Source organism: Caretta caretta, chromosome 2, assembly GCF_965140235.1.
Source record: "Caretta caretta isolate rCarCar2 chromosome 2, rCarCar1.hap1, whole genome shotgun sequence".
Taxonomy (NCBI): domain Eukaryota; kingdom Metazoa; phylum Chordata; order Testudines; family Cheloniidae; genus Caretta; species Caretta caretta.
The window spans coordinates 260,038,179-260,099,126 of NC_134207.1; the positions used below are offsets into that span (position 1 = coordinate 260,038,179).

Genomic DNA, 60,948 nt, shown 5'->3' on the forward strand with positions numbered 1-60,948 from the left:
ACACTTCAACAGAAGACAATGCATTTCTTTCTCTTTCTATTACATTGTCCACAATCACCTACAATGGCTTTGAAGCCAACATATCAAATTATATCTATTTAGCCAACAACTGAGCAATGTGGGCTGCAGGCAGATAAAAGACTATCAAGGTAATGGACCATGGCCTAATACATATGCAAGGCAAGTACCGTTTGGGTATTCTCCTTTATATATATGTAATTGCTTCCCATGACCTCCAAAACCATCTGTTCCAATGGAATCATGAAATTGTTGACAAGGAGTGGGGGGTAGTGGAGAACTTATGAATTGTGGGAGAGAGCGTTCATAGAAGTTGGACCTAGACTATGGGACTCTGACTAGTGACCTTAACACTATTTCAGAACTAAATGCAAACTTCATCTTCTGCTGAGCTTTCCTTTAGAAAACCTCTCACGTACCTGCATGTACACCTCCACACTAATCAAGCCTCAGACTGGGTAGGAAGAAAAATATGTTCAGACAAGCAGTGTGGCCCAGTGAACAGACTCCTAGCCTTGGAAACCGGGGGTCCATTCCCAACTCTGCCACAGACCTGCTGTGTCATTTCACCTCTCTGTAGGCCTTTCTGTTTCCCCCTACCGTTCTTTGTCTCACCTATCTACATTTTAAGCTCTTTAGAATAGGGGTGGCCTCTTATTACATGTTTACATAATACCAATTACAATAGGGCTCTGATCTCACTTGGGACCACTAGATACTACCATAATTCAAACAGTACATATTTCTATTTTCAAATTCTTAGATGGCATTCAGGAACTGCAGTGATAGGGGCCATAAATATCCAGATACAGGGAAAATGTCCTTTTACTCTTAATTAAATTCCCATCACACCTAGATGTCATGTTTGATAGGCACTTTATAAGCACAAAAATGTTTGATCTAAATATCACAGTGAAGAACAAAGATTTTGAATTGCCATCTGGCAGAGGCTTCTCCTTCCACTCACCAACAGGAGGGAGTATTTCCTTTTGCTCTGATACGTCTTTCCTGTGTTGCTGTAATGTGCTGTATTTAATGAGCTGATTAATTGATATTTAGAACAACCTCTCTCCAGACTAAAAGCTTGACATCTTAACTGCTTGTTGTATGCAAATAGGATACCTGTTGGCTCTTTTACCTTTTTGAAAAATAAGATGTTTTAACCCATCATAACTACTACTTTTGTTTGCTTAAATATCAATTGTGACATATTTTAGTCACAGTCAACCAGTTTTCCAGTATATCATGCTTATGAAGCCAGATTTTTGTTTTCTTTTTTAAAAAATGTCCCATTTTTGCCTATAATTTGCAGACACATTGCAGGCAAAATTTAGATAATTTATATGCATGTCTACATTTACATTTGCAAGTAAAAACCTAGAAGCTGGATCCACATGGATCCTACCAATTATTCCCGCTAAGCCGCTGAATTCCACTGCCTAAATAAAGAACACATCCAACCGCAAATAGCATGTCAAAAAGGTGGATCTGGAATACAGATCATGCAGATTTTTGTGCCCACTCCCCCAAATTCCACTCTCTAAATAAAGAAACCTCTAACTGTTACTTATGTGCCAAAGTATTCTGGAGTACTGCATATCTTGGGGCTGCGACACACTAGATCCAGGACATGGATCCTGCCAATTTTTGTGGCCAAGTTCCCCAAACTGTTCATAGTTTAGTCAGCGATTTTTTTCTAAAAAAAACAAACAGGTAACTCCAATATGAGAGAATCGTTTCAATGGAGTCTTTGTGGAAATGATACATTAACAGCTCAACGACCGTGTGTCAGACCACAAATTAGATTACACACACACACACACAGAATATCTATCTCTGTGTCTTTTAATAAGTAATACTTAATATCTTTTATTGTATAGCACCTAAAGTGTGCTAGGCAAATTACAGATCACAGGAAGGGCATGGTACATTCCCTGCAGAACCTCAGTCTCAGTATAGACATAACCTTCTGACCTCGGGTTGTAGTTCTACTGGCTGGATGTAGAACTGGGGGATAAGCAGATGGCAGGTTCATTATAAGAAAAGATGGCAGGTTCATTACAATAAAATTAAGATCTACTCTGAGGGCATGCTTATTTCTGGGAGGCTTTTAACATAGTGCCTGGTGGCATGGGTGCAATCTCCCCAAACATGCACAGATCCATTCAGCACTGTCTTCAGGGGAAAATGGTTATAAATATGGCCCCATCCACTTTTGGGAGTGAGGCAGAAATTCAATCCCCCCAGGCTATTGTGAAGCAGGAAGAGCAAGGTGTTCTGGGGTTGTTTGTTTTTTAATAAACAAGAAAAGCCTGGCCAGTACTGGGGACTCGGCTTGGGGAGACGAGATGGGGAGGCACTGCCCCCCTGCACTACTACCCTGGCAACAGGCCTATAGAAATGTGTTGGCTTCCCTGGATCTACAGAACTGTTTTGTACTGCAAGCAAATTGTTCCTTCTACAGTAGAAGAGGCTTAGGAGATTCTATCATGTCCCAATCAAAAATTTAATACTCATCCCCATGTAAACATGTTCCTATGCTGATGTGTTCCTAGCCCTTTTAGAGGGTTGGTCTTGTAAGGGGAATGAAGGGTGTGATCACTATTAATGGTGGCCAACATCTTTGGCCAAAATCAATAAGTGTCTAAACTCTGGACATTTAAAAATCACAGAATCAAAACTCAGTCAGGTACAGGAAGTTTTGATAGACATGGTTACAGGCTGACTGATTTGGAATCCAAAATGGCCCTTTTACATTATATAGAAGTGTGATGGGGCGTATTAGGCGTTTGCTGCCTCCTGCTGGAGGCCTCACCGCATTGATGCACCTGGTCCTAAGGTTCCAAGGTAGAAGGAAAGATCAGAAAGTTCAGACCCCCAGGAGTTGCTCAGAGAGGCTTCCCATGATCAGCTGCAGGCAGAACCAATCAGAGTTGGTCCTCCAGCACCTACACAGACTAGCAGCAGGCAGAGGCCAATCAAGGCCCAGCATGCCAGATAAACAGGCCTACCTGCATTTCTAGTAGGGGCCAATTCTGGATGAAGCCAAGCCACAGAAAAAAGGTGTTTTTTCTGCCCTAACCCACGTAACCTGGGCCAGCAGTTCAGGGCTTAACCCTGATAGTATTTGTCTTGGATCTCTGTTATGGACTTCAATGCCCAGGGGGCTATTTTGAGTTCAGCATAAACTTGCTTTCCTATAAACCTGAGGCAAGCCTGTTCCACAGGTGTCCGGCTCAGACAAGCCCTTGACAAGGAGATAAAAAAGGATTCCACCCACAGCCTCAGAGAAACAGGTAGTAGTAGTATTTAGGAAGCAAACATGCACAAACCACACCTTCAATAATTCAAAAATGATTGAGGAAGCTAAAATATATCACGGCTGTGTAACAAACTTGTACCAAGTGCAAATCATATACTTGCCAGCATAGTCAAGATACTGGGAAGTACGGAACCAACAAACTGGAGAGTCAAAGCTAGAATAAAGTCATGATGACATATAATTGCCCCTCCTCCCCATCGCCCACACAGATTTCCTTGGTTTTTTGACACCATGTGCCAGATGAAGAGAGAGAGGCAGAAACCTGACTGACAGTGGCGGAAAACAAAGGCGGACACAGACAGGATGAAGCATAATGCCTGTTTCTAAGCTTATGCTGATGCTGTATTAGAGCCAATAGAATCTTCCTATCAGCTTCCACTGAAGCTGCCAAATCCTGATCCAAGAATTTAACCAGGGTGGAAAATCACTTCATTAAGGCTGAGAGCTTACAGCTTGCATCAAAACTGAGCACCAAGCACTGCAAAGAGCTATAGTCCTACTTTGTTGAGTAGATCATGTACATGCGGGAAGATGTTATGAATAAGGGAGCTGAAACAGACTTGTGGACTTGGCAACTAAACAAAAGAGGACAAAAGTGTGTCTGGTGTGTCTGGCCAACATCCCAGAGCCTGTGCCCCTCTGGACTTAGGGATATGGAGTCCCTATCTGACTGGAACCTGAGGAGATGGATAACTGTTGAATCTGGGACTCCAGTTGCTGCTGATTGCGAGTATCTTTGGATTTCTTTTGCTGAGGTGATTCTGAAGAGTTTGTAGGGGACCTGAGGCTGCCAACAGACAGGGAGAAACCTGATCTTCCCCATTCCGCCAAGAGGCAACTCAATTTTTGGAATGCTGTACTGTTACCTCGATAGGCCTTGAAGCCTCTGACCTTCCAAGAGTAAAGAACAATAGGTTCATGGGAGAGGTTGGCTGGGTTAAAATTGATCCCTTGATCCTGAATAGAGGTGATTCCAGCACCAGGCAACAGAGACGTCTTTGTGTGTCCAAAATTGCTGCTGTGCCCAGGGGTGCGGCACCGAGGGTTTGTGGTTAGGTGCCGTTGGCTTGGGCGTCTCGTATTTAGCCACGCTGGGTGCCGGTGGGCCCATTGTGGTGCTGTCAGCTGGTCCTGGGTGGCGTATTGGTCCAGTGGTGTCATCAGTGCCAACGTCCTTGTTGTATGAAGGGCACCGACTCCGACATGGGTGTCATCGCCTTTGGTGCCGAGGAGACCTGTCCATTTTGGAGTCTCGACTCCTTATTTTTCTGCACCATGTGCCCGGTGCCGGGGTAGTCGTGGGTGCTGACTCCTGGGGCTGATGGCATTGCTGGCATCGTCCTCACCGGGGACCGTTCCTTTTTAGCTGTTTGCCTGTGTGGGGAGGTCAAGGCTCTCTTCCTCTTCTCGTGAGAGGGTGGAGCCGTGCTCTTGATTGGTTCTGACCTGGCTGGAGAGCAGCTAAGAGAGGGTTTTGTTATGCCCGTCTCCGGTCCTGGTTGGAGAGATTTCTCCATAAGGGTAATTTTTAAACACAGGTCCCGGTCGCAGCGAGCCCTTGCTTTCAAATTGTTGCAGTGAACGCACTTTGCTGGGAAGTGCGTCTCACTGAGACATTTCGCACAGAGTGAATGTCCATCCGAACATGGCATGGGGTTCTTGCAGGAGCCACATTTTTTAAAACCAGGAGATCCTGGCATCTTGAGAGTTTGTCTTGATAGAAGGTACAAGAACAAGTACTTATGGGGGGTTCACTCCTGAGGGAGCACAAAATTGGAAAACGGGGGATAAACTAACTTATCTAAAAATAGGGTAATCACTGGGATGTTTTTATCTAAATTTCTCTAATTATTCTCTCAATAGGGGAAGAGATTCAGCACTACCCCAAGTTCCGTGTTCAGCCGAGGACGGTTGAGAAGGAACTGAGGGGGTCAGGACGTGCATGTGCCAGACAGACTCCAATGATGCCACAAGACAGCAACTGCGCATGTGCATCCCGATCAGGCACTGCTACCGAAGATCTCCGATCAACAGCACCAGGACGCACCATCACCTGGAGTGGAGCACCCACAGGGACAGTTTACTTTCAGCCATATATCGGAGGTAACATCCTTTACAGTGATGCTGTGTTTTAGCTATTACCACAGATGCAACACAAAGCCTGACCACTTCAGCAAAAGCTCCAACCTCAGCAAAGATGTAATGGTTGTCTGTGGTTGGTAAAGCTAATAGCTGGTTCAAACACCTGGTCAGTTTATAGGATAATTCCTAACCTTACCCAAGGTGTTTGTGTTGTTACAAGGGACCAGATTTTTAAAGGTATTAAGGTGACTAACTCATTGAAATCACTTGGAGGTAGGTGCCTAAATACATTCAAAAATCTGGGTCCAGGTGACTTGTGAAGTGTCATTTATCACTAACCATCTAACTGGGACATCTACCCTCCTCAGGATTTTTATGCTGAGCTGTAGATTAAAACTGTTCCTTTCAGAAGAAAATAAACGGTGACAAACATGTATTTTCTTTAAGAAACAATTATTTTTTCTTACAAAAGCATGGTAATGTTATAAAATTAATCATGAATAGTTCTTAATTCTTTTAATCAACATGCAATTACATACTAATGCAATCAAGTTTAAGTGCTCCAATTCCATCAAACAAATAGGAAGTATTTACCACTTTAGTTTCTCCATAGGTTTAATACATCTGGTACACAAGATGTATTTTAAACTGGTTCCAGGGCTTCAATTTACAAAATCAGTAAATTGTCCCATCACTAGATTTAACTGAATTAGTTATTTCTGAAAAGGTAATTGCATTTCTCAACTATTGATGTTAACTCGTCCAAATTATAACATGAGATTTTTTTTTTGCCAACATTTTTTTCAGTGCTATTTATAATTCAAAATCACAACCACAAGATTATCCAAGGAACAGGAAAATAAAGCAATAAGAAATGCTTTAAAGACAATACAGAGAAAAACCACATAAAACAGCAGTCCATTAAACCATCACTGTTTGGAACTGAATTTAAGAAATCAATTAAGGAGGAAAACTGAGTGGGAGGAAATAATTACCACTAATTATCTCAGAAAATGTTAAATGAATCATCTATTAGACTACAATATAGTAGACATTTCCCACCTAATAGGGATGATAGGAACAATGGAAATACATCATTTTAAAAGGATAGGTTTCAGAGTAGCAGCTGTGTTAGTTTGTATCCGCAAAAAGAAAAGGAGGACTTGTGGCACATTAGAGACTAAAAGAAAAGGAGTACTAGTGGCACCTTAGAGACTAACCAATTTATTTGAGCATAAGCTTTCGTGAGCTACAGCTCACTTCATCGGATGCATTCAGTGGAAAATACAGTGAGGAGATTTATATACACATAGAACATGAAAAAATGGGTGTTATCATACACACTGTAAGGAGAGTGATCACTTAAGATGAGCTATTACCAACAGGAGAGCGGGGGGGGGAGTGGGGGGGGCAGAAAACCTTTGTAGTGATAATCAAGGTGGGCCATTTCCAGCAGTTAAGAGGAGCATCCAAGGAGCAGTGGGAGGGTGTGGGGGGGAAATAAACATGGGGAAATAGTTTTACTTTGTGTAATGACACATCCACTCCCAGTCTCTATTCAAGCCTAAGTTAATTGTATCCAGTTTGCAAATTAATTCCAATTCAGCAGTCTCTCATTGGAGTCTGTTTTTGAAGTCTTTTTGTTGTAATATAGCGACCTTTAGATCTGAAATCGAGTGACCAGAGAGATTGAAGGTTCTCCAACTGGTTTATGAATGTTATAATTCTTGACATCTGATTTGTGTCCATTTATTCTTTTATGTAGAGACTGTCCAGTTTGACCAATGTACATGGCAGAGGGACATTGCTGGCACATGATGGCATATATCACATTGGTAGGTGCTCAGGTGAACGAGCCTCTGATAGTGTGGCTGATGTGATTAGGCCCTATGATGGTGTCTCCTGAATAGATATGTGGACACAGTTGGCAATGGGCTTTGTTGCAAGGATAGGTTCCTGGGTTAGTGGTTCTGTTGTGTGGTGTGTGGTTGCTGGTGAGTATTCGCTTCAGATTGGGGGGCTGTCTGTAGGCAAGGACTGGTCTGTCTCCCAAGATCTGTGAGAGTGAGGGATCGTCCTTCAGGATAGGTTGTAGATCCTTGATGATGCGTTGGAGAGGTTTTAGGCTGGACTTTACAAAAACTAGACAAGCCATTTACAACACACACTTTGCTTCTCTACAAAAGAAAAAGGACACTAAACTATCTAAACTACTACATGCCACAAGAGGCCACAGCAATGGTTCCCTTAACCCACCCAGCAATATTGTCAGTCTATCCAACTATACTCTTAGCCCAGCAGAAGAATCTGTCCTATCTCGGGGCCTCTCCTTCTGCCCCTCCATCCCCACGAACATGATACAGTTCTATGGTGACCTAGAATCCTATTTTCGATGTCTCCGACTCAAGGAATATTTCCAACATACCTCTGAACAACATACTAATCCACAGAGACCTTCCTACCAACACTACAAAAAGAAGGATTCTAGGTGGACTCCTCCTGAAGGTCGAAACAACAGACTGGACTTCTACATAGAGTGCTTCCGCCGACGTGCACGGGCTGAAATTGTGGAAAAGCAGCATCACCTGCCCCATAACCTCAGCTATGCAGAACACAATGTCATCCACAGCCTCAGAAACAACTCTGACATCATAATCAAAAAGGCTGACAAAGGAGGTGCTGTCGTCATCATGAATAGGTCGGAATATGAACAAGAGGCTGCTAGGCAGCTCTCCAACACCACTTTCTACAAGCCATTACCCTCTGATCCCACTGAGGGTTACCAAAAGAAACTACAGCATTTGCTCAAGAAACTCCCTGAAAAAGCACAAGAACAAATCCGCACAGACACACCCCTGGAAACCCGACCTGGGATATTCTATCTACTACCCAAGATCTATAAACCTGGAAATCTTGGACACCCCATCATCTCAGGCATTGGCACCCTGACAGCAGGATTGTCTGGCTATGTAGACTCCCTCCTCAGGCCCTACGCTACCAGCACTCCCAGCTATCTTCGAGACACCACTGACTTCCTGAGGAAACTACAATCCATCGGTGATCTTCCTGAAAACACCATCCTGGCCACTATGGATGTAGAAGCCCTCTACACCAACATTCCACACAAAGATGGACTACAAGCTGTCAGGAACGGTATCCCCGATAATGTCACGGCAAACCTGGTGGCTGAACTTTGTGACTTTGTCCTCACCCATAACTATTTCACATTTGGGGACAATGTATACCTTCAGATCAGCGGCACTGCTATGGGTGCCCGCATGGCCCCACAGCATGCCAACATTTTTATGGCTGACTTAGAACAACGCTTCCTCAGCTCTCATCCCCTAATGCCCCTACTCTACTTGCGCTACACCAATGACATCTTCATCATCTAGACCCATGGAAAAGAAGCCCTTGAGGAATTCCACCATGATTTCAACAATTTCCATCCCAACATCAAACTCAGCTTGGACCAGTCCACACAAGAGGTCCACTTCCTGGACACTACGGTGCTAATAAGCAATGGTCACATCAACATCAGCCTATACCGGAAACCTACTGACAGCTATTCCTACCTACATGCCTCCAGCTTTTATCCAGACCACACCACACGATCCATTGTCTACAGACAAGCTCTACGATACAACCGCATTTGCTCCAACCCCTCAGACAGAGACAAACACTTACAAGATCTCTATCAAGCATTCTTACAACTACAATACCCACCTGCTCAAGTGAAGAAACAAACAGAGCCAGAAGAGTACCCAGAAGTCACCTACTACAGGACAGGCCCAACAAAAATAATAACAGAACGCCACTAGCCATCACCTTCAGCCCCCAACTAAAACCCCTCCAACGCATCATCAAGGATCTACAACCTATCCTGAAGGATGACCCATCACTCTCACAGATCTTGGGAGACAGACCAGTCTTTGCCTACAGACAGCCCCACAACCTGAAACAAATACTCACCAGCAACCACAAACCGCACAACAGAACCACTAATCCAGGAACCAATCCTTGCAACAAAGCCCGTTGCCAACTGTGTCCACATATCTATTCAGGGGACACCATCATAGGGCCTAATCACATCAGCCACACTATCAGAGGCTCATTCACCTGAGCACCTACCAATGTGATATATGCCATCATGTGCCAGCAATGTCCCTCTGCCATGTACATTGGTCAAACTGGACAGTCTCTACATAAAAGAATAAATGGACACAAATCAGATGTCAAGAATTATAACATTCATAAACCAGTCAGAGAACACTTCAATCTCTCTGGTCACTCGATTTCAGACCTAAAGGTAGCTATATTACAACAAAAAGACTTCAAAAACAGACTCCAACGAGAGACTACTGAATTGGAATTAATTTGCAAACTGGATACAATTAACTTAGGCTTGAATAGAGACTGGGAGTGGATGTGTCATTACACAAAGTAAAACTATTTCCCCTTGTTTATTTCCCCTCCCCCACCCCCCACGGCTCCTCGGACGTTCCTGTTAACTGCTGGAAATGGCCCACCTTGATTATCACTACAAAAGGTTTTCTCCCCACCCCCCACTCTCCTGTTGGTAATAGCTCATCTTAAGTGATCACTCTCCTTACAGTGTGTATGATAACACCCATTTTTTCATGTTCTGTGTGTATATAAATCGCCTCACTGTATTTTCCACTGAATGCATCCGATGAAGTGAGCTGTAGCTCACGAAAGCTTATGCTCAAATAAATTGGTTAGTCTCTAAGGTGCCACAAGTACTCCTTTTCTTTTTGCGAATACAGACTAACACGGCTGCTACTCTGAAACCTTAGAGACTAACAAATTTATCTGAGCATAAGCTTTCGTGAGCTACAGCTCACTTCATCGGATGCATTTTTTCCACTGAATGCATTCGATGAAGTGAGCTGTAGCTCACGAAAGCTTATGCTCAGATAAATTTGTTAGTCTCTAAGGTGCCACAAGTCCTCCTTATCTTAAAACAAGTCTGCTTTTTACAATGGCCAAGCATAATTTAAACAGATGCAATGGTAAACTACATTACATTGGTTAAATTGTGTCCTTTGCTGTCCCTATCAGGTCACTCATGGGTATTACATTTTTGCATCTGCTTCTGGAGACGAAAGATGAGTATTTTTCAACATTTATATTGTAATACAGGGCAGGGCAAAGTATGGCCTGTGGGCCAGATCCAGCCCGTCAGGGCTTTCAATCTGGCCTGCGGGATTGGCAGTCCCGTGGCGCAGCAGAGTTAAGGCAGGCTCCCTGCCTGCCCTGGCCCCATGCCGCTCCCTGAAGTGGCTGGCACCACATCCCTGCAGCCCCTGGGAGAGGGGTGGGGCAGAGGGCTCCATGCACTGCCCTTACCTGCAGGCACTGCCCCCTGCAGCTCCCATTAGCCAGGAACAAGGAACCGTGGCCAATGGGAGCTTCAGGGTACCCACAGGCGAGGGAAGTGCGCAGCAGATGGGGCCACCTGCCCCATCCCACTCACAGGAGCCACTGCCGGACATGCTGGCCACTTCTGAGAGCAGTGAGGGGCCAGGGCAGGCAGGTAGCCTGCCTTAGCCCCGCTGTGCACCACTGCCGCTTCAGAGATGCTCAAGGTAAGCAGCGCCGGGCTGGAGCCCGCACCCCGAACCCCTCCCGCACTCCATACCCCCTGCCCTGAGCCCTCAACCCCCTGTCCGGTGCCCCCTGCTGCACCCTGTACCCCAATCCCCTGCCCTGAGCTCCCTAACCCCCTGCCTTGAATCCCCTCCTGCAACCCAACCCCCTGCCCTGAGCCCCTTCCTGCATACTGCACCTCCACCCCACCCCGCGCTCCCTCCTGCATCCCAACCCCCTGCCCCAGCCCTATATTCATGGTCCTACATACAATTTCCCCACCCGGATGTGGCCCTCGGACCACCCCTGATGTAGTAGTATCAAAAAGCCACAGCCACATTTGATCCCATTGTACTGGTCATGATACAAATAAATAACAATCCCTGCCCCAACGAGTTTACAATCTAAAAACAATCACACACGTAATGTGGGTATGTACAGTAATTTTACCAAAAGTAGGTAGCTCCTTGGCAAACAAAAAAAAACATTGCAAGCCTACACTGCCTTTCCACATCCTTCAGCCAGAGAATGTGTGACAAAACATGGTGGAGGAGGGGCAATTCTTCAAAATGTAGACACTGATATCTTTGAACTTGTTTAAGTAAAATGTTACCTATTTGTGTGAAATATTTATATAATAGCATATTTTAGTGGAACTTTTTTTTCCTAAAATTTCATCTCCTGCTTTTAATTCTCTTTTCTATCTCTCTGCAAAATCTTATTTACTTTCCCTTAAACTTGACTTTCTGCGAATTATATGCATTCTGATCACTGACAGGACTTTTACATTGCTTTACAATTACAATTGATCCTCAACACATCTGTGAGATAGTCAGTGATGTTAGCCATACTGGGAGAGAGTGTGGCTGCCAGAATTACAATTCAGGAGTCCTTTGACTCAGTCCCCATGCTAAGGAACTTAAAGAAAGCCTGGAACAGACAAATTGAAATAAGACAGAAAAACATTTTTGCTGTGTAATAAGTTTTCCAAAAAGCAGGCTGCTTTCTGGAAGAGTAATATGGAAGTTAACTGTTCAAGATACCTTCTGCTCTGATAAACCTATGAAAATTAAAGATCTTCTTTCAGAAAGTGGGGAGAGGATTTTTTCTGATCAGCTGAAGTTTTTTCTCTTCTTGAAGAAGATACTGGCTGTTCACCAAGTCAGCCTGAGGACAACAGCTTCACTCAAGCAGAATCCTCCTAGAATTAGTACTGCACCTCGGTGCCTTAAAAATCGATCAGCCGAGAAAGTTTGTTTGTTTCACTTTCACATAAATAATTCACAGAAGTTTGTGATTTATTTTAGCTTTGTTTGCCCCTGTCCTTCACAGGATTTGCTCAATATTAAGGATCTGAGACTGCCAATGGAACACACATCTACAGTGTGAAAGGTACAGGCAGGAAAATACGTTGAAACACACATCTTTTCAGTGCTCTCTGTTAGTTCTTCATTTGTTTCCACTGCAAAAATGAATAAAAGAAACTTTGGTCTAATTGAAATCTTTAAGATCCTAAACAGGCTGATCCCATCTACATCAAAAACCATCTCTCCATTCATGACCAATCGAGACAGCAGTATTCCTCAGGGACAACACAACTAACAGAATCCGGCTTGACTCTCACAAGTGCTGGACATAGGCTGTTCTCCTAGAGTGCTCAACTGTGGAATGGACTGATGGAGGAGATTAAATTTAGCACAACCCTAACTGTTTTCAGAGACTTTTGAGACGTACGACTTTTGCCTTTCTCCAATCAACATGAAAGGAACTGCAACACAGTATGCACAAACTGCCACTGTGGACATTTGTTCAACATCTTTTGGACTACTCTAAGGACCTGATCTTGCTTCCACTGGTCAATGAAAGTGATGCTGCTGATGTCAGCAGGAGCAGAAATCAAAAGGTGGGAATCCAGAAGTTCTCAACAATGCCTAAACTACACCCATTAACTTCATCAGGAACAGAGTTAGGCCAACACTAAACACTTATGAAAATCTCACCCTAAAATGTTGAAGGCAAGTGTGGAAAATAATGTGATTGTGTAATTAATGACTGTTCTAAAATACATAATAGCAAAGTGGCAGAATTAAGGCTGAACAAACAACTTTAACTTTCTTGAGCTTTAATTGTTCCTCTTTGCTGCCTTAACGTTCCTCTAATGTAGTTCTTGGACAGAATTTTCTGTGTTGTTTTTAAATATGAAAATGGTGAAGGAAAAAAACTGCAGCATGCCAAACCATTTACTAACCATCAGTAGACTGCATCACTGAGTGCACTTCTTGTGCAAGAGAGAGCTAAGCTCCTGTGAAAGCCCTGCCTCATTCACTGCTCAAAACTGCACACACCGTGAGGCAAGGCAGAGCACATCAAACGACTGTTGTTATGATTATTTATTATTTGTATTACCATGGTACTTGGAACCTCAAGTCATGGACCAGGACCCCACCGTGCATGGCTCTGTACAAATGCAAAACACAAGAACACAAAGATGAGACCCCAGTGAGCTGACAATCTAAGTTTAAGACAAGAGACAACAGATGGATAAAGAAAGATGGGAGAGTATAAAGAACAAACAAGATTGGTCATCGGGATGGGCAGTGCCTTTAGTACACCAGAAGCCTAAACATCATTGTACTTGTTGCCATGCATTTACACTAGAAGTGTTCTTGTGGTGATTTTGAAAAGCTCTTTATTATTCACACAGTAGATTCAAACACATTACCGATGTTCGTAAATAATTCACAGTTATAACAAGGACACTCTCATAGGTCATTTAATCAGGGAACAGGAACAATACTCCGAGTTGGAGGACAACAGCAAATACTCATAGCAACCATTTCATGAACAATCCTGAGGCTAAATTTGTTCACATACGTGCATGCACACACACTTCAGAATAACTGGGAATAGTAAACAAATTAATAAAAAAACCTCACCTCCTCATCATAGTTAATTCATGAATGTAAAAAACAGCCACACTCACACACTAAATTGCTGGTTGTGTATAGCTCATCAGCTGTGCGATGTAGCACTTGTTTAAACATCAGCCTGATCTGAAAACTATATTTAAAGAGCCTTTAGTTTAATATGAACTAATTGCTTTTTCTAGCTCAAAGCAAAATTTGAAATAAACCCAGGCTATTTATCCTCAGACTGCCACAACTGTTGCACGAAGAAATTATATTGCTTAAAGATTTCCATTGCTTACACAAAATAGATATTTACACCAGAGACCACTGCTCCCATCGATCAAGTAAATAACAGGCTCTTAAAAACTTTCAGAATTCATATTTACTTGCAAAACTCCCCCTCAACAAGAGTTTTCCAGCTATCATTCGGAACTGTCAAAACTCATACAACCATGCACTTCAAGAAGGAAATATTTTCCTTTTCTGTTTAAAGTGCCTAAAACTGACGATACAAAAATTGTGAGCCTCATCCTTTCCCTTTCGAATTGTTTGGAAGCATGAGCAGGCCCAGTGTTGGTTGCTTAGACTGATGATAGCTGGTATATTTCTGGCTCTCCCTATACTGAATGCATCCGATGAAGCTCACGAAAGCTTATGCTCAAATAAATTTGTTAGTCTCTAAGGTGCCACAAGTCCTCCTGTTCTTTTTGCAAATACTAGAGTTACGAACTGACCAGTCAACCACACACCTCATTTGGAACCGGAACTATACAATCCGGCAGCAGCAGAGACCAAAAAAAAAAAAAAAAAAAAGCAAATACAGTAAACAAACTACTAAAAAGGGGGAAAGTTTAAAAAAAAGATTTGACAAGGTAAGGAAACTGTTTCTGAGCTTGTTTCATTTAAACTAAGATGGTTAAAAGCAGCATTTTTCTTCTGCATTGTAAAGTTTCAAAACTGTATTAAGTCAGTGTTCATTTGTAAACTGTTGAAAGAACAACCATAATGTTTTGTTCAGCGTTACGAGCATTTCAGAGGTGTTTGTAAGTCTGAGGTTTTACTGTACTTTCTACATGTACAGATCTATGGTTTCATTCTAGTAATATTGTGCTGCTTCCCACCACCACTGTGTTCTGGGCTGCTTTATGTCAGGCCTCCAAGTAGTACTGGGGTCAGCTGTGGAAAGTCTGACCCGAAGCTATAAAACTAGCCCAAAAGAAAAGACAAGAGTTCAGAATCTGCTTGGACCTGTGCTGCCTGGAGTCCTAAATGCCTACAATTTGCAATTTGATGTTTGCAGGATTATTTTCATCTACACAATTTATTTGGCTTTAGGTACTTATATCGCAGCAGTATCTGAGCACCTGAAAAACGGAGAACTTTCTATACAAGCACCACAAATTAAATGTTTTTTTTTAAATAAACCTCTTCCAAAGCTTGGTTGCCCCTGCCCTCTTCTCAGTATCTAATGAAATCCTTAGCCATCTGTTCATCACACTTCTTACCCACTGCGACCACCTTCTCTATGATCCTTCCTGAACCCTAGCTTTCTACATCCCAGCAAGTGTAGACTGCTGCTGCCTCTTTCTCACATGTATTACACATCATAGCCTTATCATCCCCATCTTCAGACAACTCCATTGGCTCCCTATTGATTTCAGGGTTAAGCTCAAGATCATCTCCCTCTAGGCTTTCCCCTCCTGCCCACCTCAGTGTGTTTTTCATCTGTTTGGTAATGACTGCTAGCGTTTTCCTTCCTCCTGGAGCTTTCTTAGGAGCCCGGCTAGGTCTCTTGCAGTTCCCTTGTGTACAAGCACTGCCATCACTTTATTAGATAGAAATCAGGGTGCTTCAGGTGGCTTTCTCATGTACAAATGGATTTTTGAAGAGTAGTAACATTCAGGCATGAGTACAAATCTGCTAGAATGCAATACCTTGCACGCTCCAGAAGCTCTTTTATGATTAGGGTTTGCCTGTCTTCTTTCTACCATGACTGCTTCACACCTCCCTGGGGGTTTGTCCCCTTTTTCTCTTGTTGGTTCTAAGGCATCTCAGCGCAAGGTATGGATTTTTCCCCTCCCATGGCTTGGCTTTCTCTCTCTCTGGTATGACATATCATCCTCAGTCCAAGGCTCTAAATTAATTGGCCACTAGCTTTTCTCCGTGGGTTTTCTCATGCTCTTCCAGGCATAGCCTAAAGCGAAGTAAATTGCAGTTCCAATGAGAACCTTGGCTTGTAGTGCTGCTGTGCTACGGGGGAGGAGACGGGGGAAAGCTGTGGGAAACAAAATGGATTTCACTAAAACAAGGCTCCACTGGAAAAAAAAATTTCAGCATACAGTACCTCTATTCTCTCCCTTTACATGCTTAAGTACCATAACTACAGACAGTTTTTAGACATTACTGAGTACAGTCAACAGTTGAATGTGATGAAGCAAGATGATACTAACAAACGGGTATCCTGAATTACTCACAGATATTGACAGCCTCACATATTTACCTTTTCTGATAAAAGCAAAGATTTCCTCACTTTTTTTCGGGAATGAAGAGATCTTTGAAAAGTGAGGCAACAGCACTGACTGGATGCTGAATATCTGTGGTATCAAATGGCTTATTAGGTCCAGCCACAAGACTTCTGCCACCTAGAAATGAATTATTAATCTGAATTGGGTTTTTGACAGTAGTTGCAGTGCTTATTTTTCTATGAGCATTTGGGCTTCTGGATTTTTAATCTGCCTTTACTTTGAAAAATGCTTCACAACTGGCCTTAAATAGAACACTTTCAAACAGAAAATAGTGGTTTATTTTTAAGGACAGCCGTTTCTCATCACTCCTTGGTACAATGTCTGAACTGTACAGGGGAAGGGGGTAATGTGCCATTACTGACACAACAGTTTCAGTATTTAGGCCACTGTCCAACACGTCTATTATAATATTTGGCTGTTGTGGAAAGCTAAGGAATTTACATGTTGTACATAAGGCATTTTACATATTTTAAGAGAACATTTTCCAGGTTTTACAGGCTTATTTGTTTCTTTTTACTGATTTTAATCTAAATCATGGACCACTTGATTACAGGAAAACACTAATTATGTTAAGAAAATCCAGTATATTAGGTGGATGTGTTTAATTAATAATAAACTAGTCTGAGTGTAAAATGCAAGGCTGTCATTAAACCAAGGCAATGTAGTGGAAGATATATGAACATGCATGTGTGTGCGCATGTGAATGTACTGTAAATGTCAATCCCACACCTACTACATACACATTACCAGCTTTACAGATAACTATCTGCCCTATGAACATTCAAAGCAAATATAAATTAACTCTTTTTCATGCTAAAATCAGTCAAAAAAAAAAAAAACCTGCATCCAACTATGTTTCAAAACATAAGATTGTTTTTGAAAGTTAAAAAAAAAAACAGGAAAAGACAGTTTGGTTGAATGCTCAGCAAAGTTGTGCCATGGAAATTGACATCATGGCTGACTGGATTAAAGAACATGTGGAAAGCAAACACTTAAGGAAAGAAGAAATTGAAAATAAAAGCAAACACATTGGAAGCAACATTCACACAGGCACGGCAGAAAAATCAAAATCAGCATGACAAGGGGAGGGATAGCTTAGTGGTTTGAGTATTGGCCTGCTAAACCCAGGGTTGTGAGTTCAATCCTTGAGGGGGCCATTTAGGAATCTGGGGCAAAAATTGGGGATTGGTCCTGCTTTGACCAGGGGGTTGAACTAGATGACCTCCTGAGGTCCCTCCCAACCCTGATATTCTATGATGTAGTTTGTGAATTTGTCTGTGGCTTATGCTTCTCAGGGCAGCCATAAGGCTTCGCTGATAGCTCTTTGGGCAGAATTTTCACGCAAAATCCCACAGATGCAAAATCCCTGCCAAATTCAATCAGCCTGACCATGAAATATTTGGAAGGGAATGATGTTGCCCTGAACAACAAAATTAAAGAGAGGTTGACTGAAAACGTGCTTAGTTCTTTTGAGTTTTGACAACTCGCCAGATAGTCTTGATGGACCTGCAGTGGCATTTGGTTTAATTTTTTTTATTTTGTTGTGGAGAAGCCTACACTCATTTTGGCAGATTGAGTTTGTCACCTCAGCAAATACAGTGTACTCCCAATTACCCAAATAGCATAGAGGGCCACACATTTTATTTGGATAATTGAGAGTTCGGATAATGAAGGAGGCAGGAGCACCAAGGGGGCCTCCCCTCCGTGACCAGGGGCTTGTCATCCTCCTTGCAGTCATGGCCAGTGCTCTCTGCTCTGCCCTTCCAGGACACAGACTCCCTGCACATTGCGCCTGGGTGCAGGGAGCTCTCCAAAGCTCCTCTGCCACAGACCCGCTCACTCACACCATGATAGCAGAGGTGCAGAGTGCTCCCTGCGCTGCTGCAGGGACCATTCAGGAGCAGAAGGCTCGTCCTTCTCTTCACAGTCCTGGCTGGGGCTCTCTGCTCTATTATCCAAACGTCCGCAGGATCCAAATCCCCTCCTTGCCCCCCAGCATGAGATATATGCTGTAGAGGACATGTATCTCACGCTGGGGGACAAGGAAGGGATTCGGATACTGCAGAGGTTCGGACAATAGGATTTGGGATAAACTGGAGCATACAGTAGTCAGACAGCTGCAGTTTGCATCGGGGAAAGTTTAAATGGGTATGTACTTATCTGGCAGGATGTGGCAGCAGTGAATTCCAACTCAACCTCTTCCTGCGGGAAGTTCACGCAAGACAAAGCTGAATGAAAACCCGGATTCATTTTGTTTGTCTTGCCCAGCTCATCTACTGCACATTGCTGCCACTCATGCAATGGTTATTCTGGAACTAGCTAATTTAGCCCTGGTCTACACTAGGACTTTAGGTCGAATTTAGCAGCGTTAAATCGATGTAAACCTGCACCTGTCCACACGATGAAGCCCTTTATTTCGACTTAAAGGGCTCTTAAAATCGATTTCCTTACTCCACCCCTGACAAGCGGATTAGCGCTTAAATCGGCCTTGCCGGGTCGAATTTGGGGTACTGTGGACACAATTCGACGGTATTGGTCTCTGGGAGCTATCCCAGAGTGCTCCATTGTGACTGCTCTGGACAGCACTCTCAACTCAGATGCACGATTGTTTGCCGTTGCTCTGACGCAGGGAGGGGCGACTGACGACACGGCTTACAGGGTTGGCTTACAGGGAGCTAAAATCAACAAAGGGGGTGGCTTTACATCAAGGAGTATTTCAGGCCGGACTTCACGGAGGGTTCCAATAAGAAATGGTGCACCTAAGTTATTGTTCTTATTGGAACAAGGAGGTTAGTCTGGCCTCTGATTGATACATGACTAGATTTACCTCGCTGCACCTTCTCTGTGAGTGACTGCAGTGTGACCTAGAGGAATGAGTCCCCTAGACGGGGGGGGGGGGGAGGGGGAGGGGGGGAAGGGGTTTGCAAATGAGTACAAAACAAATCTGGCCTATTTCTTGTTTTGATACACTCCATCTATCTTTTACATCTTTGGCTGGCAGCAGACGGTGCAGAAGGACTGCATGCCATCCACATCTCATGGCTGCTCGGCAGAAGATGGTACAATAGGACTGCTAGCCATCCTCATCTCTTGCCTGCCCGGCAGAAGATGATGCAATAGGACTGCTAGCAATCCGTATCACCTGCCTGCTCACCATAAGATGGTTCAATAGGACTGACTGCAGGACTAAAGAGAATGACTTGATCAAGTCACTCCAAATTTAGTCCCTGCGCCCATGTCTGCCCAGGCGCTCCTGATCGACCTCACACAGGTGACCAGGAGCACCTCGGACATGATGATGATGGCTACCAGTCCTATTGCACCGCCTGCTGCCACAAGGCAATGGGTTGCTGCTGCTGTGTAGCAATGCAGTACCGCGTCCGCCAGCACCCAGGAGACATACGGTGACAGTGAGCTGAGCGGGCTCCATGCTTGCCGTGGTATGGCATATGGCATCTGCACAGGTAACTCGGAAAAAAGGTGCAAAATGATTGTCTGCCCTTGCTTTCACGGAGGGAGGGAGGGAACGGGGGCCTGACGATATGTACCCAGAACCACCCGCGACAATGTTTTAGCCCCATCAGGCATTGGGATCTCAACCCAGAATTCCATTGGGCAGCGGAGACTGTGGGAACTGTGGGATAGCTACCCATAGTGCAATGCTCCAGAAGTCGACTCTAGCCTCGGTACTGTGGAAGCACTCCGCCGAGTTAATGCACTTAATGCACTTAGAGCATTTTCTGTGGGGACACACACACTCCAATATATAAAACCGATTTCTAAAAAAACGACTTCTATAAATTCGACCTAATTTCGTAGTGTAGACATACCCTTAGAGAAGTTCATAATTAGGGCTTGTGAGGATTCCAAATATTCCAGTAAAATGAAAAACACCTTCTATATCTGTGAAGAGATCTAACTTGAACGCAGCCTTCCAAATGGCATACTGACAAGATGGATTAATCTGTACTTAGCTGCAGAATGTGGCTTTTAGATCAGGAAGAGGTCAGCAGCCTAAAAGCTCAAAACTCAAGCAGCTACTCAAGAAATTAGGAAAATCCTTTGCACACAACTCAAATTTCTAATTCAAAGCCTTCAGCTATCATATGTCGCAGAGCACAAATTGGAATCCTGTTCTTCAACAGACACAATGTTCTCCAACCCAGAGGCACATGGCATTCTGGTCAACAGTTGTGTCTGCAGAACCAGTCATTACGCTGTTTGAGCGTGGCTTCTACTGAGAAATTTAAAGATTATTTTCTCCCTTTGTGGCATCTAATGAAGAAAGGGCTAAACTGGAAAGTGAATTCCATGAGTGCACGGCAATGCCTTCTCCAAGCAACAACAATATTGATCTCTTGAATTTTGGAAAATCCACTGCATCGACTTCCCGCATTTGAGCCATGCTGTTTCTCGTATCCTCAGTGTGCTGCTTGGTTCAGCTGATGTGGAGAGAATATTTTCTAAATTTGGCTACACCCAAGAGTGCAGGGGAACAAGCCTTGGAAAAGACAGTTTGAAATAAATGCTGTGCGCCTATGCTATCCTGGAATTTACACTGAAGCCCCTTATAGCAAACATAAGTCACCAACACTAAGCTGTTTGTTAAAAAGAAAAGTTAAAATTTTAATGGAGGATTAAAGATAATGAGTTCATAAACTCTGACATGACATGCAGCGTTTGAGTTCAATTTAAGTTCTACAGTGAACCACATTAAATTGTGTTTGGTACAGTATTTCAGGGCTCAGATAGATTCAGGCACCATGTAGTGACACTACATATTAGGCACCTAAACACAGTTCTTCTTCGAGTGCCCTCCCTGTGGGTGCTCCGCTCCAGGTGACGGTGCGTCCCGGCGCCGTTGATCGGAGATCTTCGGTAGCAGCGCCTGGGTGGGACGCACGCGCTCCGCTGCTGTCTCGTGGAGTTGTTAGGATCTGCCTGAGCGCACGCATCCCGCACCCCCCTCAGTTCCTTCTCAACCATCCTCGGTTGAAGATGGGACATGGGGCAGTGCTCATCTCTTCCCTGGTTACGGTAGGAAATAAGTAAAGAAAAATAGAAATGGTTAGCTAGCCATTTCCCAGTTCTCTCTTTCCTTTAGCATAGTCCGTTAGTTTAAATAAATAAATAAACAAATAAATTTTTTCCTCAACTAGTCTCTCGTTGAGACTTCCCCGGACGCTCATACTTTCATTATGCTGCGGTCGCCAGGCTTTAAGAAACGTGGCTCCTGCAAGGAGTCTATGCCGCGGTCTGACGGGCACTCACACTGCGTTAAATGCCTCAGCAAGACACACGTCCCTGCAGTGTCTCCACGGCGCCAACTTAAAAACTAGAGCTCGCCGTGACAGAGACTTGCGGCTAAAAATGCTCCTCATGGAGAAAGCTCTGCAGCCGCCTATGGAGAAGGGCAGTAAACCCTCTCCCTCACGCTCCCCTGCCAAGTCAGAACCGACCGGGAGCCCGGCTTCACCCTCTCACGCGAAGAGGCAGGAAGCCCTAACGTCTCCTCTCAGAGACACTCAAAAGGGTAAAGGCTCTCCCGCAAGGTCTTTACCCCTGGTGCCGACAGTGCCGAGAGCAGGCAACTCTGACCGCTGCAGCACCTCAGCAGCAACTCACGTGGGGCGTGTCAAAGTCAGATTCAAGGCTCACAGAATTTGTCAGACCACTCTGTTTATTAGCAAAGCACTTGATTCAAGACTCACAGAATTTGTCAGGCGCAAAAGCAGGAACCCGACTTCCCCCAGCGGGAAGCTTTCCTCCGCACCGGTCCTGCCAGCACCGACAATGGACCCGGCTGCCGGCACCGCGTTCCACCCCGGTGCCGACAAGAACGTCAGCACTGAGCCTGCCTGCCACCTCGGGAGCAGATTCAGACCCCCTGTGGGGCTCTCACAAACATCTCACGGCTCCTACAAAGGCGAAACGAAAATCACTCCGGGCTGCCGTTCACACTTCATGCTCCGCAGCACACCAGCCTAGGGAGCTGCAACAATTCCTGCATCACAGGATGTCTCTGTGGCCCCTGAGCCTGACTCTCTGCTCCTAGACACGGAGCACTCACGGTTTGAACAGCAGCTCTCACCACCTGACCTGGATACTTTCACTGATAGTGAGAATGACATACAGCAGCAGGCAGAGTTCTCCTTGCCTGAGTCTCCCCCTCCACCAGAGCCATACACATCCCAAGACATGGTGCATCATAAGAATCAGCCTCAGTTTCCCTACTTTGTCCCCCAGTGGCTGGGACCCAACTTTTCCTACCTGGTGCCCTGGCCTCAGTGGTATCCATGGTCAGCTCCTGCCACCATTCCTCTTTATGCCCCTTCTACCAGACCACAAATTTGTCCTATGCCTATATCCCCAGCTCCATCAACATCTAGAGCTCCTGATGAAGAGGTGGGCTATGAACCCTTCCTGGATTTACCAGCTCCTGCCTCGCCATCAGCCGCAGAGGACGCCCTCATGCCTCCACCTCCACAAAACGTGGATGACTTTAAGTAATTCCAGGAACTTTTCAAGAGAGTGGCACTCAGCCAGGACATCCCTTTGGAGGAAGTCCAGGAGACACAACATAGACTCCTCAAAATCCTCCCACCCTCTGCACCCTCAAAGATCTCAATACCCATAAACAAAGCCCTCCTAGAACCAGCTGATACTCTCTGGCAGACCCTGCCTCCATCCCACCAACATGCAAGAAATACTATGTTCCCACAAAGGACTATGTTCCCACAAAGGACGTAGATTTCTTAATTTCCCACCCACAAACCAATTCTCTTGTGGTGGATGCAGTGACGCAGAAAACAAAGCAGCCACACTACTGGCCCACTCTGCAAGACAAACGCCTTGACCTCCTGGGCTGCAAGGTTTATACCTCTTCTACTCTACAATTTAGAATTGCAAATTATTCCACCCTCCTCGCAAGCTATGACTATGACAACTACAACAAGCTCTTTGATTTTGCCTCCCATATACTGGAGGACAGGAGAGCGGACTTCAAGTCAGTCCTCATCGAAGGTCAATTGGTGTCTAGGACAGTACTACAAAAGACCAAGGACATGGCAGATACAACAACCTGCACCACTGCCAATGTAGTGGTGATGCGCCGGTCTTCCTGGCTGTCTGCATCCGGTATCCCTAAAGATTTGCAGACCAAAGTGGAGGATCTTCCCTTTGACAAAGATAAACTCTTTTCTAAAAAAAACAGATGAAGTCCTTCACACTATGAAAGACTCTAGAGCCACCCTGTGGACACTGGGCACATACCTGTCCCTCCCCAGGAGATCACGGTATCAACCTTATCAGAGGCCCCATGCACAACAATATCACCGACTCCAGTCCAGACTGTATGGCACTGGGAGAAACCACAACAGACCTCCTAGGTGCAGGCGAAACCAGGTGCAACCAACTACTTCCCACCCATCGGAAAACAAACAACAATTTTGAAGTGCTGGTCGGGGGTCTATGTGACCACCCCTTGACTCCGCCGCCTATTTGCCTACTGCCTCCAGGCTTTCCATCATGTCCGGCAACAGATCATGCAGGACCGCTGGGTCCTGGAAATAGTTCAGTCAGTAACCTCCATCCCTTTCTTATCTTCCCCACCCTCCCTTTCCCCTTCCCTGTCCCTCTTCAGGGACCCCTCTCATGAGCACCTTCTCTGCATGGAGGTGGCTCATCTTCTTCACCTAGGAGCAGTCGAACATGTACCAACGCAACATCACAGAAAAGGGTTCTACTCTCACTACTTTCTGACACAAAAGAAAGGTGGGGGGTGGAGACCTATATTAGACCTATGCCGACTGAACAAAATTGTACGTGTACAAAAATTCAAGATGGTCACATTGGGCACAATAATACCCAATCTGGAACAAGGGGACTGCTTCACAGCCCTCAATCTACAAGACGCCTATTTCCATATATCAATTCATCCAGCACACGGACGCTTCCTGCAATTCACACTCGGACACGACACTTTCAATACAGAGTACTTCCGTTCGGTCTCTCCACAGCACTGTGGGTATTCTCCAGGACCCTAGCTGTAGTTGTAGCCCACCTCAGCAAACACGGGATTATACTTTTCCGCTACCTAGATGACTGCCTTATCAAAGCCAGCTCCTATGACGAGACGTTAACAGTGACAAACTTTACTCTCTCTCTTTTCCACAGTCTAGGCCTGCAAATAAATTTCCAAAAATCCACCCTGATACCTACACAGCAGTGTTCATTGGAGCTCACCTGGACTCGATTTGAACCAGAGCCTCGCTTCCACACAACAGATTCCTCACTATTACGCATTTCATATGCACAATCTCTGTTCGCCCCAGAATACAGAGGCCTACAGCTTCTTGGACACATGGCAGCCACCACCTTAGTGGTCAAATATGCCAGGCTGCAAATGAGGTGCCTTCAGGGTTGGCTCAACGCCAACTACAAACCCAGCAGACAAAGTTTCTGCATAACACTGACTCTGCCACCGAACGTATTGGCCTCCCTACATTGGTGGACAAAATCAGAGAACCTATGCATGGGTGTTCCCTTCCAACCACACTCCCCAGTACTCATGCTCACCATGGATGCTTCCCTGAAAGGTTGGGGAGCGCAGCTACACGACCACAAGGTACAGGGCCGCTGACCCCTCTCAGAGGCGCGTCTGCATGTCAATCTTCTAGAACTCAGAGCCATCAGGTACGGTTGCCGTCACTTTCTTCCCACCGTAAAGAACAAGTCCATCTGAATTCTGACAGACAATATAGCATGTATGTTTTACATCAACAGGCAGGGAGGAGCACGATCTCACTCCCTGTGCACAGAAGCCATCTGACTATGGAATTGGTGCATACAACATCACATAGAAATCACCGCTTCATACTGGGTGTAAAAACACTACTGCCGACACACTCAGCAGACACTTCTCCAAGGAACATGAACTGGAATTACATCCCATGATACTCCAACAGCTCTTCTCCCACTGGGGCACTCCATCCATAGACCCATTCAAAACCGTAAATGGCATCTATATTGCTCCAGAGCGGGACTCGGGCACGCATCTCTAGGGGATGCGTTCCTCATTCCTTGGAACAACTCCGTCAGGTTCGCTTTTCCACCGATTCCACTGATACACAGGGTTCTATGCAAGATCACAGAGGACAAGGCCCGGGTCATACCTTTTGCCCCAGCTTGGCCCAGAGAGACATGGTATCCTTACCTGCTATGCATGTCCATCAGTCCTCCAAGGACTCTCCCCGACAGATCAGATGTCCTCTCCCAGAACTGCGGTTGGCTTCTTCATCTGCAGCTCTGGAAATTCCATCTGACGGCATGATTCCTTCATGGTTTCAATCCCATGAATTAGCCTGCTCAGAACAGGTCCAATACAGCCTCCTGCCCAGTAGAAGGGACTCCACTTGTAAGACTTACCTGCAAAAGTGGAATCGCTTCTCCATCTGGTGCTTCCACAGACGCCTGACACCCCAGACTGCAACCCTCCCTGACATCTTAGACTATCTTTTCAAACTAAAACAGGACAGGCTTTTGCTCAGTTCTATCAGAGTACACCTCACGGCCCTTACCACCTTCCACGACACTCTGGACGGCTATTCACTTTTCCCCCACCCCACCATGAAACGCTTCCTTATGGGCCTGCAAAATCTCTACCCTGAGATTCATTCACCAGTAGCCTTCTGGAGTCTCAACCTAGTCCTCTGTGCCCTTATGAACCTCCTTTCAAGCCCCTGGCTACCTCATCCCTGATCCACATGTCCATGAAAGTGGCTTTCTTGGTTGCCATAACATCAATGAGAAGAGTTGGTGAAATAAGCACCCTGATGGCCTACCGGAGAAGGGACCTCTGGTGAGTGTACCTTTTTAAACAGGGTGTCTGTGTATGGCTTCATAAGCCAGGGCATTAAGAGGTAGGCTGGGTCTTTAAGGATAACTATAGGCATTTCAACATCCCCAACAGTTATTTTCTGGTCTGGAAAGTAAATCCCTTCCTTCAGCTGTTTAAACAGACCAGAATTCCTGAGGGCGCGAGCGTCATGAACCTTTCCCGGCCATCCCATGTTGATGTTGGTGAAACGTCCCTTGTGATCCACCAGTGCTTGCAGCACCACTGAAATGTACCCCTTGCGGTTTATGTACTGGCTGCCCTGGTAGTCCAGTCCCAAGATAGGGATATGCGTTCCATCTATAGCCACCACAGTTAGGGAATCCCATTGCAGCAAAGCCATCTACTACAACCTGCACATTTCCCAGAGTCACTACCTTTGATAGCAGCAGCTCAATGATTGCGTTGGCTACTTGCATCACAGCAACCCCCACAGTAGCTTTTCCCACTCCAAATTGATTACCGACTGACTGGTAGCTGTCTGGCATCGCAAGCTTCCACAGGGCTATTTAAACTCGCTTGTGAACTGTGAGGGCTGCTCTCATCTTGGTATTCTTGTGCTTCAGGGCAGGGGAGAGCAAGTCACAAAGTTCCATGAAAGTGCCCTTACGCATGCAAAAGTTTCGCAGCCACTGGGAATCATCCTAACCTGCAACACTATCCGGTCCCAGGCCCAGAATCAGCGTTCCATGGCATGAGCCTGCCCCATTAACACCATGATCTCCAAATTGCGGGGGACCATGATTTTAGAAAAAAGTGTGTTCATGTCTTCATCACAACGCTGCTGTTGCCTCCTTGCCTGGTTTTTCAGGTGCTGGTTCTGCATAAACTGCACAATAATGCACGAGGTGTTTACAGTGGTCATAACTGCTGCGGTGAGCTGAATGGGCTCCATGCTTGCCATGCTATGGTGTCTGCTCGGGCAATCCAGGGAAAAGGGCGTGAAACGATTGTCTGCCGTTGCTCTGACGGAGGGAGAGGCGACCGACAACATGGCTTATAGGGTTGGCTTACAGGGAATTAAAATCAACAAAGGGGGTGGCTTTGCGAAAAACAGAATGGCCCCCTCAAGGATAGAACTCAAAATTGGGTTTAGAAGGCCATTGATTTCACAGAGGGAGGGAGGGAGGAAGGGAGGAGAAAATGAATACAAAACAAATCTGGTCTATTTCTTGTTTTGATCCTCTTCATCTATCTTTATACATCTTGCTGGCAGCCGAAGGAGCAGTACGCCTGCTAGCCATCGTCATCTCCTGGGTGGTCGGCAGGAGACGGTACAGTATGACTGCTGGCATTGACCTGGACTGTGGGTTCCACCAGAGGGGAAGGTCTCTGGCCTGTTCCCCGCTCCACTAGGTGGATCAGCAGAGACTGCGGGGATTGTTCTTCTTCTTTTTCTCCATGCTGGCCAGTGATGAGGCTAACTGAGTGAATGGCAGATCTGAGCCACGAAAGTGACCAAACTGAGGGCTGCCGTGAACCTCTGAGGCAAGCAAATCCACCAATAATCGCAGGATCCACTAAGGCAGAGGAGGAACTTTGTCACAGTAGCAATGCCATATCGCGTCTGCCAGCACCCAGGAGACATACAGTGACGGTTAGCTGAGCGGGCTCCATGCTTGCCATGGTATGACGTCTGCACGGGTAACATGGGAAAAAAGGCACGAAACGATTGTCTGCCGTTGCTTTCACGGAGGGAGGGAAGGAGGGAGGGAAGGGGGCCTGACGATATGTACCCAGAACCACCCGCGACAATGTTTTAGCCCCATCAGGCATTGGGATTTCTACCCAGAATTCAAATGGGTGGCGAAGACTGCGGGAACTGTGGGCTAGCTACCCACAATGCAACACTCCAGAAGTTGACTGTTGCCTTGGTACTATGGATGCACTCTGCCGACTGCATGCACTTAGAGCATTTGTGTGGGGACACAAGCAATCGACTGTATAAAAATGCTTTCTACAAAACCGACATCTATAAATTCGACCTAATTTCGTAGTGTAGACAAGGCCCTAGGCTATTTGTTTCTAATTACCGAGAGATCAAAGGGTGAGGCTATCTCTAAGCAAAGACTCTCCAAGTGGATCTCGGACTGCATCAGATCCTGCTATCAGACCCACAATGTTCAACCCCCAGAGAGTGTTAGAACTCATTCTACTAGAGCAATGTCAACATAGGTTGCCTTCCTTCACAACGTACCTATTACAGACATATGCAAGGCGGCCACGTGGACATCTGACCACACATTTGCCAAACATTATGCTATCACACGGGATACCATGGCAGACACCATAGTTGGCCATATGGTACTATCTACCATTATTCCTCAAGCAACTCCAAAATCCCACCAACCATAGTGGGTACTGCTTCACATTCACCTGCAGTGGAGCACCCGCAGGGACAGCATTCGAAGAAGAAGAGAAAGTTACTCACCTTGCAGTAACTGAGGTTCTTGGAGATATGTGTCCCTGTGGGTGCTCCACTCCCCTTTACTTTGCAGTACTAATCGGACAACTCTACGGTACAGAAGGAACAGAGGGGGGTGCGGGACACGTGCACTCAGGCAGACCCTAACGACACTGCGAGACTGCAGCTGAGCGCGTGCATCCCAACCAGGCACTGCTACCGAAGATCTCTGATCAGCGGTGCCAGGATGCACCGTCACCTGGAGTGGAGCACCCAAAGGGAAACGCATCTCGAAGAACCTCAGTTACTGCAAGGTGAGTAACTTTCTCTTCATGAAATAAACCACATCATATAAGTGCTTTTATTTTCAAGACTCTGACTTTTCTCTATTTGTTATTTTTTTCTGTCTTCCCATCCCCCAATATCAATCCTGATATCTACCAAGAAAACTGTAAAGGTATTTTTGTACCAATTTTCATCCAATTAGTTTTGTGACAAACACTGATAAATTCCCAGCAAATTTTAACCAAATAAAAACCGAAACTAAAGAGCCCTAGCTATACAACATATGGTAATATCTTGCAGCAGGTATGGTGATAACAGATGCAAACTAAACCAGGAGCTAGAAAATGTAGCCTCTTTGCAGTGGCAGAAGACTTGTAATAAACAAATCCAGAGGAGATGAAGGGTATACATAATGTATGTAATGTCCCTTTCTTCATATCAATGTTACGGAGTAATTGGATTGAATACCAAAAAACCTGGGCATTCAGCATTAAAGAGGGAATTAGTGCATTTGTCACTTGCACAGAAGCCACAGGTGGAGAGAAATGGGATTACTGTTGTAGAGTGACACATTAAAAGTCATGCCATCTCTCTGGTAATGATGCTAGTATATTTTCCATGAGATAGAAACCGTATTACAGCTGTAAATTATTTCTGCTTCAATCGTTGAGGGAGAGAATGAGAAGAGGAAAAGGAAAATATTTTATAATCACACAGTAGCTTCCCTTACTAAATCCGCAATAGAAGCTTTAAACACATAAAATATATAGCCTGTTACCAACTATCAAGGTTGGAACTTGGTGAAAGTACGTTTATTTCTCATCTAAAATATGAAAGCAGCAAGGTATGTTTTAATGCTACCCGATGAATCAGTCACATTTGTTAGAAGACAAGAATCATGACTTACCACAGTTGCATCCTGTTTATTGCTGAATTGAGTTTACACTCATATTGGAAGAAAGTCAGATTTCTAGCTGTATGTTGGCTGCACTAATTAACCTGCTTGGGAATCTCAGACCAACATAATTGAAACACTATAGGCATTTTTGTACTAATCGTGTTCTTAGCGAGAGAGGTACTTGTGTGGAGTCCAATCCATCCCCACCAATACTGGTCCCTAACACCACTCACCTAACATTAAGTTTTGTTGAATCAAGAAAAAAGCTGCTGTAAAAGCAGTTATAATCCACTGCTTGTGGAGGGAGGAGAGAAGGTGAAATTATTAATACTTGTTTGTAAAACACTTTCTTCTTCAAGTGATGGTCCCTATTGTAGACCTCTGAGGGTTATGCATGCACACCAGGCGCCCGGAGTCAGAGAATTTTGAACATAGTGTCCGTTGGTCCGCACATATGCCCTGACTTGCCTCATGCTTCTGAGTCGACAACAGGTGGGGTGGAAGAACGGCGTTGCCAGTTCCTTCTCACCGCTGCATGGGCCGGGTTGGAACTTTTACTGAACTCATCTCTGATGAACTTCAAAAAAAGATCAAAGTTGTAGTTACTTTTACCACTTTTTATCTGTAGTTTCCCTAGTTTACATTTGTCCTAGTTTTAGTAGTTTTAATGTTAGTTTAGAATAGCTTCCGGGCTTTTTCCCCTATCCTCCCATCCGACAGGTTCTGGACTATGCCCAGGACTTCAGCCTTCAAACTCTGCACCTCCTGCCTGTGATCCTTCTCAGTCAGCGATGACCATCGACACTGCCTCTACTCCATGAGAGAAGCTCAAACCACAGCTAGGTGCAGTATTTGTCAATCGTTTCCCAGCCGAATCTGAGAAGGCAGAGCTCTTTGTCTCCACAAGTATCTCTTGGAGATTGCCAGAACACCACACTCAGACCCAGGCTGTACTCCCTGTAATCCCAAGGGATACATACATTGGCCTGATTCAGTGAGGAGTGCACCTCCCACTCCTCGTCCGATGCCGGTGCCAGTGGGACTACCTCAACTGAACCCATGGCAGGACCTAGTCGGGAGGTTTGAAAGCACCCCACAGGCATGGGGCTAAATCTTCCTCTAAGTCCAAGAAAATGGACATTCCCTTCGCTAGCTTGGCCAAAGGGAACGGAGCACATTCCAAATCTTACAGGCACAAGAATATGACCCAGAAACAACGGGGTCCAATGGTCTTGGGTGTTGAAGTGCCAGGACCTCTGTCACCAGCACCCCACAAGGCACAAGACCTGCCTGTACCAGGGAAGTCCTCAGTGCCAGTACCAATAACTGGGGGGGGGGGGGAAAGAGTGCACCTCACACCAGGAAGATCTGGATCTGTGGCAGACCCCAAGAGGTCTTCATCTGACTGGATCCAGAGTCTCCTCCTCCATCAGGCCCGTCCACATCCAGGGAGATCATATCCCCTCCATGGGATGTGCCTAGGATACGGGGTCTCTCACTCTCCTCACATATACGATACCTGGTTCCATTAGCTCCGATGGTATCACCACTAGAATCGGAGCCCAGCTTCTCCTCTTCTGAAGGATCGGGACTGGGAGAAGAATTGCCTCTTCCATACTGCTCCTATACACCATCACAGAGACATGCACATCCATGGGAATAACTACCTTTCACCATTCTTGGAGTCACTAATACCCCCACTACCTCCAACAAATCCAGTTTACTGGCCATATTGGAGACCTTGAGCAGTATCCTCCCTTGGAACCCACTCGATCCACAAGAGAATCACCACCTGCTTCTGTGCCAAGGGACCCATCAAGCAGGTGGAAGGATCTTACACCCTGGTCCTGGTGGTTCTGCCAGAGCTGGCTAGGTTCCCATCCTCCTCACCAAATGAAGTGGTAACTGCTTCGTTTCCCTCCTCACCAGATTACTTCAGATAGTTCCAGGAGCTTCTAAAGAGAGTTGTGGGAGAATTCGAGGAGGAGATTCAAGACTCACAGCATAAGCTCCGGGATATCCTACACACCTTGACACTGGCAAGAATACCGCTCCCAATTAACGATGCCATATTGGAGCCTGCAAGAGTTGTACAGCATACCCCCGTCACATGTTCCATCACTCCCAAAGGATAGGACAAACAATACTATGTCCCTGCCAAGGGAAGAGAATTCCTTTTCTCCTACCCTGCTCTGAACTTGTTGGTGGTTCAGGTGCTGCAGAGAAGACCAAGCAGCAACACCCTGGGTCCCTCCTGGGGACAAGGAAGGGAAGCGTCTTAATGTTCTGTGGAGGAAAGTCTTCTCTTCCTCCAGTTTGCAATTCAAGATAATCAATTTTCAAGCACTGTTGGCTAAGTACGACTTCCTGAATTACACTAAGTTCGAGGAATTCACTGATGCCCTATCACAACAAGATCATACCTGCTTCCAGTTTTGAACAATGTCAAAATAAACTGTTTCAAAAATGTTATTTTGAATCCACATTCAAAACGCTCCACTCAACACCCAAATGAGCTTTTGGAGAGGTTCGTTTCATTGAGAGAAAACAAAAAAATTGTTTTGATTCTAAACTAAATGATATTTCCTTTTAACTTTGGCCTCTGAATCACAAAATCAATTATTCACTCATCACGGCTGCAATCATACCACTCAACTGAGTTGGAGCGAGCTCAGGTGTCCTACACAACGGTCTTCTCTTCAGCAGCAAACTGAGTAACCCGTTGCAGGATGATGGGAGGAACCCGACGCAGATCAGAGACAGGTGTCGAAGACAGAGGCGTTAGAAGCGGGAGCAGTGGCACAGGTGGAATTATTAGTCTCAAGGAATGGTAGAGGAGAGCTCTCTTGGGAAATCTGTTCATTAAGGTGACAGATTGGCTGATGTTCATTGTATGTTTATGCTAGAACTATAAAAGATGAGAAAGCAAGCATTTAACTATGTGCATGTGTGAACTAGTTAAAATGCTGTCAATGCACATGTGCAAATACGTGCCATATTGCAACAATACTGTTACATGATGAGAACTGCATTTACTAACTATTCATAATCAAATTAAAAACCATACTTATTTTAGCAAAGATTGCAAATGTTCCTTTAGCCCCAACTTTCCCCAGTAGCCTCTGTTAAGAATTGTCTCTACAGTCTAGTAGTCCTTGAACATTTTGTTCAGGATTCTGAACAGTTGCTGATTCTTAATGAGTTTCAAAGATTACTACATACTGCTTGCTCTGAAAAAATAACCTTTTCCTGAATTGCAGGAGACAATGATTCTTTTATTGCATTATGTAATATCCTTGTGTCAATATTTCTGTTTGTAGCAGATGAGCTTTAATGTGTTCATGATTACTACTGATGTACAGTAGAATTAATTTAAGAATTAATAAGAATTGTACCCGCCCTGTACTTTTAAAGCAGAATGAGTCAGCTTCAAGTTGACACTGCCAGCCAAGATACCAAAACAAGATATCTTGCTGGTTAGGCCAGCACAATTAGCAGTGTTAAAAGGGGCAGTGTTTATTTGAGTGCAAAGACAGACAAAGACAGTTACTGTGTGAACACAGCACCTTTATAAACACCTGAATTTGGACAGGTACCAGGTACATCCACATCACCAAGGCAGTGGCTGCATCACAGCATTTCCTGTACATCAACCCATTCAGATGTATTAAATGCACACAGGAAATACTACAGCTATGACAACTGTTTGAGCTCCATAAAGAGACAGCTTCCTCCATCTTCTGAAGATGAGTGAGACATACACAGAATTGACCCAAACCATGTGACACCTTTTCTGAGAAAAGTTTCCTTGCAATGCTGTAAAGAATTACCCCTTGGTAGAAGTTTCTCCTGTGGATGGGAAGTTACCAAGGTATTCAGGTGTGTTACTGGACTGAACCTGGAAACCACAGCTACCCCTAAGTACCATTCATTAGCTTAAAGGAGTCCAAGGTAGACAACTGATTTCATATATAGAGGCTGTGTATACCACATTGAATTAAACACGGGGATAGATTGTAACACTAAGACTAAAAGTGTTTGTGTATGCGGGATCTTTATATGCATGTTACATTGAAACTACTGTATTCTCTGTTTGTGTTAGATATTTTATGCAGTTTGTGTCTTTTATTTTGCTACACTGTTTTATTGAATAATTCTTAAATGTAATTCTATTGTATTTCATTAAATCCTATGTATCTTTTCTTGCCTTATTAAACTCTGTATTTTTTATTATTTCTGATAAATAATTCTTTTGTTTTCAAAGAATTTCAGCTTGTGTGTTATCAATCCTTGAGCGGAAGGCTGTATCTGTGTCCTTTCAGGGGGTTAGCAAGACTAGCTTGCTCTGGGGAGCCCTCTGCAGGTTGGAGACAAGCCCCTGGTAACACCCTGGCAATTCCTTTAGGGTGAGCCACAATTTTGTTACCCTTTTCTTAAATTAGAAGAGCTATTATAGGCTAATTTAATTGGCTTCTAAAATTTAGAGTAACAGGAGCAAGAAACATAAAGCCATTATTAACCTTGCAAAATTTAGGAAACAGGAAACAGCTATTTGAATTTTGGTTTTATTTGTTCTGGAAGTGGTGATATATCTCAACCGCGGTGTGTAATTTGAGGTTTCAGAGTAGCAGCCGTGTTAGTCTGTATTCGCAAAAAGAACAGGAGTACTTGTGGCACCTTAGAGACTAACAAATTTATTTGAGCATAAGCTTTCGTGAGCTACAGCTCACTTCATCGGCTGCATTCAGTGGAAAATACAGTGGGGAGATTTATATACACAGAAAACATGAAACAATGGGTGTTACCATACACGCTGTAACCAGAGTGATCAGGTAAGGTGAGCTATTACCAGCAGGAGAGCAGGGCGGGGGGCAGGAACTTTTGTAGTGATAATCAAGGTGAACCATTTCCAGCAGTTGACAAGAACGTCTGAGGAACAGTGGGGGGTGGGAGGAGGGGGGATAAACATGGGGAAATAGTTTTACTTTGTGTAATGACCCATCCACTCCCAGTCTCTATTCAAGCCTAAGTTAATTGTATCCAGTTTGCAAATTAATTCCAATTCAGCAGTCTCTCGTTGGAGTCTGGTTTTGAAGTTTTTTTGTTGAAGTATTGCCACTTTTAGGTCTGTAATCGAGTGACCAGAGAGATTGAAGTGTTCTCCAACTGGTTTTTGAATGTTATAATTCTTGACGTCTGATTTGTGTCCATTTATTCTTCTACGTAAAAAAAAGCAATGATCAGAAAGCAGTCTGACGTCGTGCAAAAATAAAAGTAGTTGTATACCATGCTATTTGGACACACGGCTTTTTACACTGAAAGACATACACTTTTTACGCTTGCTGTGAAAGATATTGAACCAGGTCTTCACTGTGTTCTGAACACTGTGGAAACACTTGTTGATTCTATTAAATCCAGAGCAACAAACTCCAGGTGTTTTGCTACACTTTGTGAGAAGTGAGTGCAGAGCACCATTCCTTGCTCATGCATACAGAGGTGAGATGGTTATCTCGAGGCAGAATGCCTACCTGTATGTTTAACCTCAAGGAAGAGTTATGTACTTTCTTAGATGATAAGAAACCTGACCTTGCTGAAGTGCTGGAAGTGTGCCCTTGTTGCCAAGAAGGCCAATGGCATTTTGGGATGTATATGTAGGGGCATTGCCAGCAAGATCGAGGGATGTGATCGTTCCCCTCTATTCGACATTGGTGAGGCCTCATCTGGAGTACTGTGTCCAGTTTTGGGCCCCACACTACAAGAAGGATGTGGAAAAATTGGGAAGAGTCCAGCTGAGGGCAACAAAAATGATTAGGGGACCGGAACACATGACTTATGAGGAGAGGTTGAGGGAACTGGGATTGTTTAGTTTGCGGAAGAGAAGAATGAGGGGGGATTTGATAGCTGCTTTCAACTACCTGAAAGGGGGTTCCAAAGAGGATGGATCTAGACTGTTCTCAGTGGTAGCTGATGACAGAACAAGGAGTAATGGTCTCCAGATGCAGTGGGGGAGGTTTAGGTTGGATATTAGGAAAAACTTTTTCACTAGGAGGGTGGTGAAACACTGGGATGCATTACCTAGGGAAGTTTTTAAGGTCAGGCTTGACAAAGCCCTGGCTGGGATGATTTAGTTGGGGTTGGTCCTCCTTTGAGCAGGGGGTTGGACTAGATGACCTCCTGAGGTCCCTTCCAACCCTGATATTCTATGATTCTATGATGTGACTGGCAAAACTGGGTTACCGCACAGACATATTCAGCAAAATGAATACGCTGAATAAAACTATACAAGGTGAGATCATTTTATTTCCCAGCATGAAAGAATCGAGACATCCAAATGAAATCTACAACTCTGGAAAGTTCGTGTTTGTGGGGGCAGTACTTATATGTGTGAGCTCTTACATTCTTTCATTCAGGAACAAAACATGGACTTTGATGTAATTAAACCTCAGCTAGCAGCGCTTCTGTCTGCTCTGCTTAACAAATATAATGCTCATTTTCCTGAACTCACAACCCCATTTATTACCACCTATGTATGTGAAGCTGGATTTTTCAGCCATGGCATCAATGAAAACAAAGGATCAACACTGACCATGACATGCACATGTCCTTGTCAAAGATATCCTCATGTCTTCACAGAATTGTTGATCACCACGAGCAACAAATTTCACACTAAGTATGACAAAAAATAATATTCAGTTTTTTAATTTGTGAACCTATATTATCCTTTCCTTTTGTATATTGCATATGTTTGGGTGTTTAACTGTATAACGATTAATTTAACACAACTTCTAATCTACTGCGTACGCAGAAAAACAGGTGGAGTGGCACAGGTGGGCCACAGAGTTTTTATAGCATGTTGGGGGGGGCCTCGGAAAGAAAAGAGGTTGAGACCCCCTGCACTAGTGCCTGCATAACAATGGGGTAGTACCCTTTGCAGTTTATGTACCAGGAGCTCCTGAAGGAGGGCAAATTATGGGCACGAGTTCCATCAACACTACCACCCAAGTTAGGATCCCCATACTTTCATAGCCAACAATTACCTCTGGAATATCTTTAATATCCGCAGTAACTAGTCATTGGCTGGGTGTGTGTGTTGCTGGTGCATGCTGTCCCAGCTCTGCGCAGACCTGACCCAGCAGACCTTGTTCAAACTGCCCAATAAGATCACAAGTCTTGGTTCAGTTGCAAAGGCACCCAGCCAGGTTTATTGACAAGGAAGAATGGTGCTAATGCCCTGGCTCAATGGTTACAGGTACAGTAACACATGTATGCCTGTGACAATGGACCAGCTCAGTGAATGGTGGGACTTTCCATTCCCACTTTGGCTGGCCAAGGACAATCCCTAGAAAGCTCCTTATTATATCCTGATACAAACAAGTTATCTGTTGTTCCTCTGATATGGTTATTTACCACCCTTTCCCTTGTACATGTTGGTTCAATCAAAACATCTCTATCCATTACACAGTCTTCTGACCTTATCTTCAACAGGGAATCAGTGTGCCCTTGTATCATCTTCGGGGAGTGTGTTTGTACCATACTTGCTATCGGGGTTTTTGGTATCACCCTTCTGGAATGTGCTTGTATGAGTGTCCTGTGCTTAGTACTCCTCAGGAATGTGCATGGTTTTGCACTACCAGCCCCGTTATTCCCAGTTTCTGTGAAGTTGCAAGCAGGCATGTTTCGTAACAGGGCCGGACTTCTACTCACAGCCTGACTGTTGCTCACTTTGCTTTAGATTAGGGAGGCCTGATTACTACTTTAGTCCAGGTCTCAGGCCTCATACCGGGCTTCTTATACAAAGCCTCATGTCTCAGGTTCTCTCTTTCTACTACATTCCCCCCCATGTTTTGTCTTTTTAGGGGAAAGGTTATTACCAGAGAAAACTCTCCAGTCTCAACTTCGTGTTTCTGATCTCCGTTCTGAATAAGCAAAAATCACTCTGAGATGGACGCTGCGGACCCTGAGCATGCTCAGTAAGAACTTAGGATTTCTTTTAAAAAAAAAAAAGTGTCCTAAATGAATGTGGGTGTGGCTTTGCAGAATCACAGCTCTGAAGTAAAGGACATCAGTGAGCATGTGCAAGATCGGCAACTATTGAGCATGTGCAGAAACATGTCCAGGCAAAGAGCAGACATGCCCAAGCACATCAACCTCCAGCTCCACCACAATAGACAAGACCTGCGAGGAGATTCTGGGGGGCATTTCTTTTTATTTTGTTTGTGGGTACCTTGTATTCACTGTTGTAGGATTGGTTGGGTCCTCTTATTTGGTATCCTTGATTCCTCTGCCTGTTCCTTTCCCTGTTTAATTTATGCCCTTCCTTTACAGAAAAGTTGCTTCTTTTTATCTGTGATCCTCAATTCCCTATTATAAATTGTAATATCCTAGAGGCAGTAGGGGTTAGTTTATGCACCTGGTCACTAGGTGTAGGCACCAAGTGCCAAGAACCCAGTGCTCACTAGTCCTAAGCGGGGGGAGTCACCAAGCCCCTGGAGAGGGAGAACTAAGGGGTTCTACCACCCTTGGTAATCAGAGGTGCCCCGGGAAGGGGTTCCATAAATCAAATAAAATATACAGTATCTACACACAAATCTGAGTCTTTGCTCAGCCATTGGGATGGCAGCTTTAGGAAACTGCCCTCAAGAGAAGGAATTAAATGGGTCACATCTGCAGGAAGCACTTCAAGGGCTTCACATTAGGGCTTGCACACTAACTAGCCACATACTGATCCATCTCTCCTCCCTTCTCTGGTAACTGCAGACGGAGCGTTCTCCCTTCCATCCCCTTCAGATGGTCTTTGGGGATGAGGGAGAAGCACTGCCACCTCCACTTCCTGGGGCTAGCCGTAGCTCTGACATGGAGGAAAGCTTTTTACACAGAATCTTGTGGGGGGGAAAATAGCTGAGTATTTAACTGGTGACTTAATTATCGGAAATGCACTTAAGTAACCTTAACTAAATCATCAGATTTTCGGATAGGCATTTCACTGCTAACTCTCACGCCTTTACAAAAAGGGTGAGTTTTTCAGCTTGCCCCAGCAGCATTGTTCCCTACAGTGTATTTTCTAGTACTCTGATACAGAAGCCAAACAATTTATACTGGACACAGTACACCAGTGTCTTAGAGCCCCTTTTGAACCAGGGAACAGTTTAACAGCTCTCAATTTCTGCATAGGTGTTAAGTGGAATATAATGCAGCACATGTATATCCACTATTTAAACTACTTATGTAAAATACAACCAGTGAAAGAATTTCAAGCCAAGTGTATCCTAAGTAGCTCAAAAATATCCCCTAAATCAAGTGTTCAGTTGCTATCACCTTAAACAAAATAAAGAACTGTTTCAAAAAACATTTGAAAATGATTTAATGGCAGAGTTGTGCTCTGAAAGGATTCCTGATGAAGGCTCACATTAAAGGTTAATAATAACGTTTAAGATACAGCATTCAAATACTGCTATGTGAAGACATTTGGCCCAGGAAATAAAAGTGAACAGGAAACAACAGAAAGCAATTATTCCTCTGAATCAGACACAACAAAATAATAGCCAAGTCTATAAATCTAAAGCAGTATCAGACTATTAGAACCAAACAAACATTAGGTAATATAAAAGGAGTGAAAACAATTAGATGTTGTATACTTAAAAGGATATTGCAAAATTATTTTATTAAAAATAACCTCATGTAAGGCCTTTAATGTAAAGAAAGGGGAACATGGCTGAAAGAAGAGTGGAGGAAAATTGTATGTATTCTTTTTCTGGTAGTGCACACTATGAACTTTTGTTTTCTAGAAACAAAAAGAAAGGCATGGTCTCCTCCCCCACCCTTTCCTCCCAAAGAGTCTACTTCTAAAGAGAGAGCAACATTTTGCATGAATATAAAACAACTGAACAGCTAAAGCAGAACCAGTGTACAGAATAGATACAATAAGGCACAATACTGTAATAACTGGGTACCAAAAAAACTGAGGAAGTACTAATTTATATAGTACCATTTAGGTGTTTATGTTACTTTACCAAAAAAAAAAAATCCTGCCTTACTCATCATACTGATATGCTAATTGTAACAGTCACAAAAGACAGGGTTATAGTAAGAGTGTATGTTGCTTTGGTTCATTAAGGAAGCATATTTTTAGAAGGTTTTGTGAACAGTTGTATGCCATTCCATCTCACAGTGCAAATGAGTGCAGTACAAGGAGATGGCTGCTATTACTCATTCCCTGAGAGGTGGCAGGTGAGAGTGGTTGAACCTGAGAATGAATGACACAATGTCATTGTCATTCTACATATGGAATAGAAAGAGGAAACCATAGCATTATCTATCAGCACTGATTGATAAGGATATAATCCTCTCTACTGCATGTCTGTCAAATTTCAGGCAGACCAGCATAGCCTGGAGTGGCCAGCAGATCTCAACCACCAGGAACCATTCTCTATCAGTTCTTTCCAAGCTGTCGGTAATGTTTTACACTCCATAAGGAAGACCAGCTACAGCAAATAATAGACTGCTGTTGTCTGCCATCTGTAGGGCTGATATGAAATAACATTCCTCTGAAATCTAAAAATAAAGGGGGTGGGCAAGCACCATGCAAATACTGAATGGAGTCCTGACTCCGAATGGAGCACTCTTTCCCCTTGAGTTTGTAAAACAGTTTTCTTGCCATTAAGCTAGAAAAAGCCACACTGGAATACTTGCTAGCCAATACTGTTTGGAAGCAGTTGGTTACACTAAAACTGCTTGATGGGCAGATGTATAAGGGGCCTGCTCCAGAGAAGAAAGTGCTAGCAGTCATGCTGTTCATATCCCAGAACAGCTGGTTTTCTAACCAAGTGCAGTATTATCAATCCTGTAAATAGCAGCAGCTTTACAATAGACCAGGAAGTGGGACAATTTCATCTATCCCCATTGGCAGGGGGCAGAGAGAACAAGAAATGCTATAATGCAGACATCTTTTACCCTGACTTGAGTGCTACATAAAAATAAGTTTGCTTTATCCTGCCATTTTGAGTGCCTCCTGAACTACTTACACAACCTGGTAATGCCAGTGGAAGGACCAATCCCTTAGTCTGTGAAATCTGACAGGAACACAGAACAAATCTGTATGATTACACACAGAACACATGCACTCTATGCATGCATTCTAAGTGAGGATAAGAATAGAGCACTGTCTTACATGTTTTCTCCATACTCCAGTTTCTCTCTAGTGGTCTATTTTAAAGAGATGTTTGAATTTAGCATGACAGTTACTTTATAAGTTTTATAATAATTTTATTGTAGCCTTCCACCTTACATCCATAAACAGTCAAATCTAATCAACTAAATCCTGCCAAGAATAATGTCTCCTCAAACACCTTCTTATTGCTGCACATGAAAATCCTGCATAATGCACTGGAGGATAAAAAAACTGATTGGAAATGCAACCTAGCATGACCATACTATCAAACACCATGTCGTCAAGTGTCACCAGTGTGGTACTCTCCTCTATCCAGTGTTGATAACAGTTGGCTGCGTGTGCGTGTTCCCTCTGTGTGCTGCCCTGGCTCTGCGTAGATAGCTGTTACAGCAGACCCCGAGAGAAACCCCAAGGACCACAGACTCCGATAAGGTACGAAGGCACCCGGCCAGGTTTATTGCCAAATGAAACACAATCTCTAGCTCCCTGAATCAGATGTCTACAGTTCTGCTAGTACATATGTGCTCCCTGACAAAGGACTGGCTCAGACAGTGGCGGGATTTACGACTGCCCCCTAGGCCAGACAAAGACGACCCCTCAGGGGTGCATTCTTATACACAGGTACAAACAAGTTACACCTCACTTCCGACGTATTGAGGTACAACTCCTCTATGTAGTAAGGTGCCGCCAATCACCTTGTACATGTTGGTTCAATCAAAACAACCCCATCCATCATATTACCCTTTTGCGCCTGTCTTTAGGATGGGTCCGCCTGTCCCTTGTTATCTGTGTGGAATGTGCTAGTATCGGAATGTTCTGGTACCATCCTGACATATGTTTATATCTCGTGTCCAGTACCTTTTAGGTATGTGTGTTTTTGCAACATCACCCCTCTCCTTGTCAGACTCTGAGCAGGGCGTGCCTCTTGCTCACAGCTTAACTTTCTTTTATGTTAACAAAGTCTTGACCATTACTTTAGTTCAGGCCTTAGGCATCATACTGGGCCTCTGATACAAAGGTTTTTATGTTTCAAGGCCTCCTCTAACTACACACCATACATGCCGTTCAAAATACACCAAAAATTAGCATGCACAGGCATAATAGATATGTTATTTAACTCTCAGATTACTGACTGGTGAAGAGGTGCGAAATATGTTTACTAGATGGTCAGTTGGATTTGTTTGCATCCTTTTCACTCTTTAGCTATCTATGCATATTCCAACAAATGAGTTCACTGTTAGAAACATTTGATAAAACAGTTAAGACAATACTGAAAAGTATTTGCAGAAAGCTATTTTCCTATTTATATTAGCACACACAATTTGATCCCAAGAATTATGTTCATACAAAAAGGGCTTTGAAGCATACTATGTAAGCAGTCAAATACCTCAAATACTGAATAAATACTGAATCTTTTGCAAGTGAGTTAGACCACAGATTGGAAAATTATTCATTATACAGAACTAACTGTGATAATAAACTGGGGACTAGTTGTGACCATTAAGAAAAGAAGCTACTGTACATATTATTTACCCATCTCTGATGTGTATGTTCTTCCTCTGAATTGCACTGAAGAACCAAAAGGAACCATGGCTTATTTTCAGGCCTCATTTCTTCCCTGTCTCCCATTCCCATAACCTTATCATCTACCCTGCTGACAGAATGGTTGCCTCCCTTTCTCCTAATCTTTATAGAGCCCCAAGCTGTCCTCTTCCCCTTCTTCCACTGATTTTCTCATTCTCCCTCTTCACATCCCCATTCTGCACTCCCACCCAACCCACCCTTTCCTATGATTGGGATGAGAGATGAAACAGGGCAGACATGTAAAGAGGACAAAACAGCAGTGAAGGAGACTGGGGTACAGACACTGAATGAATCCCATCAAAATTCCCATTGCAAGTAATTCTTCTCCATATCTACCACCTGCTTGTCCCCTCAAAACCTTTAGAAACTCCCATTTCCATAGCTGAGAGCTAGCCTCCTTGGCACCAAGTGTATTGTTTTATAAAGTAAAACTTATGAGTAAAAGGCAGATCTTGCACTTCATATCCTGCTTCCAAAATTCTTCATGAGTCTCTGGCTTTTCCATTAGTATTCAATGGAAGCTTTTCATTTCCACAACAAAGACCAGAACATAATCGAGACATATGGATCATTGAAAAAATCAGCATCTGAACATTAAGAGAATTAAGTAAAATGCCATTATATTCTCTACTGCACACAGTACAAAAGAATAAAAATGACAATTTAGGAGATCAGTGCACTATAGAACATAAAGGAAAAGTACTGGAAAGCTTACATAACTTGCCTTAGTTACTGATCTTTGATACACGATTCTATTGTATTTCTATTATTCCTTCCATCAGAAGTGCCAGCTAGTTTGAGTTGGTCTATAATTGAAAGCCAAATATCTTTTCATTGTGTAGTAAAGGCATTAACTTTCAAAGAAAAGTATTAAGTCTTTCAGATCTTACACTCACTAAACTAGGGATTCTTACACTCTGGAGAGTTAACAATGAGCTTCAGCTCCTTTTCTTATCCCTCCATTAAAAACTGTGTCTGATCTTTACTGTTATGGAGGACTTCCAAAAGCGTGAACCAAGTTTAAACCAACACAGTGATGCTTGCCCAAATTTGCAGGCAGCCTGAAGCAATTAACTCTAAAAGAGGTGAACTGGTCCATTCTCAATCAAACCCTTACGGACTCTGCAGACATTCACACTTTTCCAGCACAACCCAGGATTTAGCATCCCCCCCCCGCCCCGAATTTGCTGTTTTGCTGAAGTTGCCTCCTACTCTCCAGCATTTCCTACGAGCAGAAGTTAACTGAATCTGTATTACACCACGTTCTCCCAGCTATGTGCTATGTTTTGACCACTATCTTACTCTTTCTTCCCCTCTATGGATCAGCTGCTTGCAGCTTGACTTTCTTCTGTGGTAGACTCAGCCTAAAACACAGCCGAATGCTGGTTAGCTATCAACCAGTAGCTGGCAGAAGATTTGGGGGCATGCATACAGCCATTAAAAAGGAGGATATACAGAGCCATTTGGAGACCAAGCATACATTGTTATAAACAAAACCCATCAAACTAAAGTTCATAGGCTTAGAAAAAGCAGAAGACTGCTTTGTTAAATGACAATACTGTAGACATGTAACCCCTCCATGCACCATACTTTACATCACTGCAAACAGCAAAAGCTGCCAAGCCTAATAATGGGGGAACATTGAATGCACCTGTCAAGCTGGTTGAAATATTTCCAATTGAACAGTTTTACCAATAGAAAATGCTGTTTTTCATCTAAATCAAAATGTTTCTCAACATGTTGATTTCAATAATTTTTTTTTACATTGACAAAAGAGTTTCTAAGGACGGCAATTTGAAATAGAACCTAAGTATTTTTTTAACTCTCACTTTGTATCAACTAGATGTGAATAAATCATGTACTGATTAGTCAGTCTTGTCACATTGCTGTGTGTTTTCACTGGATAAGACCACAGTGTTTCAGATTGGTTCAGTTTAACCATGTGATGTCACAGCTGCTGTTAGTGGCAGGGCTGTCTTTGGAATTGAGAAGTAGGTTTGATAACCTGCATCTTTGATGAAAGGGAGTAGTTAGATTGCCAGCTACTGTGGCTCTGATCCTTCACAGCCAGGTGTAAAATCCAGATGGAAATCCAACTTTTGTTAAGAACCCCCACCAATAGGCTAAGAAGAAATCTGATGAGCACAATATTAGGAGGAACAGGTACAGGATTAGACGTGTTAAATAGTATAGATACAGAGGTATTAGCCAATAAATTGAACACAATGGGATGACATTTAGGAACAGTATCTAAGCCTTTAATGACATCTCTAACTGATCTGAGTGTTAGCCATTATTTTGTAAAAAATTTGCTTCCTGGATGGGACAAATCACAAATAAAAGATCATTTAAATATTTTAAAGGCAGTTGAGGTACTACAAAACTATCTGTCACAAACGTGGACTAATGATCTAGTAAAGGATATTATAAGAGATGGAATGAGTGGTATTCTACCTTTGGAGAAAAGGAGTATTATGTGGAAACATGCCTCCGAACCTCAGAAGAGATACTCTTGGTGGAGGATGGTAAACTTCACATACAATCTTCAATGGAACCAAGCAACACATTCATAATTATGATGTCTGAAGCCCTTACTGAAAGCATATCTCCTATTGTATCACTTGGGTTAAATATTAACACAAGTGTAATGCAACCAGTTGGACATAAACGTGGGGCAATCAAACAGAATCAGACATGGAAGACTGTGAAACTTGAGGCCTATATGGAAGAACGAGGAACCGGATATGTGTGTAATAACGATACAATCCAATCTTATGACGTATGTTTAAATAGAGAAAGAGGAGAATGTCATTATCAACCGGATCCTTTTCCATTTAATGGATCAGTTGTCATATATGTTGGGAGAAAATATGTTAATATTAGAAGTTGGTGTACATTGTTTAAGGTGAATTATATATATATATATATATATATACGTATAATGTAAAATAATCCACATGAGATTAAATGTTTATGTAATGTCACCTCTGTGACAGGTTGTGATTTCAAGTTCTGTTCAAGTTCAAGTTAGGTAATTGAACATATTAAAAGAATCACCAAGCATAGCTGGTGGGATGTATTTTGGGGATTATCTCCCTTGGCTTCAAAATTCTTTAACATAATCTTGCATTTAATTGTTATAGTTTTGATAGTGCAAATAATAATGGTGGCAATGCTCTTTATTTTGGGTTGGACTAAAAGGAAATTCCAACATCTTAAGCATGTACAGATTCCCTCCCTGAAAAGAAATTATTATGGCACACAAATGAGTGTGAGCAGTGTGAGAATCGAGAGTGGCAAGGAAGTGTGACAGTGCAAAGATGTGATGGCTCGGTTTCCTGCAAAGGAAAGCTTTGAGTCTATACTGGACAGGACCGCACACTCATTGGACTCACATGTTTATGAAGTGTTTACAAGCCAACAAGGAGAGGAATTGTAATGAGAGACTTTTGCCTTAGTTGCCCGGAATGCCGTATCAAGCTCTGAATGGGAAAATCTGCAGAAAACCCCCCGAAGGGGTTTAAATTAGTCAAAATTATAAAGCTTAATTGAACATAAAATACGTGGTGATAGTATCAGGACCCTTTGATATGCTTAGAACAGTAATCAGTTTTAAGAATAAAGCTTTAATTAAATACAAATTAATAATAGTTTAAATTAGAAAATCTCGTAATGGTGGCTACAGGGCTATGTAATGTAGTGGAAAATCTCATAAGAATGCATGGGCGCCCATAGAAATTAATAGGGATGATGCAATCAAGACAAGATATTGCATCACTTCCTGTGGGGAATGACTCAGCAAAATCCCACAGAGATACTTTCTAGCCCATAGAAACAAATAGGACTTTAGCTAAGGTTCATCCAAAGGTCAGCTGAAGTAGCTAGGGTTAATTTAAAGGTCATCTGAGGAGTTCCATAGAAGTCTATGGGGCCTCTAGTAGGGAGGGACACTCCTTTTGATTGACAGCTGACAGTCCCATAGAACTCTATGGGCAGAAGAGGAGTGCCTAGTCACATAGGTACACGTGACTGGGAGGAGCTAGGGTGTGACGATCAAAAAGCTGAAAGCTGATTGGCTGAGCCTAGGTGGCCAAACAGTATATAAAAGCAGCAGCTGAGAAGCTAAAGCTCTGTAGGGATAGGGACCAGCAAGAGAGCAGAACGCTGCCAAACACCTATAAGAAGATACCTGCGCAAGAGAAGTCACCTGAAAAGCTGAAAAAGGAAGAGCTGCTTGAAAGCCAGCTACTGTAACAGCAGCAGCAGCCGGCCACCCCAAGGCTCCAGGGTTGCCTTGGCAATGGCCGCTCCCGGCACCCCGACAACAGGAGGCCTCCACAGCAGCCCGGCAGCAGTACCCAGCAGGCTTCCATATCTCTCACTGGAGGAGCAGTTTTACCTCAGTGACAGCAGACAGCCGCCCACTCGCAGCACTGCCCACACACCACAGCAGCCACAACTCCGATGGTCATCACTCTCGGGCAACCGACAGAGCAGAACGACCTTGACTAGACGACTCAGAGGGATTTTCATAGAAGCCCCTGTAAGTTAAAAATCTTCTTCTATTTGACATCCTGAAGCATATGTGTCTCAAGTGTAAATAAAACTGGATGTCTCTGGTTTGAGTGAGATCTCCCTACCCATTTGGTACCTGTTAGGCCAGCATGCACTCCTGGGGGAATCTTTTTTCCCGTTGTCTGTATTGTTGACATTCTTATTGACAGGTATTTTGAAATAAATTACCAAAAGAATTGAAACTGGAATGATTATATTGTGTTATTTTGACAAATATGCAGAATTTTAAAGTATTGTGCACAGAAGTTTTAATTTTTTTGTGCATAATTCCCCTAGGAGTAATACTTGAAGACATCCTGGTGAACCTCAAAATCCAAAGTACATTTAACTAAATAGCAGCTCTAAATCATCTACATGGTAACAGATGTTTGAACTTTGGGAGGAGGGGAATGGATAAATGGAGTAAACTAATTGTAAGGAGAAGGGATTTCCCCTCAGAAGGAAACACCATGTAAAGACATAGCCTCGCAATTGCTCATGGACAATTACATTTGTTCTACAGCTGACAGTGGCTGAAGAGGAAGTAGATTTGTGAAGTTTCCCATACGAACACCAAATCTCCAACTGTTACATTACCACCAAAGCCAAGAGGTGAGCCCTGATGGATGACAATAACAACAAAAGAGTTTGAGATGGAGCAAATACTCTAAAACAGACAGAGAGAACTGTATAAGGATCTGTATTACTACTGGTTGCCCATAATAAAAACCTTTACTTCTAAAGTGAAAAACTTGGGGCTCAGTTACTGCTCACCCCCTCCCCTCCAAGGGGGCATGGAGGAACGTTAGGGGGGTGCGAGCAGTGATGCAAGGCACTGTGTACCTGCTGGTCTGTTTCCCCGTGTAGCCTGTGGCCATTTTCAGTGAGGAGAGTCAGGTGGCTGAGCTTCTTCCTAACCCAGGTGAGTGCTCAGCTGCTAGTCCCGCCTGGGAGGATGTGTGTGTGTGTGTGTGTGTGTGTGTGTGTGTGTGTACAACAGGACTTCCCCTGACGGAAGGTAAGACCTACCCTAGGAACTTCCCCCAGCTGCAGGAAGCTTTGCCCCCACCCTCCATTTCCTGTCCCCATCGCTTCTCAGCCACGGGAGAAAGAGGGGGCGAAGGGTCACTGTACAGGGAGCTAGCCCCTCTCTACGCCCAACCCCATGCATGCGGACCCCCCCACCGAGCCCCCCGCCAGCATCCAGGACCCCCCCGCTGTGCCTCAACTACCTTCACCTAGATCCCCTGAAAGTTCCATTCCCCCTGCAACCAGAACCACCCCCCCCCAACAAATCCCTGTGCATCCAGATCCCCTCTACATCTGGATCCCCACTGAGCCACCCACACCAAGACTGCCACACACAGAACTCTCTCAGCCCACACCTGGATTCCCCCCCACACTAAGCCCTTCCATACTTGGACTGGGGAGGCAGGGCTGGGCATGCGTGTGAGGTGTTACAGCTTTGTGCACTGTGGAACATATATACTTGTTGCAGATCCAAACCGGGCACTCTGCACCAAAAAAATAAAAAATTCGGCAAAATGTATTTGTCAAACAAATGTGGAGACTCCAGCATGGCATTTGGGAGCACAGCCCACTGGCTGCACAGAGATGGGAAATCACTGTGCAGCTCACCCCCAGAACATGGACTCAACAATAAGGCTGCACCCAACCCTGACACAGCGCAATGACAGGGCTTGCCCCAGAAACACCCCAGGGCCCTGCCCCTCTGTGCCAGGTGTGGACAGGCAGGCTCAGCAAAGCAGGATCCAAGTGCAGAGAGGCTTAGCCTGGAGGGATCCAGTTGCGGGTGGAGAGGGTTCTGTGTGGGGCAATCTAGGTGCAGGCAGCTCAGTGAGAGATCCGGGTGCGGGGTGGGGAATCTGGATGTGCAGTGGCTTGTTGGGGGGTTCTGGGTGCAACAGTAATGGGACTCTGCAGGGGGGTCCAGGTGAAGATGGTTGGGGCTCAGTGGGGGTGGGATATCTGGGTGTTGGGGGGATAGAGATCGTCAGGGTGGTCTTGGTGTGAGAGGCACACTGCGGGGTCCAGATGCTGGGGGAGTGGGTCTCAGTGAGGTGGGGATCCAGGTACAGCTGGTTGGGGCTCTATAGGGTGGGGATCCAGGTACAGGTGGCTTGTCGGGGTGGTCCAGGTGCAGGGGGAGTTGGGCTCATCAGAGGGGGTTCTGGGTGCAGGGAGTAAGGCTTGCTGGGAGGGTCTGAGTATGAGGAGGTCTGGATACACAGGGGTTGGGTGGATGGGGGAGCAGCTCCCTCTACAGGAATCCCTCCCCCTGCAGCTGAGGAGCAATGGGTGTAGGAAGCGTGGAGGGGAGTTTGCAGAGCTTCCTACAGCCAAGGGAGATATCTGGGGATGGGTCTGGCACGGCCCCAGGTGCTGTGCAGCGGAAGAGAAAGTTTTGTCCTCCCCAGCCCAGCCGAGACTAGCAGCTGAATCTGGTGCTGGGTGGGAGCCACCAGCTGGATCTTCCCAGTCCCACTCCCTGCCCCACAGTGATTTGTCTCTCTGCCAGCTGCCCTGGGCACCCAAAACATACTGCTAGGGAAGGTCACATGACCACTCTTGTGGCTTCCCTTTGCTTCCCCATCAGAAAGTCATTTTTCTGCAGGGAAGCAAAGAAATATGCAGGGGGACATAAATTCTGTACATGCACACTGGCACAGAATTCCCCCAGGAGTAAAGTGGCAGACTGCAGCTAAGATAGCTCAGCTCTGTGTAAGTGGATTGTGGCAGGGCCCAGCACCGAATAGACTGCAGCGAAGCCCAGCTCCATGGGGAGTAACAGCTTTGTAAATTGGTGGAGCAGGCTGTAGCTATAAGCAAGCCTGGCTCATTGCAGAACCTAACCCAGTCTGCGGAAACAGCTGAGGTGCTGCTGAGGGAAGCAGTGATTGCTTCTGACACAGGCCAGCCATTGTTGGGTGTGCCATGAGTGCTGTTGTCTATAAGACTTCAAGTGCCCTGCATGAGGCATATGAAGTCCAGAGGGAGACCTTTCCTGTGCCTGGATCCAGAAGAAAGGTCTCTGAGGTCACAGAGAGAAGCAGTAAGGGAAAGGAGCTCCCCAAGAAAAGTCCTTGTCACCAGCAAGGTAACAAGAAGCCTGCAATGTCCTATCAAAAACCAGAGAGCTATAAAGACAGCTCTTACTCTGAAGAACAAAAAGACTTTCAAAACACCCTGTGGAGGAAGCTGCTCCAATTTGAAACAAGGGAGGCTACTGACAGGCTGCCGACAGAGGAGCTGGTGCAGAAGCTAGCCCAATACGAGAAGCAGCGAACAACCTCTAAAACGTGACAGACGCAGAAGTTCCAAACCTAATGTGACGGGGCCAACCTCCGCCTCACTCCCCAGCAATGGCACCCATAATACTTGACAGGTGGGGAAGACCTACAACATCAGTCATAGTAGAGGGAGAGTTTGGAAAATGTGGTCAGCAATTGTGACTAGATACTGGTGCCACTGTATCCATTCTGTGCACAGACACTGAACCTAAGGTGAAGAAGATCCTCATTAAAGACACACAGATCTTAGAAGAGTTCAATGGTAAGTGAAGTGTGGTCCCCTTCATCAAACCTATTATGTGCATCATCCACACAATGGTTACCAAAGCTATCTTTGGGGTTCAAGCCGTAGGTGGCCAAGGTATCCTCGGCATAAACCGCTGTCAAGGCTGGGCCTAGTAGTAGATCTGCTAAATTTACAGCTTGTCCAAGACAAAGGAAGCAACCAGCATGCAGTAATACCTGCATCTCATCAAGTGGCAGCAGTGAAGGTACCTGAGAGCTTAGTGATGCCTAATTGGGATGCAGATGTGGGCATCGTTACACAGAAATACCTGTAAGTCTTTGCTACCAACAAGCTCCAGCGTGGGAGAACAAAGGTTGAGATGATGGTCAATGGACCAGACCACAAACCTCAACGGCAATACCGTTATCCTGTTGCTGCTGAAGAGGGTCTTAAGGACACCATCAATGCCCTAGTACAGCAAGGAGTCCTGTATGAAACCGAAAGCCCATGTAACTCTCCAATATGGCCTGTATTGAAGGCAGACAAGAAGAACTGGTGTCTTACCATCGATTACAGGGAGCTCAACAAGGTCACACCATGTCTTGCCCCAGTAGTTGCTAAATTTAATGAGATAATGGCAGCTATCACTTCAAGAGCAAGATGGTTCTCAGTGTTGGACCTTTCTAACACTTTTTCTTCTATTCCCCTGCATCCATCATCACAGCACAAGTTTGCGTTCACCTACCGGGACCGGCAATACACATTTAGCCATGTCCCTCAAGGGCTACACAGTGCACCCTCCATCTGCCACCACCACGTCTCTAAGATGTGGAAGTCCATGAAAGATCAGGATAAGATTCTCAGCTATGTTGATGACATCTTGATAGCAACCAACACCAGAGAAGAGAATCTCCAAATCCTGGATGCTGACTTAGACAAGATAAAGAACACAGGGTTCATCATCAACCCCATCAAGGCTCAACAGGTCTTACCTGAAGTGAAATACCTAGGTATAAAACTAGGTAAGGAAGATAGGTATCCAGACACACAAAGGGTGGAGTTAATATGCAAGCTCCCTGCGCCACAAGACATTTCTGCACTCCAAACTTTCCTTGGATTCACAGGGTTTTCCAGAGAATTCATAGAGGGGTATGTGGAACTGGCCAAACCCTTGTATCTGCTGTTGAGAAGGAGTGGAGTGGGGCCAAGAACTTCAAGAGGCCTTTTGTTCCCTAAAACAAGCCCTCACCAAAGCTCTTGCTCTAGCATACCCCAAACCTGACCAGCCCTATCAGCTGCAGCAAGCATCCAAGCAAGGAATTAATGCAGTCCTTCTTCAGGACCAGGGCAGCAGTCTCAAGCCCATTGCTTATGGAACAGTAATCCTAAGCGAGGTAAAAAAACAATTCAACACTTGTGAGAAGGAAGTACTTGCACTAGTGTGGTCTTTGGGCCACTGGGAGTACCTCATTGATATGCCACCTATCGTCCTCAAGACCACCCACACTCCCCTGTAGTATGTTTTATCCAGCAGAACAAATGAGGGTCGAGTTTCCAGCCCCAGGCTCACTGGATGGGCGCTGAGTCTTATAAATAAAGGCATTACAGTGCTGAAACACCTCAACCTACTGTGATGCCATACACTCACAGAAGGACAAGATCATGAGTGTCCACTACCTGTCCAAGAAAAACGGATCAAGTCACCCTCCCACCCGACCAAAAAGTCAAAGATCAGAAATTAAAAATCTGGGTTATCGATGGTAGTTGCTTCCACTGGGATGGGAGTCCCCATACAGGCTATGCAGCAATTCAGACAGACCTTCAAAGGACCCTGCAAGGAACTGTGTGACCTCACTCAGCCCAGGCCACTGAGGTCATGGCTGTTCTATAAGTGCCGTATGAGGAAAATCTAAATGAGGACATCTGCATCTGCTCCTACTCTGACTGGGTTATTAGAGCGCTGGGCGAGTGGATGCCAGTGTGATTCCAACGAGGGATATGAATAGCAGACAGTCAACCTATACCCCATGCAAAATATCTTCTGTATGTCTGGAGGCCAGCCTCCAACAGGTCTGGTAGCATCTATCTATGTTTAGTGAGGGCTCAGAGACGGGACCATGCAGAAATCTCAAAACTAAACAATAAGGTAGATCAGCTAGCCAAAAAGGCAGCCTTATTAGATAAAGAATTCCTATGGACCCACTCGGATAAGGAGGTGCTGACAATACAATCAAAAGATGTAGATCTAGCAGGGCAATTAGAAATCAGGGAACTACAAAATCGAAATGAGGAGGTCCAAGACCTGAAAAGGAAAAAGGAATACTGTGGGAATCACATCTTTAAGGACAAGCACAACCTTATACTGGCCTTAAGAAAGGACATGAAAGATGTAACTCCAGGCCTGGTGATGCCCACCTGTCTTCACTGGGAGATGATCAGCATGGCCCATAACCACGGTCATTTCTGCATGGAAAAGACAGTGCATCAGGTAACATCTGTGGTATTGTGGCCAGACATCACCAAAGATGTGACCAAATATATTCAAAATTGTCTCGCCTCTGCCGAGAATAATTTGGACAGAAAAGTCATCAAGGGTCTCTTGCTACATCAATGAATCAGGGGACAAAGGTCCCATTTACAAATCGATTATATAGGACCCTTACCTGCACAGGTCGAGGACATAAGTTCTGCCTAGTAGTTGTGGACTCGTTCACAAAGTGGGTGGAAGCATACCCAACAAGGAACAACACTGCTCTAACAACAGCAAGGGTATTGATGGAGCAAACATTTGCTAGATTCGGAATACCAGAAGTCCTAGACTCTGAACACAGACCGCCTTTCATGGGGAGGTCATGAAGACCACGTGGCAAGCCCTTGGTATCCGCCAAAAGCTATATATTGCAGAGCATCTGCAAAGCTCTGGGTTTGCTGAGCAGACAAATAGAACACTTAAATCTACACTGAGAAAGATCATCAGCAACCAGGGCAAGGATTGGGACACCTAAAGTTACCTTTGGTCTTAATGGCAATGAGATCAACTGTAGCATCCCATGGATTCACGCCACATGAGGTGATGATGGGTCAGTAAACGAGAACTCCTGAGCTTTGGTGGGCAGGAGGTGCCCCACCTGATGAGTTTCAGCCATGACTACTACTGGATAGGTTTATGAAAACCCTGCTAAATGACCTCAGTTCCATACAACCTCAGGTAGCCCTTCAGTTAAAGGCCAATGCCAGAGTTATGGTCATGAGGTTAGGAAATCACCTCAAGCCCACAGACTGGGAAATTGGGAACAAAGTGTTATACAGGTTCTACTCTGATAAAGAGCATCCTCTAAGTCCAAGGTGGGTGGGGCCAGTAGTTATTACCAATAAGGCTAGCCCAATGGTTTATGAAGTTGAGCTAAAGGGCAAAAAGGGCAGAAACCTAAAATGGTTCCATTCCAGTCAACTGAAAGAGTGGAAGGGAGCTGAGTCATCAGGTCAGAAATAATTATAATTCTGTTTGTTTGTACCATAGGAGCCAAGACTCACCAGTTGCCTCTTATGGTGTATGACATTTGTAAATATGTATAGTGTGTTATCTGTAGACATGGGGGAACATTATTTTTGTAGCATTAAGCCTAAGAGGGTGTTAACCAAACTAAGCAATTTGGTAGTATGTTGCCATAGGTGTGGGGAGTATACCATGACCCAAAATTGGCAAATGATAGAAATGGAGCAAATTGTATTTTGTATTGGAAAGAGGAAAAGGGGGATAGGTCTAACATAGCCTTATGGCAGTGCCCTGACAGCACTTTTGGATAAGAATTTGGAACCCTTGGCAGGGTTGCCAAATTTGCCTAAAGCTGTGTATGGAAACTTCAAGACAGACGTATTGTAAATTGCTCCAGTGGACACGTTACTAGAAGTCCATTCAAATGTGCTTGCATGACTTCCAATTTGACACCTAGAGTCAAGGAGGGGATGATGCAAGTAGAAGTGTTTTTAAGTGCTCAGTTCTACACACTCAAAGTAAGCCTAGAATGGCACACTTTGTACACATAAATTGTAGCAGGAGTCCAAACCACTGCTGCAATATTTCAAATAATGTAAATAACTTCTGTTCACTATATAAGCAAGGTTTATTTGTGGCCAGTTGTCATGGAAGTTTAAATATTTGTGTCTCTACAAATTATTCCAGGGTGTGGTATCTGTCAGATATATTTGGAGTTAAACAAAAAATTGAAGTATCTGTAATTCCCCAGCCATACACCAGCCACATTGGCCCTGTGGTAGTCAAGCAAGACCTGAAACGATTGCTAATCATAAACCCCAGGTATGCTTTGAAAAAGGTGACTGTAGACATGCAGGTACTAGTGGAAAATATCCAACCTGAATGCCCACCTTTCACAAAACCTTCAGTGATAGGATGGGATGTATGGGTTGCCAGCGTTGAATCCAGGTATGTTAGAATGAAAAGAGACTTAACAGCTAAGGTCTTAGGTGGTGCAGAAGCAGGCTTGGAAGTGGTAAACGCCCTAAGTGCCGGTACTCTTGCTCAAAGAATTAGCAATGTAGGCCATGACATGTCATCTTTAAATCAACCCCCAACAACATCACAAAATAGAATCAGTGATTTCAGTTATGATGTTGTCACCACCATGCAAACCTGGTATAATGCTCAAAGGAAAAAACAGGAGAAGGTAATAGTTGCCATAGGTACCCTACCATACAACACATTATGGGCACTTACCTCTATCCAGGTACAGACATGGTTGCAGAGCATGGACAGTGGCATCATAAGGGTGGGATTCCAGGGTGTCATCCCTATGAAAATAAAGAATCTAATGCTAAAAGATGTCACACCCTTCGAGAAGGCACATCACACTTGGTGGGAGCTATTAGACTTCACCTTTGACTCAGATTTTAAAAGGGTAACGGCCCATATACTAACAATCAACAACGCCAGCACAAATTGGGTTTCCCAGCTTATCTCACTAGGAATTAACATTAATCAAACAATTATACCTGTTGACATCCCAAAATGGGTACTCAAAAACAACAAAAGATACCATACTGTTAATCTAGAAGCTTGTGTCTGGGAACCAAACAGCGGATACCTCTGTACTACAGATGTATACCAAGGACCACATATATGCCTAAGCCCAGATCAGGGAAGGTGCCACTATAACTTGCAGTCACATGAGAGCAATTATTCAGAGCTAGTGGTGGGAAACAGCAATTGTGTTTGCATAAGAAGCAATTGTAAAGAATTTGTTGTACATTTATTTTACACAGTTGTAAATAATCCTCATGTGAAAAATGTAACTGAAGTTGACGTAGCTTAAGTCAATCTACCGCGGTGTACACATTGTGCTGCATTGATGGGAGATGTTCTCCCATTTTCTTCCCTGACTCTACTCAGGGAGCTGGAGTACCAAAGTCAACCCCAGAGCATCGATCACAGCAGTGCTTATCTACTGATAAGTGTAGACATGGCCTAAGAGATGTACGTCCTGCCTGTCTTCTTGATCTTTTCCTAACCCTTCAGGTGAATGCAGTTGGAAGGACTGAAGCAGCTGAAATGCCAGGCCTCATTTTATAGCCTTGAAAACATTTAGAACATTCATAATGCAGAGGGGAGGAGTAGAAGGGGTACATGAGTACTCCAATGGGCCCTGGAAGTTAAGGTTCCACAACTCAGGCTGCAGTGACTGGCACATCTCAGGAGTGGTACTATGCAGAGGACACTCAGTGTTCTCTCCATTTTTTCCATGTAATACTAAACTATGTTGTTTTCCTAATGGAAGTTTCCTCATACTGGTTTCTCTAACAAAAAGGGTCCCTACATATGAAGTGCAGTGATGATACAAGTATCTGCTTCATGCTCAGGAGGGATCACATTTAGCTTCTGTAAGATGCTGTATTCTGGATTTATTGTTTTTTATAAAACCAAAACACTTGAGAAATACTTCAAACCTACTTCTGCACGTTTTTATTTCCTCCCTTAAGATTGACTGACAATGTCTGCATAAATTTAGCTTAAGATATTCCAAGAAATACATCTGCATTGAAACTTTAAACAAATCTTGATATAGATCATCTTGGATTCTCCTATCTTCAGCACTCTTACATTATTTTTTTCCATCTACTTAAGATTAGCATTTTAAAACTGCAATGTTCTAAGGGTCTGTAACAGTTAAAAATAACTTTTTATGGAACGGTGGAATCAAAGCTGAGAAATTCAAGTCCATCAACACTGCAAAAAGAACATTCATTTCATAGCAAGTGAGACAAGTCGTGCTTAGAATTTAAGAGGTTTTATAGATATAATCATCTATATCGAAGCAAGAGGTTTTACTCTCAAGCAAAGGGTGACATACTGAATTGGATGTTAATTACTGATCAATAGGGCCAGTGTTTTCTGGAAATTGCTGCTATTGTTGCATTTTTTTCCTAAATGACTCTTCATTTACAGAATTGCCCCTCATTTCTGGAATTGCAGATCAGAGGGTGATCTGTGAGTTCATGTGCCACCAGAGTTCTGCTCAGAGAAACCTGAGTCATCCTCGGGGCACAGGGCAGAGGCTGAGGGCAGGCTGCTGTTGAGACTCTCTGCCACCTTCTCCTCACCTCACACAGGCCTGAGCTCGGCAAAACTTCTTGGCAGCATCCATAGTGCCTCTCCTGCACTCACCTCCCTGTACACAGCTGGTTCCTGCTTCCTCACCCCAGCACACAGCTGGTTCTAGGCTATCAGTACCCACCATCTGTCTCCACACTCCCTGCACACAGCTGGTTCTAGCCCTCAGTGCCCAGTGCCTGTCCCCCACCTCCTCTGCACACCACTGGCTCTACCCAGAACCGGATTTAGGGGCAGTTGACCCAGGCAGACCACCTGGGATGCTGGGCTTGGGGGCACTTGGCTTTGGGTGCGGTTTTTGTTGTTAGCAACAGAAAGGACAATAGAATGTTTGAAGTAAAATGTTTCAGGTATTCCATATGTAGATTCATTTTTCACTAACCTCTACAATGTTCTAGACCTTTGTAGAATCTCATGGATCTCTTTTCCTTGAACCTCAGCCACACCCTCACAGGTATATAAGGGGCAGGGCGTCACCAGTCAGTTGGTGAGATATAAGAACGAAGTGAGAGCCCAGTTGCAATATTGTGAACCTTGTTTTATTGTGCAATTGTGAAAGTGGACTTGTGTTTTAAGACTTGAAAAGTGTAAGTACAGTAACTCCTCACTTAAAGTCATCCCAGTTAATGTTATTTCATTGTTACATTGCTGATCAATTAGGAAACATGCTCATTTAAAGTTGTGCAATGCTCCTTTATAACGGCATTGGCAGCTGCCTGCTCTGTCCACTGCTTGCAGGAAGAGTCTGTTGCAGCTAGCTGGTGGGGGCTTGGAACCAGGGTGGATCGGCAGCCTCCCTATCAGCTCCCTGTTCCCCTAAGTTCCCTGTGCGGCAGCCACCTAGCAGGCTACCAATTGCTGGCAGTTCAGCTTTCCCTCCCCCCACTGCCATGTGCTGCTCCTGCCCTCTGCCTTGGAGCTGCTCCCCTGAGCCTCCTGCTTGCTGAGGGGGAGAAGGGGGCTAATGTCAGGGTGTCTCCCTCCCCCTGCTCCTGCACCCCGCTTACCCCATCTTCCATAGAGCAGGGGGGACACACGACAGGGCTCAGGACGGAGGGAGCTTCCTGGCAGCAGCTGCTTTTTCAGCTTGATCTACTAAAAAAGGCAGTGTACTTAGAGTGGGGTCAGCGTATTTAAAGGAGCAATGCACATCTCTCTCTTCCACACGGTGTGTGTCTCTGTCTGCCATGCTGTCTCCCCTCCCCCCATTCGTGCTGCCTTCTAGAGTGTGAGGCTAGATTAAAAACAATGGGTTAACCCTTGAGGGCTCAGCTGATTGCTAGTTCATGATTTAACAGTAAGGCATTCCCTGGGAAATATCCCACCCTCTGACTTCACCACCTCAACAAAGCTTCACAATCATCATCATTGTGTACCAGTACTAAATCATTTGTTTAAAACTTATACTGTGTGTGTGTGTATATATATATATATATATATAGTCTTTTGTCTGGTGAAAAAAATTTCCCTGGAACCTAAACCCCCTTCCCCCTTTACATTAATTCTTATGAGGAAATTGGATTTGCTTAACATCATTTTGCTTAAAGTCGTATTTTTCAGGAACATAACTACAACATTAAGCGAGGAGTTACTGTAGCTATTAATGAAGGATATATTTGATGAGACACAAGAGCCCTAGAACCCCTAGCTGCATAACAATAGAAAAGAAACACTGTCATTTTTTTGCCATGCTTAACATGTAATGTTAGATGACTTTCTAAAACTGCGGAAATTGGTGTGAAAAAGTAACAAACAGTAAAAACTGGCAGTAACAGTGGTGAGGCAGTTGATCATGGGGCTGTGTGTACAAGGTATCAAGTTACAAAAATGTTGGTGTGTGATCAAGGCACCTTTGACAAAAGGGAAAAGTAGCAGCAAGCGAGTCAGTCAGTCAGGTAGAGTGAGGAAGGGAAAGATCTGTGTATTTGTGTCTGTGTGCACACGCGTGAGGGAAGAGAGAGATCTGATGAAGAATGAGTAGATAGAGACAGAGAGGGATGAAGAGACGGAATCTGAGGAGAAACTGAAAGAGACATGACAGACTAAAGAAAAAAACAGACATGAGAGAGAATTAGTAAAGCTGCTGTCACATCTAGCAAACTGTGGACGACTGGCCATTGGAAGCAGGATGCTGCCAACTCAGTATCATCTTTAATTGTATGTGGTTGTGATTTGGGATGCTTTTAGCCTACTGCCATGGGATTTGTTTTGTTTTTGTGTCCATAAAAGTGTTCTATGTTTGGAGAAACTGCTTGTGTCAATCACTTATGGGACGGAGGTGCCGTGTCCTCAGGGAATTCCTAAGACGACCCTAGCATAGTGAAACCCTTGGGGTAACAGTGTCTGTCCTCCACCTCCCCTGCACAACTGCCTCCAGCCCTCAGTGCCCCCATTTCTGTTCTGTAAAGGATTACATATTGCTTATGTCTGTCAATACATGTATTTTTGTATTAACATAATGCCTATCTGAAATTTCCAAAATATATAGCTTTGAAAATCCAAAATTACTCTGTTTTCATTGCCAGAAAACTTTGGCCCTACTGATCAGCATGGAAAATAGTATACAACTTCACTGTGTTCAGTGATTGCTGGTTTCAAATAAAACAGGGGATGTAACTGTGCATATTCCCAGCACAAGCAAATCATGTCCAGGGTTTTGTGGGGTTAAATCTTTTGACTTATAGAAGGCCCCTTTTAACTGCTCTTCTCTGAATTTTAAAAGGGAAAAGTAGATTGTCAAAAGGGACTCACCAGCTGAACTCAGGAACAGACCTCGCAGGCAAGTTTTGGACAACAAATGGACTGCACCAAAATACTTTGCAGGGCTCAGGAACACATACCCAGTGCCACATACCCAAGCATCCAGGAAAGAGCCCAATCCATGTTAGGATATGTAAGGGTGATACAGAGGACTTTTTAGCTGCTCTCTGTGTGCTGAAAACACTGATCAGAACTAGGCGCTGTCCAGCATCAATAGTTCTGATCTGTCACCATTAGCTGAAGCAGGGGGCAAAAAACCAAGATTTGGGCTTATGTAAATTAGCAAAATTGGAGTGGTGACAGTGAAACACAAATGATAAGGTGCATATATATATGTAATTTGTTTGGTAATTATAAGAATTTAAATAGTTAAAAAATATAGTTTTAAGTAGTCACAATGAGGAAAAACAAAATGGTGGCCACAAAGAATCAGAGCTGTGAAAACCAAAATGGTGGCCTTAGAATATTTAGCCAATGGCAGGCAGGTAGACTGGGGTGAAACAAAGGTCACTCCAACACCTGAAGGGACGGGTCAGTCAGGTAGAACACAGGTCTTCAAACAGGTCCAGCTCTAAAGGCACAGGTTTTCAATCAGGTCGTCCACATTCTTAAGGGCTCAAAGCTGATTGGTGAGCCAACTATATATAAGGCAGAGCTCCGACAGGCTTTGGTCAGTCCATTGGAGTGGGAGGAAGGCACGCTGTAGCGAAAGGAAAAAGCAACTAAAAAAAGCTAAAAATCATAGAAGAAAGAAGGCAGAAGGAGCAGTAGCA

At 44.3% G+C, this 60,948-nt stretch overlaps 1 long non-coding RNA gene across 2 annotated transcripts; it reads right to left on the bottom strand.

Annotated features, from left to right (window-relative positions):
- Positions 1–21,103: 21,103 nt before the first annotated feature.
- Positions 21,104–58,512, bottom strand: LOC142070891 (uncharacterized). 2 transcript variants are annotated; one of them, XR_012666807.1, is made up of 3 exons: positions 58,423–58,512; positions 55,526–55,599; positions 21,104–21,494 (listed from the first exon to the last, which is right to left on the bottom strand). It is a non-coding gene; the product is annotated as an uncharacterized LOC142070891 (long non-coding RNA). The 2 variants fall into 2 exon arrangements; XR_012666806.1 differs by lacking the exon at positions 21,104–21,494 and adding an exon at positions 53,164–53,253.
- Positions 58,513–60,948: the final 2,436 nt, after the last annotated feature.